At 40.8% G+C, this 71,789-nt stretch overlaps 2 protein-coding genes and 3 non-coding genes across 6 annotated transcripts; 2 read left to right on the top strand and 3 right to left on the bottom strand.

Annotated features, from left to right (window-relative positions):
- Positions 1 to 17,006: 17,006 nt before the first annotated feature.
- On the bottom strand, positions 17,007 to 17,113 carry LOC112084871. Its single transcript, XR_002898528.1, has one exon. It is a non-coding gene; the product is annotated as a small nucleolar RNA R71 (small nucleolar RNA).
- Positions 17,114 to 26,115: 9,002 nt separating this feature from the next.
- LOC112084766 lies at positions 26,116 to 26,222 on the bottom strand. The gene has a single exon (XR_002898427.1). It is a non-coding gene; the product is annotated as a small nucleolar RNA R71 (small nucleolar RNA).
- Positions 26,223 to 40,170: 13,948 nt separating this feature from the next.
- On the bottom strand, positions 40,171 to 40,276 carry LOC112084846. The gene has a single exon (XR_002898505.1). It is a non-coding gene; the product is annotated as a small nucleolar RNA R71 (small nucleolar RNA).
- Positions 40,277 to 40,428: 152 nt separating this feature from the next.
- Positions 40,429 to 49,303, top strand: LOC112084594. The gene is made up of 2 exons (XM_024153814.1): positions 40,429 to 40,655; positions 48,667 to 49,303. The coding sequence occupies exons 1-2, from the start codon at positions 40,429 to 40,431 to the stop codon at positions 49,301 to 49,303; spliced, it is 864 nt and encodes a 287-aa protein (XP_024009582.1).
- A 14,733-nt stretch (positions 49,304 to 64,036) lies between these two features.
- Positions 64,037 to 69,059, top strand: LOC18014093 (biotin carboxylase, chloroplastic). 2 transcript variants are annotated; one of them, XM_006396034.2, is made up of 17 exons: positions 64,037 to 64,148; positions 64,239 to 64,308; positions 64,634 to 64,962; positions 65,233 to 65,374; positions 65,594 to 65,692; positions 65,784 to 65,840; positions 66,040 to 66,111; positions 66,429 to 66,518; positions 66,721 to 66,780; positions 67,041 to 67,226; positions 67,329 to 67,421; positions 67,506 to 67,587; positions 67,683 to 67,789; positions 68,058 to 68,133; positions 68,252 to 68,298; positions 68,387 to 68,449; positions 68,705 to 69,059. In XM_006396034.2, the coding sequence occupies exons 2-17, from the start codon at positions 64,261 to 64,263 to the stop codon at positions 68,750 to 68,752; spliced, it is 1,599 nt and encodes a 532-aa protein (XP_006396097.1). In that variant the 5' UTR covers positions 64,037 to 64,148; positions 64,239 to 64,260; the 3' UTR covers positions 68,753 to 69,059. The 2 variants fall into 2 exon arrangements, with proteins under 2 accessions (XP_006396097.1, XP_006396096.1); XM_006396033.2 differs by having other exon boundaries at positions 64,093 to 64,308.
- The last annotated feature ends 2,730 nt before the right edge of the window (positions 69,060 to 71,789 follow it).

The following is a 71,789-nucleotide window of genomic DNA, read 5'->3' as shown; positions in this document are numbered from 1 at the left end:
CAGTAAAGCCGTGTTAAAATCCTCTACATTTCGGAAACCGATACCTCCTTCTGATTTTTCTCTGCACATTTTTCCCCACGCTACCCAGTGCATACCTTGATGATGTCCATCAGAGCTCCACCAATACCTTGCTGCTGCACTTGCTAGTTTTGCCGCAGTAGATTTAGGTAGTCGAAAGCATGACATGACGAAGGTAGGCATTGCGGATGCCACTGATTTAATCAGTTGCTCTTTACCGCCTTTCGACAACAATCGTGATGTCCAGCTATTGATCCGATCATGTTGTTTTTCAGCTACAAAATTAAAGATTTTGGTTTTGGCGCCACCTAGGCTTTCCGGGATACCTAAATAGGATCCCGTCCCTCCATCACAAGAAATTCCTAAAATATGTTTCATATCATTTCTAATGTCTTCCGAGACCAAATGCCCAAATTGAACTGAAGATTTATCAAAATTAATTTGTTGTCCCGAGACCCTTTCATACTGTTTCAGAATAGCCAGAATCTTCTGGCATTCAACTTTATTTGCTTTACAAAAAAATAAGTTGTCATCCGCGAAAAGTAGATGTGAGATCGATGGACTTGCTCGTGCAATTTTTAGACCGGTCAATAATTTTTCCTCTTCAGCTTTCTTTATATTGGAAATTAGAACCTCCGTACATAGTATAAATAAATATGGAGATAGAGGACCCCCTTGACGGAGTCCCCTCCCTGGGATTATTTGTCCCTTTGGTTGTCCGTTTAATAGAACTTTATATTTTACCGAGGTGATACATCGCATTATCCATGTTATCCATTTCTCCGCAAAACCAAGTCGTTTCAAGAGATCTTCAATAAAAGCCCATTCCACGCGATCATAGGCTTTGCTCATATCCGTCTTTATCGCCATATAAAACTGGTGATCATCGATGGCCTGAAATCATAGGCTTTTGCATGATTTATTAGTTCGCAGGCCATGAAACATCTCTTGTGCTATTAGGATATTATCTGAAATCAGCCGTCGTGCCACAAAAGCTGATTGTGTTTCCGAGATCAGGTCCGGTAATAACCTTTTAAGTCTTTGACAGAGTATTTTAGATATTATTTTGTAACCTACATGACACAGGCTAATAGGCCGTAGTTCAGTCATTCTCGTTGGCCTTTCTGTTTTTGGGATTAAACAGATATTTGTCATATTTAGTCGTTCATCAAAAACCCCTGTCTCCAAGAAACCGTTGACTAAACGTACAAGATTCGCCTTGATGATATGCCATGAGCGTTGGTAGAAGAGTGCTGTCATTCCGTCGGGTCCCGGAGCTTTCTCCGGATGCATCATGAAAAGTGCTTTTTTAATTTCCTCCTCGAATGCCATAGCCGTGAGCATTGCATTACTTGTCTCCGAAATTGATGGTTTAATATTTCCCAATGCCTCATCAAATTCCGTTGGCGAAGTCGAGGTGAATAACTCATCAAAATATTTAACAGCCACCTACTCAACCTCTTTTTCTGAAGTAACCCATGTTCCTGCCGCATTATTCAAACCAATAATTCGATTCTGTGCTCTTCTTTGTTTAACCAGTGCATGATAAAATTTTGTATTTTTATCCCCTGCCTTGGCCCAATAAGAGCGGCTTTTTTGTTGCCAATATAATTCTTCATCCCTATAAGCTTCCTTCAACCTTTTTGTGACCTCCAACAATTCATCATCTGTCCTTGTATCATCATTCTGGATGTCTTCTATTATCTTTTTCAATTCGTTAATTCTTTCCTGCCCATAGGCTTAAGGGTTTTTCTCCATTTGGATATTTCTCTTCTACAATTCCATACTTTGTCCATGAACTTTACTTCCCCATCGCCCGGATCGAAGTCCCAACCTTTGGAGATAGATTCCATTAAACCCTCTTTTTTCTATCCACCTCTTATCAAAACGGAATTGTGATTTTTTCCGTGTCATTTTATCCTCAATTGTGGCCACTATTGGCCTATGATCTGATCCAATCATTGCGAGATACTCAACAAAGGAGTGTGAGAAAACCTCATGCCAATATTCATTCGCTAGAGCCCGGTCTAGACGACATCTAACGACTTTTGAATTTCGTCGTCCCCTCCAAGACATTTTATTTCCTAAACATGGGAATTCTAAAAAACCACAGTCCCTTATCATTAAATTAAAAGACACAAAGGTAGAAGCATGTCTTAACGGGCCTCCTTGTTTTTCATTATTACCCGTTATCTCGGTTAGATCTCCAATAATGAACCAAGGATCCGACCGTGTAAGACTCATACGTGTTAATCTTTCCCAGACTCTATCCCGATTTTTTGACACTGGATCCCCATAAATAAACGAGAGGTTCATTTTTTTCCGAGAATAGTCGCTTCAATATCAATAATCCGATTATTTGAAAGTCAAATTTTGACATCAAAAGAATCATTATAAAATAGGGCAAGTCCACCACTTGCACCGCACGGCTCAACCGTGTACAACTTATTATAACCAAAATGAAACTGAAATTTTTGTAAAAAATAAAAATCTTGTTTGGTTTCTGAGAGAAACATAAACTCTGGTCTGTGATTCTTCCAAACCTCCCGAAGATAGCTTATTGTCCAGCGATTCCCAAGTCCTTGGCAATTCCAGCTGAGAATTCTCATTTATTAATGCTTGTTTCCAATTTCCGCCCCTCTCTCGGGTTTGATGGACCCTTTGGAGCGCCTTGAGAGCTACCGTCTCCGTTACGGTTTATGACTTTTGCCACCTGTTTCTTACGTGGGGAAATTAGTGCTTGCACCATTCTCTTCTTTGAGCCACCGCCTAAAAATTTTGAGTTTATCTTCGTGGCTTTCTTCTTTGTACCCTGTTTGGAACCTTCGTCAAAAACATCATTCTCCTCCGCCATTTGGATATCGCCTTCATTGATGTGCCCTTGTTCTGATCCATCTTGTACCATCGGTAGAGCCCCATTTTCGTTTCCCACAAACTCTCCCTCTTCCTGATCCATGCCTCCAAACTCAGCATCCAAATTTAGTTGGAGCTCCCCTGTTTCCAACCCGCTGTTAACCTGTTGTAAGAACTCTTGTATAGCATTGTGATTCTCTGTTTTTCCTTCTGGTTCTTTGTTGACTGTTTCTGAAACCGGTGCTTCCATTTCCTTTCTTAACAGTGCGTCCGCAACCCCAGTGGTCTCTTCCTCTGAGTGTCAAAATCGAGAAAGTCATCACCCTCAAAATCCAGACTCTTCCTTGCTGATTTTTCACAACGAGGCTCCACCGAAACCAAATGTTCTTCTTGTTTGTCTTCCTGCACCAAATGTTGCTCTCCAGGTATTTCTTTTGGCACCTGAACGTTGCTCTCCAAAGACCTATTACCGTGTGATTCAAAGACCAAACTCTTCGATCTTGATGGCCTCTTCTGAAATTCCCTTGGAGGAATGTAACCATGTGGCCTAAAGACCCTCGACGAGCCCTCACCAGACCTCCTTTCCGTTCTTTCTTTGTGTTGTCTTCGATCCTCCACCACCGTATGTGATTTGCCATTCCGTTTAAAGTTTCCACCTAGCTCCTTATTGACACCATGTGTTGTTGCTGTTCTATACGAAGCAGGACTCTTACCATTTTGTTCCTCATCCGGCTGATCTTCCCATGTTCTCCTTCCATCGCTACTCACCCGAGTAGGACACCTCAGCTGATCATGACAAAGACTGTGACAAATTCTACAGAATCCAAATAGACGCTCATACCGCAAGAATACCGTTGTCTCCTCTCCACCGTCAAACTCCACCGTTGTTTCAAAACACAGAGGTTTCAGGCCATCGATGATCACCTGTACTTTTCCGTCATCTACATTCACCTCCTCAACCTTACCAAGAGCCTTCCCGATGCTTCGGAAAGTAACATCTGCCCAGTAATGGAGGGGAACTCCAATGATGCGGATCCAGAATTTGATCATCGAAGGGTAACTTGGATCAATAATCGGAGCCCACCGAACAAGAGATAGCATCCAGTAATCAAAATGGAACGGTTCCATTTTCATCACCTCGAGGACATCTTCTTCTTTATCAAACATGAACTGGAATTTTCCCATTCCCAAATCTGCACCTGCAACTCTGTCCTCTACTTTCCAAATCCGAGGAAGCATGTACAGCAGCGCCTTCATGTCTTGAAGGTGAGGATTCATACACCTCCCAATCAAGGTACGTGAATATCCTTCAATGAGACTTGAGTTGTCAAATTTCGGGACCGTGATCTTCATCCGTTTCAGAGAAATAGCAACCTTCTTCTCCATACCAGTCTGACCGACTTGAGATCCTTTATCCCCGATTAGCACACCTTGAGACATCTGCTCAGACCGTATAAGAACCGCCTCACTGTAAGAAAGAGAAGAAGCTTGAAAAAAGAGAATTTGGAATCGATGAATGAGAGAGGAATGAGAAAAGTTTGTGCCTCTCCGCTCCTCTTTATAATGTGGTAACCTCCGACTTGTCTTACTACAGATAGAATCATGATATCTCATCTGTGATTCATCTATTAATTTCCCAGATGTCATTTTTGTATAGTCTGAATCCTTAGATCTCTTCTCAGTATCAATTCCTCTTGATCCTGTTCTTATACTTTCCTTCCCCGAGACTAATCTCTGCTTCACTGTATCGGGAGGGGTATCTGTAGTATTGCTTTCCGAATCAATCCATGTAGAGCGTCTAGCTCCACTCCCCCAACAAGAGACTCTTCCCGTGTTATGAATATCTGAATTTCCTTTTTGTTTGATTTGGTCAATCCAAACCCATCGCAATCCCATAGAGCTACCATAATAAATTATTCCCCGTATCTTAATCAAATCAGAATGAAAATACACAGATCTGAAGTTTCAAGGCAGATCACTTCTTTCCCATAGATCCCTTTGTGGAATCGAACCGAATTCCCGTACTAAATCTGTTTCATCCGCTGTAGAGTCACCCTCCACCTTAATTTCCAGAAAGAACATCATACAAACCGATACTAGATTCCATCGCCAAATCAACCTCATTTAGATACCGTATATCATCGCCATCCTTTTGCTGCTGAGAGAGAGAGTTTTTCTTTTAGACTCACTGAACTTAATCCAATGGTTGTAACTTTTGCACCCTTCATTTTATCTCTCCTACCACTTGTCATTTTAGCTCCTCCACCGCTTACGCCAAAAAAAATCTCCCCTATCACTGTTATTGATTGAACCCGATAGCATCTAATTTCATAGTTCATTGTATGAAGCTGAACAATGAATTTCTTCTCTTCTTCGTCTTCTTGGCTTCCTTATATGAGAAATTTCATCAATTTGGTTCTGGAACCGCTGTTTTCAGTTCCTCAATTTGGGTGTTCCTGCTGAAGAACTCCACTCTTGCTGTGATGTGATATGTCTATAATTTGCATCATTTAGGCCGCATTTTAGAGTCCAAATCATGTGTTTCTCATTCATTTTCGGTCCTTAGGCATTAATTTAGACCTTAGGCTGTGCATTAGGTCTTAATGTGCCTTTGCATGGTTTGGAGTCTTTTTCATGTGCTTTGGAGGTCATTTGGAGTTCAAGAGATGTGATCAAGAGTTGAAACGGTGAAGAAAATGGATAAAAATGGTGAAAACCGCTTAAAGGAATTTCTCGGCAAAAGCATGTACCGGCTGGATCAGTTTATCGTCTCAAAATGCTATCGGGTGATTTCTATCGCCAAAAATCAGTATCGGGTGAAAATGCTGTCGGGTGAAGTTTTATGCCAAGACGGGGAATTTTTGTCAGATAAAAATCTTACCGTGGTACACGTTTCTCGGATATTTTCCTTACCGTGGGAAGCATTTCTCGGCTAAAATATGTTTTCACCCGCGTGCGTCAAAGATTGCAAATCCGGGGAAGCTTCTGGTCCGAATCAGTTAACGGGGTCTTCATCAAAGTTGGAGATAATCAAGTGAAGATCCCATAACAGTTGGAGTTACTGACTTCGGAGCAGTGAGCAGAGAGATATTGCTACCGGAAGACACACCTGTCTCACATGTATTCAAAGGCCGATCCAATGGGTTTCAAAGATCACGTAGGCCATTCCGTTGTGATGCAAATATGAGCAATCCGGGGAGCCTTCCACTTCCCAAGCTCCAATGGTTTCTTTACCAAAGTTTGAGCTGAATGAGTAATCTTGATCGTGGAGTTGCTTTCAAGTCATTCGGAGTCATGTGCTGAAAGTTATTGCAACGGGGAGACAAGCGGGTCGATACAAGCTTCAAGAGTTACGATATGTGCTAAGTATTTCTACAGGCCTCAGCGTCATTACCTCGATATTGCTTCAGCCGAGGCCCGTTCCCTGAAGCTTTTTGGTCCAGACCTCGTGCTAACTCCTCGGTGTATCAAGACCGAGGCATGCATGCTGAAGAAGCAAAGATGAAAACAACTAAATGTTGGACCTTAACCTCGGCCTCAAGACCCCGGCATTGCATGTCGGACCTCATCTTTGATCCCTCGACTACCAAGCCCCTCGGCATTGCATGACGAGGTCCCTTGTCATGAACCCAGATTCAAGAACTTTCTGATCTAATGAGTGCACGTAAAGATGGATCAAAGACTACGGTTCATGAATGTTCTTGACGTGTTCTTCATGAGATCTTCATTCCAATCTTTGCTCACGTGCACCCCTTAACATCAAGACCGCGGTTTCACTCTCACACACACCGAGGTGCTCACCCGACAACCAAAGAAGAGTGGTTCAGTACCCGGTTTTTTCCGGGCTGACCCGCAACACTTAGCCTTCACTATATATAGTTTTTAGGACTAAATCCTAATCATCTTATCTCTTATCCTGTTTTATCTTTGAGAACTGGCCTCTTTTGTGAAAACTTGCTTCTTTAATCAGATATCTCGTTTTTACGTAAAGATCCTATTCTCTTTTATTTTCTTATCATCATCAAAGCTTCTAATCATGTCTAGCTTCACATCTTGCAAAGGATTTAGTGAGCTCTTCATGATTAGTGAGTAGTCCATTTATGAGGTTTTAGATACGTAGATTAGGGTGCTTTCATGGAAGATTAGCAAGTTTAGGTTCTAGATCCGCATCATTCATTCTCCACTAAACCGATCTCTAAGCTGGATCCATGAACATCACATGTGGTCTAGGTCTGTGGTATTTCACGCCTGAGAAGTGTTCGCTGAAATATCTGACCCAGGTTTAGTAGAGGTTTAAGAGTCTTTCATCATGGTAATGATAGTTTGTTCTTCTTAAATGACATATTGAACTGGTTCTTGAAGCTGACTGATTCATGCTTCTCAAAAGGGATTTTGGTATGAAAGAGGATCAGTTTAAAAGTTTAATAACTCCATGAGAGGATATTAACTAATCTTTGAGTTCATGTTAAATGAAGCTGCTTGATCATTTTGGTTCATTAACTCGCTAGTATGACATGGAAGCACCTGAGTCCTTTATCCTGTCTAAGACCTCTATTTAAGCATTTCATATCACCATCCAATCATCTGTCTAGTTTATTTACTTGTTATTTGCATCTTTGTCTAGTTTGAACCCTTTCTTGATTGCGCTTGAATTAAGTTATAAGCATCATAGACTAGTTTCTACCACAAGCTTGGATTCGATACTCCTTGTACTATAACTACAGGGGATTGATACCTCTTTAAAGACCCAAAAGTCTTAGCTATCAATTGGCGTTGTTGCCAACTTGTTCTTGAGATCAAGTCTTTATCTTTTTAGTTTTAGTGATTACTTTGCAAGTTCTGGCTTTGCTTTCAGGTGTATGAGAACTAGATCACGCAGCTCAGAACCGCCTCTTCCTTACGACAACAACATCAACCAACTTGAAAGGAGGGCACGAGAAAGAGCTGCACACCTAGGACGGTTGGGTATGGCTGAACAGCAAAGGATTGAGCAACAGGCTCAAAAATCCGAGCACCATGCTAATCTTAACCATGCGCAGGCCAAGAGGAACAAACAGCAGGCCTATGTAAATTAGCAACAGGCTCAGCGTAACGAGAGGCAGGCTCAGCAAACCCATCAACAGGCTAATCGAAATGAGCAACAAGCACAACATATTCCTCAGCCTCTGGCACCAGCTCGAAGGCAACCTCCACAGGTATTTGTTGGAGAAAACGACCGAGCAAATGAGCAACAAGCACAACACATTCCTCAGGATCCAAGCACCACCTGTGCAAAACAATAACTTTGAAGTTAAAGCTTCCTGATATACTCATGCATACATTTAGATAGTTTTATCATGTTTAGGATTGCATTTTTTGTCCAAATATTGAGTCTCATGCATACATTTAGATAGTTTTATTAGAGTTTGTCTTTGGTTCTAACTTTGTTTAAGATTTGCATTAGGTCCTAGAGTGTCCTGCATTTTTGGATTATTCTCAGGTCATTTGGAGACTTTTGGGAGCAACTTGGAGCTGGGATCATGGAGGAACCCTCGCCTGTGTACAGCAACTCGGACAGATGGTTTGGTGCAGACGAGACCTTCACTTTGATCGCGTGGAATGAAGGACTTGCAATGCGATTCAACCTCCAGTGTCTTCATCAGCAATCAATAGGAATGAGTCTAGTTTCCGGAACACTTAGAATCAGACGATTTGGAACGGTGAAACGGGAGATATCGCCATCGGAAGGAACACATGTCTCGCGGCCCAGTGAAGTCTTACGCGATGCGCCTCAAAGAACCGACGAGACGGGGGCTTTGCCAATGTCATACGGGGTTGAGCCCTTCACCAAACTTGGATCTAAGGACGTCATCGGGTTCGTGGAGTTGGAAGATCGAAGTTCGGACCAGTGAGAAAGGAGTTATGAAGGATTTGGTCCAAGCGGTCTGCGTTCATATCGAGAAGGAATACCGACCAAACTCTGGTTGGTATTACCTTGGAACCTTGACGTTTTTGGCTGGCTTTTGGAAGCCAAATTTCCGAAGAATTATTGACATGCTGCACCGACTGAATTCTGCTCGGTATTGATCCCCTGAAGCTATCCTTAACGCCGCACCGTGGTGAGTTCAGCCGGTGTATGATAACACCGTATTTTGACAACTTTTATGGATCGTTTTGAAATACTTTTTCTATGTTTTTAATTGCTTTCAAGTACTTTTATTACGTATTTCTAGTATTTGTAGTTCCAAGACTCTTTTCAGGTAACTTAGGGAAAAGCTTAACAAAATGGATAGAAAACCAGATTTCAGCTCAGAGTCAAACCGTCAGAAGTTCACCCCTGATTGAAGGCCTTCTCACCGTCTGATCCAGCTCAACTTTGGAGACCTTAAAGATGGAAGTATCAGCTTTCCAGCACACTTTACAGCTTGGCAATCCAACGGTTCAATCAAAAGATACGCGAAGAGCAAGATGTCCCGTAAACCAGCCAGCAAGCGTTTCCACCCGCAGCCAACAAGCAATTTCCCGCGGTCAGAAGCACGGCAACCGCGGCCAGCAAGCCATTCCCCGTGGTCACAGCCATCCCGACCGCGGCTAGCTAACTCCGAGCTCGAAGGCCCATTTCTGAACCCCGTATCATTTTCCCAGCCTCAATTCCGGAACCCTAGACACCAGAGAGTATTGGAGACTATAAATACATGTCATTTAGGTCGTTTTTAGAGAGAGAAGAGGAGAGACGAAATACTTTACAGAAATTTTACTTTAAGCTTTGTTTTTAGGTTTTAGGGAGAGAGAGATTTGTCTCTTGAACCCTTGTTCTTTCTTTTTTAATTTCGGTTTCTATTCTACTTTTTAATACTATGTTTTTGATTTCGTTCATCATGTCTGAGTAGTTTTATTGTTGGGATTAAGGAATTTTCGATGGGGATTTATATGTTCGATGAGGATTCCATGAGCTTTTGAGCCGAATCTTAGAACTTTTTCTTCTGAATTCGTTTTTACTGCATGAGGGTAGCGTCATGAACTACAATCTGATCCAGATGCTTGGTGACACGAAAGTGTTCATCCGGTGTCAGATCTAGTTTGGGAGAGCAAAACAAACATACGAGTGGAAACCTACCTATAGGCGATTTGTGAATGCTGACGAGTCTTAAACATAATGCATCTCTTCTTTTCCAGGGCCAGAGTGGAAACCTACTGGTCAGGGTTAAGAGAGATAGTTGTCTATGATCACGACAGTAGCGTATTCATACGTCCGTGACTCCAGTTCGAAACGTATAAGCTAAGATCTTATCAAATTTACTCTCTAGCAATGTTTTGAATCGTTCGTACCCCTGAGAAAACTTCCCTGAACCCCAACGCCTCTTTCCTTATAGATTCACACCGTTTTTATTTCAAGCTTTAGTTCAATATTCTCATTCCTTTTTAATCGATTTTTATTTAAGCAATTAGATTAGCCGTTTTTCTCGTTTTTACTCGTTTTTGTTAAGTTTAGTTATTAGGTCATTTTAATTACCGTATTTTTTCTTTAAGATCCGTTTTTACATTTTAAACACACCACCAAAACCCCCACAAAACCGTTTGATTCTAGACTTCCTTACTTTATATTTCTTTCAAAGGCTTTTGCAGGAAAAGATCCTCTTTCCTTGTGGATTCGATCCCTAAGTACTACAATCGATCAGTTGTGCACTCGCGGCTATTGATTTCATTTAGGGTAAAACTTGACAACCCTCGACACACACCACATCAAGTTTTTGGCGCCGTTGCCGGGGAAGGCACGCGTTTTCTTTTCCGCAAAACCCCAAGAAAGGTTGGTAAATCGACTCTAGAACCCCTTTTTCTGCATATTTCCATTTTTCGGTTATTTTGTTTCCATTTCAGAAGATATGGATCCTATAAATCGAAATCCACACTATGAGGAAGGTTTCTATAATACTCCTTGATAACACCGTATTTTGACCACTTTTATGGATCGTTTTGAAATACTTTTTATATGTTTTTAATTGCTTTTAAGTATTTCTATTACGTTTTTCTAGTATTTGTAGTTTCAAAACTCTTTTCAGGTAACTTAGGGAAAAACTTAACAAAATGGATAGAAAACCAGATTTCAGCTCAGAGTCAAACCGTCAGAAGTTCACCCCTGATTGAAGGCCTTCTCACCGTCTGATCAAGCTCAAATTTGGAGACCTTAAAGATGGAAGTATCAGCTTTCCAGTGCACTTTACAGCTTGGCAATCCAACGGTTCAATCAAAAGATACGCGAAGAGCAAGATGTCCCGTAAACCAGCTGGCCAGCACTTCCACCCGCGGCCAACAAGCATTTTCCCGCGGTCGGGACAGGAGTATCCCGACCGCGGCAAATCACTCAACCACCGCGGTCACACTTGTCCCGAACGCGACCTTCAACCTCCGAGCCCAAAAAGCCCATTTCTGAAGCCCACATTTGGAGAAACCCTAAGTGACGTCCAGAGAGGTCTTGAGCACTATAAATACATGTCTTAGGAGCCCTAGAAATCGTGTAACCTTAGAGACCACCGAAATATTTACTTCATATTCTTATTGTTTTTGCTTTAGCTTTTAGGGAGAGAGAGATTTGTTCTCTTGAACCCTTGTTCTTTCTTTTTCAATTTCGGTTTCTATTCTACTTCTTAATATTATGTCTTTGATTTCGTTCATTATGTCTGAGTAGTTTTATTGTTGGGATTAAGGGATTTTCGATGGGGATTTATATGTTCGATGAGGATTCCATTGGCTATTGAGCTGAATCTTAGAACTTTTTTCTTCTGAATTCGTTTTTTACTGCATGAGAGTAGCGTCATGAACTACAATCTGATCCAGATGCTTGGTGACACGAAAGTGTTCATCAGGTATCAGATCTAGTTTGGGAGAGCAAAACAAACATAGGAGTGGAAACCTACCTATGGGCGATTTGTGAATTAGGACGAGTCTTAAACATAATGCATCTCTTCTCTTCCAGGGCCAGAGTGGAAACCTACTGGTTATGGTTGAGAGAGATAGTTGTCTATGATCACGACAGTGGCGTATTCATACGTCCGTGACTCCAGTTCGAAAAGTTTAAGCTAAGATCTTATCAATATACTCTCTAGCAATGTTTTGAATCGTTCGTACCCCTGAGAAAACTTCCCTGAACCCCAACGCTTTTTTCTCCATTGATTTCCTGCGATTTTTCTTTCAAGCTTTAGTTCAATATTGTCTTTCCTTTTTAGTTCATTTTCATTTAAGCATTAGAATATCCGTTTTTATCATTTTTAGTCGTTTTCGTTAAGTTTAGTTATTACGCCATTTAATTTCCGTATTCTCTTTTAAGATTTCGTTTTTAGATTTTAAACACACTACCAAACCCCCACTAAACCGTTATGGTTCTAGACTTCCTTACTTTAACTTATTTCAAAGGCTTTTTGCAGGAAAAGATCATCCTTCTATGTGGATTCGATCCCTAAGTACTACAATCGATCAGCTGTGCACTTGCGGCTATTGATTTCAATTAGGGTAAAACTTGACAACCCACAACACACACCACAAGATCACCATCACTCCTCAAACCACCAGATGCAGAGAAGAACACTAAGCCCGAAATCTTAGCTACATGGATCGATACAGCCAGCCAAATCACCCTTACCACCAGCGCAGAGAGACTGTTCGACCCCGGGAAGATCCTTATGGTCCTCCTCCAACCTACTTCGAGCCACACGCCTATAATCCTCCACTGCAGAACCCTAGTCAGCAAGAAGATAACTTGAGGATCAGCAGACGTTTGGGACGCCTCAAGGAATGATAAACCAGTTCCTTGATCAGCAGATTCTCACCGAAAACACCCTGCTCAAGAGAATTGATTCAATCTCTGAAGAGTTCAACAAAAAATTCAATGATATGGCCAATCATGTTCGAGTTCTGGAAGAGCAAACCCACAAGGACGCACAAGCACTAGCTGGGATGATCCACCAAGTCGCAACAGAGCAGACAAGACAAGGGTATGACATCATACAGAATTCAAGTGATATTGTTGAATCAAAGCAGGAGATTAAAGAAGTCAGAGAATCCGCCTCCTAGTATAGGGAGAAGACAGATAAAGATTTGCAAGAGATCGAGCAAAGGCTGAACAAACTCGAGTTCAAAGCACGGGAGATTGATGCAAGAATGGAGCAGATGTCCAACATTGAGCAAGTTGAGAGATTTTCTAAGAAATCTCCCAAAAATCCTGATGAAGATGCACAACAACGCCCTGGTATGAGTTCATATGATGCTGGTCTACCCAATAAAGAAGCTGGAGAAGTTTGTGTCAAGTACAAGAAGGAAGAAACGGACTTTGAGCAAGTCATATCCGGAGCCGCGGGTCCAAGCATCCTGACCCCAAGGGCACTTTTCCCGCGGTCGCGACGCCTCTGACCGCGGGAGTTGGTCGCTCAGATGCACCTCCGGGATTTGAGAGAAAAATAATACATCTTCTGTCCCAACTTCAACCTCCAGCACCTAAAAAAGCAACTCAGGGAGAAGAAAACCAAGTTTCAGATGAAGAAACGGATTGGCATGAATCATTACCTTGTATGATGGCAATGGAATGTGTTGAGGATTCAGCCGGCTCTTCAATCCAAGAAGACCCAATATGCAGCAGGATAAAGATGGCATACATTGATCAGCTTAAAGATGGAAGTATCAGCTTTCCAGCACACTTTACAGCTTGGCAATCCAACGGTTCAATCAAAAGATACGCGAAGAGCAAGATGTCCCGTAAACCAGCCAACAAGCGTTTCCACCCGCAGCCAACAAGCAATTTCCCGCGGTCAGAAGCACCGCGACCGCGGCCAGCAAGCCATTCCCCGTGGTCACAGCCATCCCGACCGCGGCTAGCTAACTCCGAGCTCGAAGGCCCATTTCTGAAGCCCGTATCATTTTCCCACCCTCAATTCCGGAACCCTAGACACCAGAGAGTATTGGAGACTATAAATATATGTCATTTAGGTCGTTTTTAGAGAGAGAAGAGGAGAGACGAAATACTTTACAGAAATTTTACTTTAAGCTTTGTTTTTAGGTTTTAGGGAGAGAGAGATTTGTCTCTTGAACCCTTGTTCTTTCTTTTTCAATTTTGGTTTCTATTCTACTTTTTAATACTTTGTTTTTGATTTCGTTCATCATGTCTGAGTAGTTTTATTGTTGGGATAAAGGGATTTTTGATGGGGATTTATATGTTCGATGAGGATTCCATGAGCTTTTGAGCCGAATCTTAGAACTTTTTCTTCTGAATTCGTTTTTACTGCATGAGAGTAGCGTCATGAACTACAATATTATCCAGATGCTTGGTGACACGAAAGTGTTCATCCGGTGTCAGATCTAGTTTGGGAGAGCAAAACAAACATACGAGTGGAAACCTACCTATGGGCGATTTGTGAATGCTGACGAGTCTTAAACATAATGCATCTCTTCTTTTCCAGGGCCAGAGTTGAAACCTACTGGTCAGGGTTGAGAGAGATAGTTGTCTATGATCACGACAGTGGCGTATTCATACGTCCGTGACTCTAGTTCGAAAAGTTTAAGCTAAAATCTTATCAAATTTACTCTCTAGCAATGTTTTGAATCGTTCGTACCCCTGAGAAAACTTCCCTGAACCCCAACGCCTCTTTCCTTATAGATTCACACCGTTTTTATTTCAAGCTTTAGTTCAATATTCTCATTCCTTTTTAATCGATTTTCATTTAAGCAATTAGATTAGCCGTTTTTCTCGTTTTTACTCGTTTTCGTTAAGTTTAGTTATTAGGTCATTTTAATTACCGTATTTTCTCTTTATGATTCGTTTTTACATTTTAAACACACCACCAAAACCCCCACAAAACCGTTTGGTTCTAGACTTCCTTACTTTATATTTCTTTCAAAGGCTTTTGCAGGAAAAGATCCTCTTTCCTTGTGGATTCGATCCCTAAGTACTACAATCGATCAGCTGTGCACTTGCGGCTATTGATTTCATTTAGGGTAAAACTTGACAACCTTCGACACACACAACATCAGTGTAGGGCCTCGGTCTAACCACTCTCAGTTTATCGAAGTCATAACGACGTCCTACACCGGCCAAAATCACCTCGATACATTCTCGCTTCATGACGTTTTTGTGGGCCTTTTTGGGGCCAAAACCTAGTTAGTCCTAGGTTGGCCCAGCAAGAAACCCTACCTATATATATGTTTTAGGCATTATCCAGCAGACTAAGCTTTATTCTCTTTGTTTTCTTTGCCTCTTTTGTGAAAAACCTAAACCTTGTAAGAGAGATCTTCATTTTCTGGGTTGAATCAAGAGAGTAATTATGGTTTAAAGCTGAAATCCATCGTTATCTATCATCTCCATCTTCATCTTCCATCCATTTGTGAGTTTTAATTAGAGAGATTGAGAGATTTCTGTGTTTAAAGCTGCAAACCCATCATTATCTATCATCTCCATCTCCATCTCCATTTCTAATCATTATTCATGCCAATCTTCTCAACTTGCAAAGGTTTAAGAGAGATTAGTATGATTAGTGAGTAGTTTAGCTTAATGAGGTTCTAGATGTGTAGGTTAGGGTGCTAAGGTGTTAGATTAGGAGTGTTAGGGTTAGATTCATTGATTCATTTATGTAAACAGCTGTTCTCTAGGCTAGATCCTTGCACATCACTTGTGATCTAGATTTTGGGAATTTCATGTACCACAAGTGTTTGATGAAATTCCTAAAAGAGCTGTATTAGAGGTTTAAGCATTTGCTGCATGATGATGTTTTGTTATTTGCTTGAATGATCTTTTAGAACTGTTTCTTAATGCTCATTGATTCATATTTCACAAATGATGATTTGGTTTGAAAATGGATTAGTGTAGAGGTTAATGTCTTCATGAGAGGATTAATCTAGATTAGAGTTCTAAATCACTTGAATCATGTCTCATCATTGTCATTAGCATTCCTGATTTAGCATCAAAGCACACTAGCCAACTATCATGTCTGGAATCTCATGCTCCCATCATCTCATATCATCTCATCTTGCTTAGTTGTCATTGCTTGCTTGTTTATTTGATCATTCATCTTTGTTTTAGTTTAAACCTTGTTTTAGGCACTAGTCACAAACAATCTTCACCATTTGCTTGAATTAAGAAACTTTCTTATATTCTAGTGTCTACCACACATTGGATTGATAAACCCTTTACGCAGCAACAGCTAAGGGATTGATAACCCCTATTTAGAGCTTAAAAACCTCTAGTTACCAATTGGCGCCGTTGCCAAAGTGTGCTAGCATTAGTCATAGATACTTTCTTGAGATAAAGTGTTTTTCTTTTCGTTTACTGATTACTTTCAAGCTTTGTTTTTGCTTTCAGGTGTATGAACACCAGGTCCAGGTCAAGAAGTTGTGGTCCACCTTTCCCTCTCAACGACAACATCAATCTTTTGGTTCCGAGAAGGAGAAGGGATAGACGTGGAAGACAGACTGATCAGGCTGATATGGAAGATCAGAGACAACATGTGGTTGAAATTGAGCCACAGGTTCAAGAGGGGCAACAGGCTCAGATGCAGCAGGGTAATGGAGCTGGTAATGCCGCTGGTAATGCCGCTGGTAATGCAGATGGAAATGGAGCTGGTAATGGAGCTGGTCAAGGGTTCCATCAGGGTAATGTTCAGCAGGAACAGGTGCATCAACAACAAGCTTATGTCCACCAGGGACAAGCTCCAGCTCATCAGCAAAGGCACCAGGCCAATGTGCAGCAAAGACAACATGCTCACCCCCAACAGCCCTTCCAAAACCAACCAAGGAGATATGAGCAGCCACAGGTCTATATTGGAGAGAATGACAGGGCCAATGCACATCAGTATGGAGCAGGAATTCAAGCACCACCTGTGCAAAACAACAATTTTGAAGTGAAGACATCCTTACTGAATATGGTCCAAAACTCCAAGTTCCATGGATTGGCAATGGAGGATCCTTTGGAACACTTGGATCAATTTGATAAAGTGTGTGACTTGACAAAGATAAATGGAGTATCTGAGGACAGTTTCAAGCTCAGATTATTCCCCTTCAGTCTTGGTGCTAAAGCTCACCAATGGGAGAAAAATCTCCCAAGAGGCTCCATTCAGACCTGGGAGCAATGCAAGCAAGCATTTTTCTCTAAGTTCTTCTCAACTTCAAGAACAGCAAAGCTAAGAAACCAAATCTCCAGCACCACTCAACATAGAAATCAGAGTTTTGGTGAAGCATATGAGAGATTCATGAGCTACACCAACCAGTGCCCACACCATGGGTTTAGTGAGGCTTCTCTTCTCAGCACACTTTATAGAGGAGCTCTTTCCATGATTAGGAACCAGCTGGATACTGCCTTCAATGGAAACTTTCTGGGGAAGGAGATTCATGCTGCTTTAGAGCTGGTTGAGAACTTAGCAATAAGCAATGATACATATTGAGAAGACTTTGGTAGAGCCAATAGAAGTGAGAGTTCAAGCAAGGATCAAAGGTATGAGAAGGACTTTAAAACACTTGAAAGCAAGCTGTACAAGGTGTTATTGGCCACTCAAAAGCCAATGCACTTTGTAGGAGAGTATGAGGAACCTTCTCAATGCTTTGAGAACATCAGTGAAGAAGGTCTTACTCAAGAGGAGCTAAACTATATTGGGAATCAGAGGTTCCAAAGGTATCAGTATGCCAATGCCAATCAGAATCTCTCTTACAGGAATCCGAATGTAGCAAACCCACAAGACCAAGTCTACCCTACTTCTCAAGCTCCACTGAATTTTGTTCCCAAGAAAAACTTTCAAGGGACTTTTCAACCAAAGAATCAGTTTGCTCAGAATCAGGGTTACAGTCAGCATCAGCAACCACTTCAGAGTTCTGATTTCAGTTTACAGCAGCAGCCAAAGGCACCACCAGGGTTTGGTCCACCACAGTTCCAGCAGCAGGCGCCGGTTCAGCATCAGTTTCAGTCAGCACCTGTACACCAGCAGCTACAGATGGGGCTAGATATGGTTGGGATTCTACAACAGCTGCTTCAGGGTCAACAAGTGTTTGCAAGCCAGTATGCATCTATGCAGCAGGACATCAAGGAATTGAAGCAAAATCAGGCCTCTAGCTCAAGGAACCAAGGCCAACTACCTGGTAAGCCTGAACCAAACCCCAAGGAGTATGCTAAAGCCATCACACTGAGAAGTGGCAAAGAGCTACCTGGTATTGAGCACAACAATGTGATCATTGAGGAAAATGATCAAACTGAGGGGGAGGCAGCCTTAAAAGATGATCAAGTTGCTGAAAGATCAAGGAAAGAAATGGGTATAGAGGTAGAAAAGGAACCTGAACCAGAAAAGCTATATGTTCCACCACCTCCATACCAACCCAAGCTCCCATTTCCAGGGAGATTCAAGAAGCAGTTTGTAGACAAGGCAAGAGCTGTATTTGAGAAGGCTCTCAATGAGACACCACTCACAATGCCTCTCATTGATGCATTTCTAATGCCAAAAATGGGTAAATTCTTAAAAGATGCTATTCTGAACAAGACTAAAGAGCTTCAAGGTATGGTGGTATTGAGTCATGAATGCAGTGCCATCATTCAGAGAAAGTCCATTCTAAGAAAGTTAACTGATCCAGGGAGCTTTACACTCCCTTGTGCTATAGGACCTCTGCTGTTTTCTGGATGCCTTTGTGATCTGGGAGCATCTGTCAGCTTAATGCCATTGTCCATAGCAAGGAAGCTTGGATATAGAGTGTTCAAACCTGCTAGGATCTCTCTTGTCCTTGCAGACAGATCAGTTAGGTTACCTGTTGGGATGTTGGAAGATCTGCCTGTCAAGATAGGTGGTTTTGAGGTTCCTACTGATTTTATTGTGCTAGAGATGGATGAGGAACCAGTTGACCCTCTTATTTTGGGCAGGAAATTCTTGGCCACAGCATGAGCAATTATTGATGTGAGAGGTGGCATCATAGAGCTTCAACTTGGTTCTGAAAGGCTGAAGTTTGATGTCAATGAAATGATGAAGAAGCCAAAAATAGAAGGGCAAGTCTTCTATGTTGAGACCATGGATGAGCTTTTAGAGGAGTTAAACACAGAAGATCATCTTCAGATAGCTTTAACAAAAGACCATGGAGACCATGGAAACTTTGGAGCTCATGAAGCTTTTCGACTCTCACAAACCAGAGGGGAGCACCAGTTCTTGCTTGAACTTGCACTATGAAGGTTCAGAGGCTAAAGAAAACCGGTTTAGAAGCTCAATTGTGTCAAAACCTTGCATTCATATCGACCAAGATTCACTCGGTGTTCAGCTCGGTGTGGGGGATGACAAAATGCCGAGAATAAATTGACCAGCCACTCCGGGTGAAATGAGGTCGGTGTCTCGGAATTCTGTGCAAGGAGATAAAGTCTTGACCCACACTGAGGTGTATTCAGTCGGTGTGCAAGCTCGGCGTGAGAGGGTCCAAAACGCCGAAGAAATATCGACCTCCCACACTGAGCAAAATCAGGTCGGTGTGAACACGGCGGCCAAGGAGGAAATGGGTTCTCAAGGGGGTTCTGAGGTGGTTCAGAGGCAGTACAACAATGCTGAGGGTGAATCACAAGGAGAACAGCCACAACAAACCTCTCAAACAGCTTGGGAAAGAGATTGGGATGCAAACAAAGCACCTCAAGTGGAACTCAAACCACTTCCCAAGGGGCTCAGGTATGCTTTCTTAAGTCTCAATGAGTCTTATCTTGTAATTATCAATGATAAGCTGTTAGAGGACCAAGAGCATAAGTTGTTAGATGAGTTGAGGAAACATAGGAAAGCCATTGGCTACTCTCTGGATGACATAAAGGGTATCTCACCCTCCCTATGCACTCATAGGATTCACTTAGAAGAAGAGTCTATGTCATCCATGGAGCACCAAAGGCGTCTCAATCCCAACTTAAAAGAGGTAGTGAAGAAAGAGATTCTCAAACTCTTAGAGGCTGGGATAATTTATCCAATCTCTGACTCTAGATGGGTTTCACCAGTCCATGTGGTGCCCAAAAAGGGGGGAATGACAGTAGTAAGGAATGAGAAGGATGAGCTAATAGCTACTAGGACTATAACTGGACACAGGATGTGTATAGACTATAGAAAGCTCAATGCAGCCTCTAGGAAAGACCATTTTCTTTTACCATTTCTTGACCAAATGCTAGAGAGGCTTGCAAACCATCCCTTCTTTTGTTTTCTAGATGGTTACTCTAGATTCTTTCAAATCCCCATAGATCCAACAGACCAAGAGAAGACCACATTTACTTGTCCTTATGAGACATTTGCATATAGGCACATGCCTTTTGGCCTTTGTAACGCCCCTGCCACATTCCAACGATGCATGATGCATATATTCTCTGACATCATTGAAGAGAAGGTGGAGGTCTTCATGGACGATTTTTCTGTCTATGGTTCCTCCTTCTCCGATTGTCTTTCTAACTTGTCGCAGGTCCTGGAGAGATGTGAGCAGCATGACCTGGTGCTGAACTGGGAGAAGTGTCATTTCATGGTGCAGGAAGGGATTGTGCTTGGGCACAAGATCTCTGAGAAGGGAATAGAGGTTGACAAGGCTAAGGTGGCAGTCATGATAAATTTGGAGCCTCCAAGTTCAGTGAAGGGCATAAGGAGTTTCTTGGGACATGCTGGTTTCTACAGAAGATTTATCAAAGATTTCTCAAGAATAGCCAGACTTTTGACAAGGTTGTTGTGTAAAGAGCTTGACTTTGTATTTGATGCTGAGTGTGAAGAAGCCTTCAAGAAGATCAATGATGCATTAGTCAGTGCACCTATTGTTCAGGCCCCAGACTGGTCCCTTCTTTTTGAGGTTATGACTGATGCTTCAGACTATGCAGTTGGAGCTGTGCTTGGTCAGAGGAAGGACAGGAAGCTTCATGTCATCTACTATGCCAGTAGGACCCTTGATTCTGCCCAGGAAAAGTATGCTACCACAGAGAAGGAAATGTTGGCAATAGTCTTTGCATTTGATAAATTCAGAAGCTACCTGGTGGGATTAAAAGTCATTGTGTATATTGATCATGCAACCCTCAGGTATCTAATGACCAAGAAGGATGCCAAGCCTAGATTCTTGAGATGGGTCCTCTTACTTCAAGGGTTTGATATGGAGGTACAAGACAAGAAGGGTATCGAGAATGGAGCTGCAGACCATCTATCTAGGTTAAGAGTGGACTCTGAAGTCCCTCTTATTGACAGTCTCCCTGAGGAATCATTGATGGTGCTCAAATCTTACTTGGAGTTTGAAGAAGTGGATAGCATCCAAGAGAAGAGAATGCCCTGGTTTGCTGATATTGTGAACTTTCTTGCTTGTGGAGTGGAACCACCAGAACTTGATGCTTACCACAGAAAGAAGTTCTTCAGAGATGTCCAAAGATACCATTGGGATGAACCTTTCCTGTATGTCCTGAACAAAGATCAGCTGTATAGAAGGTGTCTTGCTGAAGAGGAGATGCAACCTGTGTTGCAAGAGTGCCATGGATCAACTTTTGAGGGTCACATGGGAGCATTCAAGACTGTGGCCAAGGTTCTTCAGAGTGGGTTTTGGTGGCCTACAATGTTCAAGGACGCTTAAGGAGTTGTTTCAGCATGTGATGCCTGTCAGAGGCATGGGAACATTTCAAAGAGGAGAGAGATGCCTCAAAATCCAATATTAGAGGTTGAAGTTTTTGATTGTTGGGGAGTGGACTTTATGAGGCCTTTCATCTCATCTTATGGGAATCAGTACATATTAGTGGCTGTGGACTATGTGTCCAAGTGGGTTGAGGCTATTGCTTCCCCTACCAATGATTCCAAGGTAGTGGTCAGGTTGTTCAAGAACATAATCTTCCCAAGATTTGGAGTACCCAGGGTTGTTATTTCTGATGGAGGGTCTCATTTTGTGAACAAAACCTTGGAGGGATTGCTGAAGAAGCATGGAGTGAAACATAAGGTTGCTACTCCTTATCATCCTCAAACTAGTGGCCAGGTTGAAGTATCTAATAGACAAATTAAGGCCATTCTTGAGAGGACTGTTAGCTCAAGTAGAAAAAATTGGAGCAAAAGGTTTGATGATGCATTGTGTGCTTATAGAACAGCCTTTAAGACTCCAATTGGGACATCTCCTTTCAATCTGCTATATGGGAAGAGCTGCCACCTTCCTGTTGAGCTGGAGTACAAGGCATTATGGGCTGTAAAGCTGCTGAACTTTGATATCAAAACAGCTCAAGAGAAAAGGATAATTCAGCTCCATGAACTTGAAGAGATCAGGTTGGGGACTTTTGAGAGCTCCAAGATCTATAAAGAAAAGACCAAAGCTCTACATGATCAAAAGATTTTGAAAAGGGAGTTCGAGGAAGGTGACTTGGTGTTGCTGTTCAACTCTAGGTTTAAGTTATTTCCTGGAAAACTTAAGTCTAGATGGTCTGGTCCCTTTAAGATCCTTGAAGTCAGGCCATATGGAGCTGTTGTGTTAGAGGGTTAAGATGGTCAAGAGTTTGTGGTCAATGGGCAAAGGATCAAGCACTACGTAGTCTCACAAAAGAAGGAAGAAGCTACATAGTTGCCCTTCTTGATCCACCATCAGCATAAACTTGGTACCAAAGTCAAACTTAGAGACTTTAAACAAAGTACTCTTGGGAGACACCCCAAGCTTATCCTTCTATATAGTTTCTTTTCTTGCCTTCTTTGATTGTTTTTAGGATGTTTTAATCTTTTGTTCAAGTGTGTACAGGTTTTAGAAAGGTCAAGGTGCAGTTTTGAAAGGATTGGAGAAGAGAAAAGACAAAAAATGGGCTGAGGAATTCATTCATATCGACATGGTTTCCCTTGGTGTGTTTGCTAGGTGTAACAGGTTCAAAAGGCCGAGAAAATATCGACCAGTTACACCGAGCAAAATGAGGTCGGTGTGGAGCACAAGATGGCAAAGGATACCTCACACCAAGGTGATTTCACTCAGTGCATTTGCTCGGTGTAAACAAGTTCAAAATGCCGATAAAATATCAACCTGTACACCAAGCAAAATGAGGTCGTTGTAGTGCAGGAAGGAGCCGAGTCTTGTCTCACACCGAGGTGAGTCTGCCTGGTGCAAGACCTCGGTGCAACAAAAGACAGAACTTGGCAAGACAGCGACCTCCCACACCGAGTAGATTCACGTCGATATGACCATGGTGCAGCCTATTGTCCAGCGGTCCAAAGGGTGGCTCGGTCAAAGTCAAAGACTCTAGCCATCTCCAGCTGTCTCCCACACACCAAAAGCAACCCTGGACCTCACAAAAAAATCAGTTTCCTCTCTCCTTCTCTTTCACTTTTGCGAAAACCTCCATTGTTCCTCTCAAAGAGCTTCGTTTCTTTGCTTGTGGATCGATTTTTCTGGTGAACTCTTTGCCCCATCTCGTTTTCTTGCATCAGTTGACCCAACTCCAAGGTACATTTTGCTTAATTTGCTTCTTGAGTTCAAAAACCCTAAATCGCTGTTCTTCTTGATTTTTCTTGAAGAAATTTTTTGTGGAACTGAGAATGCACTGCTTGAAACTGAGTTAGAACTGATATATTCATAATTTGCATCATTTAGGATTGCATTTTTGGTCCAAATATTGAGTCTCATGCATACATTTAGGTAGTTTTCAATGCTTTTGTCTTTATAGTTGGTCTAGGATAGGAAATGCATTAGGTCCTATAGAGTCTTGCATTTTGGAGTGTTTACAGGTAATTTGGAGCAAAAAGGGAGCATTTGGGACAGAAGCCGTGGAGAGAGCCTCGTGTGAATGCATCAGAACCGGACATGTGTATAGGAGCCGACAATCCCTCTACTTCATCACCTGGAACGGAGCTCTTGCATTGCGATCCAGGCTTTGGTGCCTTCATCAAGATTCAAAAAGGATGAGTTTAGTTTCCGGAACGCCTGAGATTGCCCGATTTGGAGCTGTGTGCTGAAAGTTACAGCGATCAGAAGGAACACATGTCTCACAGCCGCTAAAGGACCAAAGCGACGCACCTCAGTAAACCGGTGGAACGAAGCCCTTACCGACGCCTTCTGGACTCGGACTCTTCATCAAAGTTGTAGCTGACGGAGCCATCTGGCTCGTGGAGTTGACAGACTAAGGTTCGGACCACTGAGCTGGAAGTTATGGAGGTTTTGGTTCAAGCGGCATGCATTCCTATCGACCAGAGCGTACCTCGATAGTTTGGTCGATTTTTCCAACCTGGAGCGCCGAAATATTATCGACCAAAGTATCAAGGTGAAGCATGTCGATATGTTCTCAGCCAGACTCGCCGAAATAATATCGACCAAACCATCGACCAAGTGTTTGGTCGATATTTGTGTTAAGAGAAGCTTTGCAAACTTTCGACCAGCAGCACGTCAATATTTCCTTTGATCCACTCCGAATTTTAAAACTTTAATGGGCCAATATCCTGTTTGTTAAGGGTTGGCCCATTAATAAAACCCTTAGTATAAATAGTTTTGAGACACCAATGATTAGGTTAAGCTTTATTCCTCATTTTCTTTGCCTCTTTTGTATAAGAAAACTCCTTTTGAAGAGAAATATCTGATTTTAGCGTTTTAATCAAGATATTAAGAGATTCTTGAGTGTTTAAGGCTGTCTTCTTCTTAATCTATCATCCCCATCTTCATTTACACACTTCTAATCATGATTAACAACACATCTTGCAAAAGATTCAGTGTGTTGGTTATGATTAGTGAGTAATCCCCATATTAAGGTCTTAGATATGTAGATTAGGGTGCTTAGGTGCTAGATTAGTGAGCTTAGGGGTTAGGTCATTCATATTCCATTCTCTACAACCTGTTCTCTATGCTAGATCCATACACATCATATGTGGTCTAGATTTTGGGCATTTCATGCACCAAAAGTGTTTGATGAAATGCTTGAACCAAGGTTGGTAGAGGTTTAAGTATTGTTCATCATGGGAATGATTGTTTATATGCATAAATGACAGATTAAACTGGTTCTCAATGCTTGTTAACTCATGTTTCACTAATGATAATTAGGTTGGAAACTGTTTTAGCATAGAAGTTAATGCCTTCATTAGAGGATTAGCTTAGTTAATGATGTTTAAGTTGAATGGTTTGCTTGACCACATGATTCATTAGCTCATTAGTTTAGTACCAAAGGCACCCTAATCCACTATCATGTCTAAGACCTTTCTCATCATCGTACATACATTCTCATCTCATTTAGCTTATTTACTTGCTTGTTTAAGTTGATCATTAGCTTTAATTCTTGTTTTAAGTTCTTAGTTTTGATTAGTCAGCAAAACCTCACTCATTTGGCTTGAAATAAGAACTGATCCTGCATCTTAGTGTCCACACATGATGGATTGATACCCTTTGTACTGGAAAGTGACAAAAGGGATTGATAACCCCTCATTTAGAGCCTTGAAAACTCTAAGTTATCAATTGGCGCCGTTGCCAAAGTGTGATAGCTTTAAGATTGTGTCATTTCTTGAGATCAAGCATTTTCTTTTGTGTTTTCTAATTTCTTTCAAGTTCTGGTTGTGAGTTTCAGGTGCATGAACACCAGGTCCAGATCAAGAAGCTGTGGTCCACTTTTCCCCTTAAACAACAACATCAATCTTTTGGTTCCAAGGAGGAGAAGGGATAGGCGTGGAAGACAGATTGATTCGGCTGATATGGAAGATCAGAGACAGCATGTGGTTGACATTGAGAAACAGGCTCAGGAGCAACAGGCTCAGGTGCAGCAGGGTAATGGAGTTGGTAATGCAGCTGGTAATGGAGCTGGTCTAGGGTTACACCAGGGTAATATTAATCAGGAACAGGTGCATCACCAGCAAGCTTATGTCCACCAGGGACAGGCTCCAGCTCATCAGCAAAGGCATCAGGCCAATGTACAGCAAATACAACAGGTGCACCACCAACAGCCCTTCCAACACCAGCAAAGGGGATATGAGCAGCCACAGGTCTATGTTGGAGAAAATGACAGGGCCAATGCTAATCAGTATGGAGCTGGAATTCAAGCACCACCTGTGCAAAACAACAATTTTGAAGTGAAGGCATCATTACTGAATATGGTCTAAAACTTAAAGTTCCATGGATTGGCAATGGAAGATCCCTTGGAACACTTGGATCAATTTGATAAAGTGTGTGACTTAACAAAGATAAATGGAGTATCTGTAGAAAGCTTCAAGCTCAGATTATTCCCCTTCAGTTTTGGTGACAAAGCACACCAATGGGAGAAGAACCTCCCAAGAATCCATTCAGACTTGGGAGCAATGCAAGCAGACTCTGTCTAAGTTCTTCTCCACCTCTAGAACAGCTAAACAGAGAAACCAAATCTCTAGCTTCACTCAACACAGCAATGAGAGTTTTGGTGAAGCATATGAGAGATTCAGAAGCTACACCAACCAATGCCCACACCATGGGTTTAGTGAGGCTTCACTTCTCAGCACACTTTATAGAGGGGCTCTTCCCAAGATTAGGAACCAGCTGGATACTGCCTCAAATGGTAACTTTCTGGGTAAGGAGATTCATGCTGCTTTAGAGCTGGTTGAGAACTTAGCAATGAGCAATGATACATATGGAGAAGACTTTGATAGAGCCAATATGAGTGAGAGTTCAAGCAGAGATCAAAGGTATGAGAAGGACTTTAAAACACTTGAAAGCAAGCTGGACAAGGTGTTATTAGCAACTCAAAAACCAATGCACTTTGTAGAAGAGTATGAGGAACCTTCTCAATGCTTTGAGAACATCAGTGAAGGGGGTCTTACTCAGGAAGAGCTTAACTATATTGGGAATCAGAGGTTCCAAAGATATCAGTATGGCAATGCCAATCAGAACCTCTCTTACAGAAATCCCAATGTAGCAAACCCACAAGACCAAGTCTACCCTACCTCTCAAGCTCCAAAGAACTTTGTTCCGAAGAACAACTTTCAAGGGTCTTTTCAACCATAGAATCAGTTTGCTCAGAATCAGGGTTTTAGTCAGCAACAGCAACCATTTCAGGTTTCTGGTTTCAGTTCACAGCAGCAGCCAAAGGTACCACCAGGGTTTGGTCCACCACAATTCCAGCACCAGGCGCCGGTTCAGCATCAGTTTCAGTCAGCACCTCCTTCTCTGTTTGTCTTTCTAATTTGTCACAGGTCCTGGAAAGATGTGAGCAGCATAACCTGGTGTTAAATTGGGAGAAATGCCACTTCATGGTGCAGGAAGGCATTGTACTTCAGCATAAGATCCCTGAGAAGGGCATAGAGGTTGACAGAACAAAGGTGGAAATGATGGTGAATCTGCAAGCTCCCACTTCAGTCAAAGGGATAAGGAGCTTCCTTGGGCATGCGGGGTTTTACAGAAGATTCATCAAAAATTTCTCAAGAATAGCCAGACCTTTGACAAGGTTGTTGTGTAAGGAGGTTGACTTTGTCTTTGATGCTGAGTGTGAAGAGGCCTTCAAGAAGATCAAGGAGGCATTAGTCAGTGCACCCATTGTCCAGGCTCCAGACTAGTCCCTTCGTTTTGAAGTTATGACTGATGCATCAGATTATGCAGTTGGAGCTGTGCTTGGCCAGAGGAAGGACAGGAAGCTTCATATCATCTACTATGCCAGCAGAACCCTTGATTCTGCCCAGGAGAAGTATGCTACCACAGAGAAGGAAATGTTGGCAATAGTCTTTGCTTTTGATAAATTCAGAAGCTACCTGGTGGGATCAAAAGTCATTGTGTATACTGATCATGCAGCCCTCAGGTATCTAATGACCAAGAAGGATGCCAAGCCTAGACTATTGAGATGGGTTCTCTTACTTCAGGAGTTTGATATGGAGGTACAGGACAAAAAGGGTATAGAGAATGGAGCTGCAGACCATCTCTCTAGGTTAAGAGTGGACTCTGAAGTTCCTCATAATGACAGTCTTCCTGAAGTTATTGATGGTGCTCAACTCTTATTTGGAGTTTGAAGAAGTGGATCGCATCCAAGAGAAGAGAATGCCCTGGTTTGCTGATATTGTGAACTTCCTTGCTTGTGGAGTGGAACCACCAGAACTTGATGCTTACCACAGAAAAAAGTTCTTCAGAGATGTCCAAAGATACTATTGGGATGAACCTTACCTGTATGTCCTAAACAAATATCAGCTGTATAGAAGGTGTCTTACTGAAGAAGAGATGCAACCTGTGTTGCAAGAGTGCCATGGGTCAGCTTTTGGGGGTCACATGGGAGCATTCAAAACTGTGGCCAAGGTTCTTCAGAGTCGGTTTTGGTGGCCCACAATGTTCAAGGATGCTCAGAGGGTTGTTTCAGCATGTGATGCCTGCACTACAAGAAAACAATCGTTTTCCAACGGTCCATTACGACGGTTTTCAAATCGTCGCAAGTTTACAATGATTTTACGACGATCTAACGTCTAATTTTAAAACCGTCGTAACACCATCATATAAAAAAATCGTCGTAAACTCGACGTACAATTTACGACGAATTACGACGATTATACATCGATAACGAGAGATTTTCTAGTAAATGTAAAATCGTCGTAAATTCGATGTAACATTACGACGAATATACGTCGACTGCATATCGATGTACATATTACGACGATTTTACGTCGAAAAGAAGTTAGGTGGAAAACATTTAAAACATGTTTACCTAACAATTGCAGGGGATATATTTTATCGCATAATCGGCGTAAACTTGTCGTAATAATATTTTTGAATGTAAATTCGTCGTAAAATTTCGTCGTAAAAGCGTTGTAAAGCCCAAAATTTTCCTATAAATAGATCTTCATTCCTTCTTTTAATCACAATACAATATCATTCAAACATAAGAGCATCTTCATCTTTGAGACCCATTGTAGGTCTCTTAAATTTTAGTATAGTGTTGTAAATCCTTATATATTGGGTTGTCCATTGCTGGAAACCCGAATTAAGAGTTATATTACTTCGAAAGGAAGAAGTAATAATATTATAAGGTTAATTTACTCCATTCAGGTGGCTAGATCGTGACACAATTGTCTAATCAATAAAAAGAGATAGTATTTTGAGTTTATTTTCAAGATGTCTATATACGAGCTAAGAAGTTGGATGTATATGCGTAAAGATTCAGATGGGGCGTTGACAGAAGAGTTCAAGAACAGGTTAAAAATATTTATGTATCAGGCTACAAATATGGAGAGAACGAAAGATACTGGGAAGATGTTTTGTCCTTGTTTGAAATGCAAGAATACGAGGTATACACTAACCAAAACCGTGTGGACGCATTTATTAAATAGAGGGTTTATGCCGCAATATTTTGTTTGGTATCTACATGGAGAAGGATATGGCAGTAATACTCATGGGAGTGCTGGTAGTAGTAGTAATTATCAAAGTCATGTTGATATTGATGAATCGAATTATGGTCATCAGCCTAATCAGTATCAATATGACCAAAGTGTAGATCATGATAGGATGCACGAAATGGTGACTGATGCATTTCATGAAACGCATACGGGTAATGCTGTTGCGGAACCTAATGTAGATGCCAAACGATTTTATGATTTGTTAGACAATGCTAATCAGCCAATCTACGAAGGATGTAGAGAAGGTTTGTCTAAATTATCGTTGGCAGCTAGGATGATGTCAATTAAAACAGATCATAACCTGGCTGAGGTTTGCATGGATGATTGGGCTGATCTTCTGAAGGAGTATCTACCGGAGGATAACTTGGCAGCGGGAACATACTATGAAATTCAGAAGTTGATTTTTAGTCTTGGTCTACCTTCTGAGATGATAGATGTATGTGTTGACAATTGTTGATGAGGTTAAAGAATGCATATCTGGGGTTTCTGAAACTGAAATCAATGATCGTAAAGATCAACACTATGCCCAGTGGTTAAAAGCACAAGTACGTATAAAATTTTAATTAAAAGACTACTTTAATTTGCTATATATCGAAATCAAGAAATAAAAGCGGAATTTTTTTCTTATTAGGTGGACCCGAATGATCCGGATGAATTTCCAACATGGTTCCATGAGTTACAACTAGGTCCGATGGCAAAAATAACTACAGCCTCAATGTATTTCACTCGGGGCTATGTTTTTCACACATACCGTCATGGTGCAAAGCGGGCGACAACTAACTATGGAGTTTGTGTGAGGGGTGAAATCGATTTTATTGGAGTTGTGCAAGAAATAATTGAAGTAGAGTATCCTGGACTGTTAAGGCTGAAAACTGTTTTCTTCAAATGTGATTGGTTTGATCCAACTGTTGGACGAAGGGTACGTCTAAACAAGTATGGAGTTGTTGACGTGAACAAATCACGATGGTACAACAGGTTTGAGCCATTTATATTAGCTTCTTAAGCAGAACAGGTAACGTTTCTTCCATACCCTCGAGTTCGATCAACATGAATTTCATGGTTAGCTGTAGTTAAAGTGGCTCCGAGGGGCAAGATTGTAGGGGTTGAGGATGTTCCACTTCAACAGGACACTTGCGTAGATCTGTCTGAACCAGATGTTGATGAGGAGATTTTCTTAATAGACCCTCGGAACAGGCAAGTTGAAGATCTTCCCGATGATACAGAAGAAGAAGGTGATGATGAGTTTGCTGAAACCGATGATGACGATTTGGCGGAAGAAGACGGTGATGGTGATAAAGTAATAGAGGAAGATGAATCTGATTGAGTTTCATGCATTTTAATTTTAAATTTTAACTTTTTACAATAATTACTAACTTCTTTTTTTTTTCCTAGCAAAATTGGCATTGGGAAACATCCGCACACGGACGTGTGGAGACGGCCTTCAAGGAGAAGGTCAAGTTCCGCCTCAACAACACCGTTTCCAGTTGGAAACGGAAGTGGGAGGTTGACGGCGACAAGGCCAAGCCGGCGCCTATGGCCAATACAGTCTGGCGGGGCCTTGTCCAGTACTGGTCGGATCCGCACAACCAGACTACGGCCGCCAAGTGTTCCGGATCTAGGTAAGTAGTTAATTCCAATAATATTTACATTATTTTTTTTTCTTATAATAGATTCTAATGAAAATATTTTTCAGGAACGCTACTGACGATGCGGAAAATCCGAAGAACGTCCCGCACACTTCCGGCCAGATTCTTTTTGCCGGAAGACGGCTTATGATGGTAAGTAAATTAAAATTACTAATTTTTTGGTTTTCAAATAATTAACTCTTATTTCTCGATACTAATTAATTTTTTCATTTTGATTTTGTAGGTCGAAGATAACGGAGGAGAACTTCCTCCGATGACGAAGGTTTTCGCCGAGACGCATAAGAAGCGTAACGGCGAATTCACGGATCCTCGGGCAGAGGAGGTCTACAACGCCGTCTGTGTGGCGATCGAGAAGCGACAGACGCAGCTGACTCAGCAGGCGCGTCAAACGTCTCCCGGAGGTAGCTCGGTCCAATCGACCCCGGCGCTGACGGTGGCGGAGATGGACCAGATCTTCGAAGAGGTAAATTTAATTACTATATTTAATTAATGTAACTTTAGTATTAAATTGAATTTCTAACCATAATATTTTTAAATATTTGTAGGTGGCCCCAAAGAAAAAGGGGCGGGTATTAGGGATGGGGTCCATCCGTGATACCCCGAGAGCTACGGCGACTGGTCACGTCCGGGTCACGGATCCGGTTATCCGCCAGGAGATCAATCAGATGCGGACCCGTTACGAGACGAGGATCGACCAGCTCTACGGTCTCTTCGAGATTATGAGAGCCGACAACCCGGTGCTCATGGCACAGTTGGACAAGCTGCGGACTGATGGGGTTGTCGGATCGTCTGCCGCCGGGTCATCCACTAGGATGCAACCGCCGGTGCAGACGGACGAGGAGATGTTCCGATCTCTCGGGGTTGAGCCTCCTAGAGCCGGAGATCAGGCGCCAGAGGAAGCATCAAACCGAAGACCCGGCAAGGCACACGTCCAGGACGATGGGGAGGAGGCCGGTGACGGGATCGACGATTTAGATTTAGGTTTAGATTTAGAGCTGTAGGGTTTTTATGTAAATTACAATTAATTTTAATTTCAAATTTTAATAAATTTTAAATTGTAAGTTATTTTTTTTTAATTTAAATTTTAATTCGAATTATTTTTTTTTTAATTTTTAATTATATTAAACGTCGTATAATCGTCGAAATCTCTTTATTAAAACTGTCGTACATTCGTCGTAAATATTACGACGAATTTATAACTAAAATGTACGACGACTACTACGACGATTATACGTCCGTGCTATACGACGATTTTACGACGAAATTATTAAATACTTTACGATTGATTTACGACGATTTATGCGTCGTACATTTTACGACGATCTTACGTCGACCATTAACGACCACTTAACGACGGTCCAGGCGAAGACCAAGTCGACGCAATTCGATGTAAAGTCGTCGTAAACTGTACGACGCATTTACGACGATTTTGTTTCCCTCGATGTTACGACGAAACGAAACCGTCGTATATTATACGACGATTTTACGACGATTTGTCTATTACGACGATGACTTTACGACGATTTCGAAATCGTTGGTAGTTCGTCGTAATAGGGCTATTACGACGAAATAACGACCATTTTGGCCGTTGTAAAATGATGTTTTTCTTGTAGTGCTGTCAGAGGCATGGGAACATTTCAAAGAGGAGTGAGATTCCTCAAAATCCAATACTAGAGGTTGAAGTTTTTGATTGTTGGGGAGTGGACTTTATGGGGCCTTTCATCTCATCTTATGGGAATCAGTACATATTAGTGGCTGTGGACTATGTGTCCAAGTGGGTTGAAGCTATTGCTTCCCCTACCAATGATTCCAAGGTAGTGGTCAGCTTGTTCAAGAACATAATCTTCCCAAGATTTGGAGTACCCAGGGTTGTTATTTCTGATGGAGGGTCTCATTTTGTGAACAAAACCTTGGAGGGATTGCTGAAGAAGCATAGAGTGAAACATAAGGTACCTACTCCTTATCATCCTCAAACTAGTGGTCAGGTTGAAGTGTCTAATAGATAAATTAAGGCCATTCTTGAGATGCCTGTTAGCTTAAGCAGAAAAGATTGGAGCAAAAGGCTTGATGATGCATTGTGGGCTTATAGAACAGCATTTAAGACTCCAATTGGGACATCTCCTTTCATTCTGCTATATGGGAAGAGCTGCCACCTTCATGTTGAGCTGGAGTACAAGGCATTATGGGCTGTAAAGCTTGATATCAAAACAGCTCAAGAGAAAAGAATAATTCAACTCCATGAACTTGAAGAGATCAGGTTGGAGGCTTTTGAGAGCTCCAAGATCTATAAAGAAAGGACCAAAGCTCTACATGATCCAAAGATTCTGAAAAGGGAGTTCAAGGAAGGTGATTTGGTGTTGCTGTTCAACTCTAGGCTTAAGTTATTTCCTGGAAAACTTAAGTCCAGATGGTCTGGTCCCTTTAAGATTCTTGAAGTTAGGCTATATGGAGCTGTTGTGCTAGAAGGCAAGGATGGCAATGGGTTTGTGGTTAATGGTCAAAGGGTCAAGTACTACCTTGTCACTGAGAAGAGAGAGAGGCTTCTACAGTTCCTCTCGATGATCCACCAGCCTGTTAAACAGGTTATCAAAGTCAAACTAAGAGACTTTAAACAAAGTGCTCTTGGGAGACACCCCAAGCTTATCACTTGTATATACTTTCTTTCTTGTTTTCTTTTGAATTTTTAGGACTTTTTTGATGTGTTTTCTTAAGAGTGAGCAGGTTTAACACGTTCTGGGAGCTGTTTAAAGGAGACTTGGATGCAAGAAAGGGCAAGAATCAACAAAGGTTTGAAATCCTATTGACCACATGCAGTCTGGATAGTTTGGTCGATAGTTTCAGCTTGGTATGCCAAAATAATATCGACCAAACTATCTGGATGATGCACCTCGATATCTATCAAAGGCAGGAAGGTTTTAAGAAAGTATCGAGGTGAGTTTGGTCGATATTCTTGTTAACTCATGTTTAAACTGGTTCTCAATGCTTGTTAACTCATGTTTCACTAATGATGATTAGGTTGGAAACTGTTTTAGCATAGAAGTTAATGCCTTCATGAGAGGATTAGCTTAGTTAATGATGTTTAAGTTGAATGGTTTGCTTGATCACATGATTCATTAGCTCATTAGTTTAGTACCAAAGGCACCCTAATCCACTACCATGTCTAAGACCTTTCTCATCATCATACATACATTCTCATCTCATTTAGCTTATTTACTTGCTTGTTTAAATTGATCCTTAGCTTTAATTCTTGTTTTAAGTTCTTAGTTGTCATTAGTCATCAAAACCTCATTCATTTGGCTTCAATTAAGAACTGATCCTGCATCTTAGTGTCTACACATGATGGATTGATACCCTTTGTACTGCAAAGTGACAAAAGGGATTGATAACCTCTCATTTAGAGCCTTGAAAACTCTAAGTTATCAAGAACCTTGTAGTTTAGGTCATGGGTAGTTAGAGACGAGCTCACTTGTGACCAATTTTTTCTTGAACCCTGATTTTAGACACTCTTTAGAACTTCTTGTTCTTGAGCTGAAATTTGGATTTTAGAAAATTATATTGAAGTGAGAATCTCTTGGTGCTGCTTGGGAATGCTTAATGTGATTTTGCTTGATTTGTTTCCATTGATTTCATTCCAAGCAAAAATCATTTTGGAAATTTCAAGGATTTATTTCTCTAGAAACTCATTGTTTGTTTGAGAAATTGTTGAAACAGGTACCATGGCAAGAGGAAACCCTGTTTTGATGCCCAAAGTACCAAGGAGAGACAATGGCAAGGCAGTTGGAAAGGCCACAATCGGTTTCTACTGGGTCTAAAAACAAAGGGAAAGCAGCGGCTTTAAGAGCTTCAAGCTCAAGAGCTTCAGGGAAACAGAAAAGACTTGAGAGGAGCCCAAGTGTGGAATCTAGTGAAGAAGAGAGCAATGTGGGTTCACCAGCTGTTGTGCCACAAAAGAAAAAGAAGGTGGTGAAGAAGCCAAAGCCAAAACCTCCAGCTTACTCAGATTATCTCAGAAAACTCCAAGCTGTGGCACATGAAGGAACCTATTTCCCTGATCTTGAACTCTTGGGGAAACTTGGTATTCTTGAAGATGTAAAGGCAGTGCTTCAATCCATTGGGCTTGGGAGCTTAATAGAAACGCCTCACCCTTCCTACAAAGAGATGACTTGCCAATTTCTTGCATCACTACAGGTTGATTTCTATAGAGAGATTGGACCAGCTCAGCTTGAAGATGGTTTTGGAACCATTGCATTCAAAATTGGACAGGAGCGGTATGAGATGACCTTCATGGAGATAAGTGAATGCTTTGGGTTCACTGTTGAGGGAAGGACGTGTTCAAGAAGGTTGATCTACTATGGATCCGACCTGGATCAGCTATGGGGGACAATAGGAAGTGGTGATTATTCAGATGGTGTAACAAAGGCAACTTGTATCAGGAGTCCAGTGCTCAGAATGGTGCACAAGATCATAGCTCACACATTCCTTGGAAACAAAGAGTACTCAACAGTGTATGATGAGGAGTTGATGTTCATTGGAGAAGGCCTTAAACCCTTGATGCCTAAGTTCAGCAGTGGCATGACTTTTAACGGCAGTCCTCACAAACCAACAATGGCGGCCATTCTAGTCAAGAACCTTCTCTCAATTAGGAAATGGGCTTATGACACAAAAATGAAGGCACCCTCCATGCGCATAGGAGGCCTGATCACTCCTATTTTACTGAGTGCTGGAGTTCAGATAAGAGGTGAACCAATCGGTTTTAAGTTGATGGATGCACTTTATTTGGCCAAGACTACATTTTTTGAAGGTTCTGTGGGAGATTCCTTTGCCTATAATCTCAGTATTGGTTAGAAGGTGAAAGTGAGAGTGCTGCTGCCTAATCCTTCCCTCACTTCACTCTCTGAACAAAGAAACATCAGTTTCTATGTCACCAAGGATCAGCACTACAATCCAGAGATCAACCCTCCCATTAAAACAATCAGGAAGTTGGGGAAGCTGAAAGCTCCTGTTACTGATGCTGATGGAGACCAGGAACCGGTTCAGGAGGAGCCCTTGTTGCCAAACCCAGTGTATGGGAGTCATAGATACCTCTTTGACTCCTATGATGGTCAGATGTCCAATGAAGCCACTGTTGCTGCTCATTACCGAACCAAGAACCTTCAGAGGTGGAACAAGTGGCAGGACAAGAACACCAAGAAGCTGGTGGAGACAGTGAAAACTTTGGCAAGCAGAGTTAAGAGCATGGCTGCCAAAATCAAGAAGTTGAGTACAAAGCTTGAGAGGTTCCAAAGAGGAGAAGCTGGCGAGAGCTCTCACCAAGGGGAGTTACTTAAAATCTGCGGACCAGAGGATCATTCATCACCAGAGCTAGAGGAGGACGAGGTCAGAGCCAAGAGGGATGCCATGAGATCTCCATCAGACCGATCCAGCAATCCCTCCTACTCCATGGGGTCTCCAGCCCCATCTCTAAGTCCTTGAAAAGGTAAAACTCCATCATTGTAAATATGCATCTAGTTTAGCTTATTTTCTCTTTGCATTTTGTAATTTTGCTTTGCACTTCTCCTTCATGCTTTTATAACACAAGGGACTGTGTTATCTAAGTGTGGGGGAGGGGTTTTGTGTTTACTAATCATGTTTATTCTGCTCTTATTTTCCTTTTCACTTTTAGTCTCATTTTGCATTCATCTAAGTGCATATAAAAACCAAAAAAAAAATTAAAAAATCTGAAAAAAAATTCACAAAAAAAAAATGCTCATGTAGTTGCATTCACATTTTAGGATGAGTCTAGTTTGCATTTTCATATAGGTTGCATCATATGCAAATGGGAGTAATGATAGATTTTTTTCTTGAAGAGAGCATCATTTTAAGAGTTTGGTCCTTTAATGCATTGCAAAACTGGTATGAAATCAAGTGTGAACCATGCTTTCAACTGGTGTCTCAATACTTCTGTGCTAGCTGAATCAAGTTGTGAATAGCCTCAACCTTGCTTAAGTGAGAACCCTTGAATTTGACATCTAATTATCATGTTTGTGCATATCATTGTTAATTCATGGGTACCACATACATATTTGAGCTTTCTTATCTCTTTTAATCACTCTTGCTAGCTCAAATAGCTGATCTCTCATCTTGAGACAGTTCCCTGCCTTTAGCCAAACCTTTCTTTAAAGCCTAAATACCCTTCTTGTGTGCATGATTTTTGAGGCCTTGTTTCTAGTAGACTTGGTAAAAAGTGTTGGGTTTAGAGCGACAAAGATAGTGCTGCATGTAGACACTAGTCCAACATCAAGGGCTAGTCTAGGTTTAGGTGAAAGTGAGAGCATTGATTTTGAGTGTGTGAGCTGAAAAGAAAAAATCTGAGTGATGAAAGTGGAAAGAACCAGATTGGTTAGGGGAATGAATGCTTAAATGAAAGAAAGTAAGTGTGTGCTGAAATGTAAAGTTCATGTGTTGAAATGAAAAGAGTCTCATGAAAAGAAAACAAAAAAAAAGAAAAGATTCAAAAAGAGGCTGGATTAAGGAAGAGCTTGTGTGTTAAAGAAAAGAAACTCACTAAGTGGTTGTTAAAGAAAGCATTCCCCTAAGAGATCAAATGAAGAGAGTGATGAGAGCTGATTGAGTGTCAAATGCAAAATGCCATTTGGGGTGAGTAGACTAGAGAAAGAGTCTTGAGAGGTTTAAAGTTGAGTGTGAAAAGCATTTTGGGTGTGAGGTAGATGCAGTTCTATCTTTGTATGCATCCATTGCTTTTTACCCTTAGCATTTTACTAAAGTCTACAAATTTTTGAGTGATCCCCTTGCATGGAGTGTCAGTTACTTGATTGAGATCATCTTAATCTCAAACACCAGTCCTAAGCCAAATGAATTCACTTGATTTGCATGAACATGATCCACTCGAAACTTAAAAAGAATGTCAAAAGGTTGAGGTTAGGAATGCTTGTGAAGGTTGGTGCTTGAGTTTGGTTCATTTGTTGACAAGTATGGCTAATTTTTATGAGTAAACCAGTTTGCATTGCAGTCTAGAATTGGTAACTTGAACAATGAGCTTTGAATTCTTTTAATGATGATCTCTCTTTAAAGAAATATGAACTCCCATGCATTCAACCTCTCTCTCTCTCTCATTTGTTCTTGTTTGCTTGAGGACAAGTGTGGGGGAGTTGATATACTCATATTTTATCATGTTTAGGATTGCATTTTTGTCCAAATATTGAGTCTCATGCAAACATTTAGCTAGTTTTATTAGAGTTTGCCTTTGGTTCTGATTTTGTTTAAGATTTGCATTAGGTCCTAGAGTGTCCTGCATTTTTGGAGTATTCTCTGGTCATTTGGAGACTTTTGGGAGCAACTTGGAGCTGGGATCATGGATGAACCCTCGCCTGTGTACAGCAACTCGGACAGATGGTTTGGTGTAGACGAGACCTTCACTTTGATCGCGTGGGACGAAGGACTTGCAATGCGATTCAACCTCCAGTGTCTTTATCAAGAATCAATAGGAATGAGTCTAACTTCCGGAACACTTGGAATCAGACGATTTGGAGCCGTGAACTGGGAGATATCGCCATCGGAAGGAACACATGTCTCGCGGCCCGGTCAAGTCTTACGCGATGCGCCTCAAAGAACCGACGAGACGGGGGCTCTGCCAATGTCATACGGGGTTGAGTCCTTCACAAAACTTGGAGCTAATGACGTCATCTGGTTCGTGGAGTTGGAAGATCGAATTTCGGACCAGTGAGCAAGGAGTTATGAAGGATTTGGTGCAAGCGGTCTACGTTCATATCGAGAAGGAATACCGACCAAAATCTGGTCGGTATTACCTTGGAACCTTGACGTTTTTGGCTGGTTATTGGAAGCCAAATTACCGAAGAATTATCGACATGCTGCACCGACTGAATTCTGCTCGGTATTGATCCCCTGAAGCTATCCTTAACGCTGCACCGAGGTGAGTTCAGCCGGTATAGCGCCTCGGTGTAACCACTCTCAGTTTGCCGAAGAAATATCGACGTCCTGCACCGGCCAAAATCACCTCGATACATTCTCGCTTCATGACATTTGTGTGGGCCTTTTTGGGGCCAAAACCTAGTTTGTCCTAGGTTGGCCCAGCAAGAAACCCTACCTATATATATGTTTTAGGCATTATCCAGCATACTAAGCTTTATTCTCTTTGTTTTCTTTGCCTCTTTTGTGAAAAACCTAAACCTTGTAAGAGAGATCTTCATGGTTGAATCAAGAGAGTAATTAGGGTTTAAAGCTGAAATCCATCATTATCTATCATTTCCATCTTCATCTTCCATCCCTTTGTGAGTTTTAATCAGAGAGATTGAGACATTTCTGTGTTTAAAGCTGCAAACTCATCATTATCTATCATCTCCATCTCCATTTCTCATCATTAATCATGCCAATCTTCTCAACTTGCAAAGGTTTAAGAGAGATTAGTATGATTAGTGAGTAGTTTAGCTTAATGAGGTTCTAGATGTGTAGGTTAGGGTGCTAAGGTGTTAGATTAGGAGTGCTTAGGGCTAGATTCATTGATTCATTACTCTAAACAGCTGTTCTCTAGGCTAGATCTTTGCACATCACTTGTGATCTAGATTTTGGGAATTTCATGCACCACAAGTGTTTGATGAAACTCCTGAAAGAGCTGTATTAGAGGTTTAAGCATTTGCTGCATGATGATGCTTTGTTATTTGCTTGAATGATCTTTCAGAACTGTTTCTTAATGCTCATTGATTCATATTTCACAAATGATGATTTGGTTTGAAAATGGATTAGTGTAGATGTTAATGCCTTCATGAGAGAATTAATCTAGATTAGAGTTCTAAATCACTTGAATCATGTCTCATCATTGTCATTAGCATTCCTGATTTAGCATCAAAGCACCCTAGCCAACTATCATGTCTGGAATCTCATGCTCCCATCATCTCATATCATCTCATCTTGCTTAGTTGACACTGCTTGCTTGTTTATTTGATCATTCATCTTTGTTTTAGTTTAAATCTTGTTTTAGGCACTAGTCACAAACAATCGTCACTATTTGCTTGAATTAAGAAACTGTTTTATATTCTAGTGTCTACCACACATTGGATTGATAAACCCTTTATGCTGCAACAGCTAAGGGATTGTTAACCCCTATTTAGAGCTTAAAAACCTCTAGTTACCACTTCCCTGCTCAATATGGTCCAAAACTCCACGGTTTGTCCATGGAATATCCTTTAGAGCATCTAGATCAGTTTGATCGTGTTTGTGACCTCACCAAGATAAACGGGGTATCAGAAGACAGCTTCAAACTCGGCTTGTTCCCATTTAGTCTTGGTGATAAAGCGCATCAATGGGAGAAGAATCTTCCAAGGGGAACTATACAGACATGGGAGCAATGCAAACTAGCGTTTCTCTCAAACTTTTTCTCCATATCAAGGACGGCTAAGTTGAGAAATCAGATCTCGAGTTTCACACAACACACCAATGAAAGCTTCGGTGAAGCTGGGAGAGGTTTCGAAGATGTACTAACCAATGTCCACACCACGGTTTCTCGGAGGCTTCCCTTCCAAGCACTTTATACCGAGGTGCAGTTCCAAAGATAAGGAACCAACTTGATACATCATCAAATGGGAACTTTCTTGGGAAGGAGATCAACGCAGCAATGGAGCTTGTGGAGAATCTTGAAATGTTAAATGATACCTATGGTGAGGATTTCGACAGAGCTAACCGATCTGATAGGTCTAGTAAAGAAATTGCGTATGGAAAAAGACATCAGGGAGCTACATAACAAGCTAGACAAAGTGCTTGTGGCTACACAAAAGCCAATTCACTTTGTAGGTGAGTTTGATGAGCAAGGGCCAAGCTTTGACAATGTGAATAAGGATGGTCTCACACAAGAAGAGATCAACTATATTGCGAACCAACAAAGGTATCAGAGGTTCAATAACTATGAACCAATCAGAATCCCTCTTACCACAACCCCAGTGTAGCCAATCCTCAAGATCAGGTGTACCCTGCTCAACAAAACCAACCAAGCTATGCTCCTAAAGATCCATTTCAGAACAGTTTTCAGCCAAAACAACAGTTCGGTGGGAAACAACAGAGTTATGGACAGCAGAATCAACCGGCTCAAGGAAAAAATTACAACAGCCAACCGCAGTAACACAAGTTTCCACCAGGGTTCAGTCCACAGCTGATGGGTCAGCAGCAAGAGCAGCAAGCACCGGTTCAGAGTCAGATGGGACCAGATATGTGTGGGCTTCTACAACAGCTACTACAGAGTCAACAAAGGGTTGAGAGTCAGTATGCGTCCATGCAACAAGATATCAGGGAGCTTAAGCAGAATCAAGCTTCCACATCATCAAGAGGACCAGCTTTACCTGGTAAAGCGGAACCAAATCCCAAGGAATATGTGATGGTGGTCTTGATGTGTGGTGTCGAGGGTTGTCAAGTTTTACCCTAATTGAAATCAATAGCCGCAAGTGCACAGCTGATCAATTGTAGTACTTAGGGATCGAATCCACAGGGAAGGATGATCTTTTTCTGCAAAAAGCCTTTGAAATAAGTTAAAGTAAGGAAGTCTAGAACAAAAACGGTTTAGTGGGGGTTTAGTAGTGTGTTAAAATCTAAAAACGAAATATTAAAAGAGAGTGCAGAAATTAAATGGCGTAATAACTAAACTTAACGAAAATAACTAAATATGATAAAAACGGATATTCTAATGCTTAAATGAAAATGAACTAAAAAGGAAAGACAATATTGAATTAAAGCTTAAAGAAAAATCGCAGGAAATCAATGGAGAAAAAAGCGTTGGGGTTTAGGGAAGTTTTCTCAGGGGTACGAACGATTCAAAACATTGCTAGAGAGTAAATTTTGTAAGATCTTAGCTTAAACTTTTCGAACTGCAGTCACGGACGTATGAATACGCCACTGTCGTGATCATAGACAACTATCTCTCTCAACCCTGACCAGTAGGTTTCCACTCTGGCCCTGGAAGAGAAGAGATGCATTATGTTTAAGACTTGTCCTAATTCACAAATCGCCCATAGGTAGCTTTCCACTCCTATGTTTGTTTTGCTCTCCTAAATTAGATCTGATACCTGATGAACACTTTCGTGTCACCAAGCATCTGGATCAGATTGTAGTTCATGACGCTACCCTCATGCAGTAAAAACGAATTCAGAAGAAAAAGTTCTAAGATTCAGCTCAATAGCCAATGGAATCCTCACTGAACATATAAATCCCCATCGAAAATCCCTTAATCCCAACAATAAAACTACTCAGACATAATGAACGAAATTAAAGACAAAATATTAAGAAGTAGAATAGAAACCGAAATTGATAAAGAAAGAACAAGGGTTTAAGAGAACAAATCTCTCTCTCCCTAAAAGCTAAAGCAAAAACAATAAAAATATGAAGTAAATATTTCGGTGGTGATAGGTTACACGATTTCTAGGGCTCCTAAGACATGTATTTATAGTGCTCAAGACCTCTCTGGACGTCACTTAGGGTTTCTCCAAATGTGGGCTTCAGAAATGGGCTTTTTGGGCTTGGAGGTTGAAGGCCGCGGTCGGGAGTGCTCTGACTGCGGGGAATGTATGGTTTGTCGATGTCGGGATGCTCCTGGCCGCGGGAAAATGCTTGTTGGCCGCGGGTGGAAGTGCTGGCCAGCTAGTTTACGGGACATCTTGCTCTTCGCGTATCTTTTGATTGAACCGTTGGATTTCCAAGCTGTAAAGTGCACTGGCAAGCTGATACTTCCATCTTTAAGGTCTCCAAATTTGAGCTGGATCAGACGGTGAGAAGGCCTTCAATCAGGGGTGAACTTCTGACGGTTTTATTCTGAGCTGAAATCTGGTTTTCTGTCCATTTTGTAAAGTTTTTCCCTAAATTACCTGAAAAGAGTCTTGGAACTACAAATACTAGAAAAACGTGATAAAAGTACTTAAAAGCAATTAAAAACATATAAAAAGTATTTCAAAACGATCCATAAAAGTGGTCAAAATACGGTGTTATCAACTCCCCCAGACTTAAACCTTTGTTTGTCCTCAAACAAAGCAAAAGCCTAAATTGGTTAAGTGAAAACAAAAATAGGGAATGCACAAATCTCATAGACATGAACTCCTAAACTAGGACCAAAGATAGTGCATAAATCCACAACTTAGTCTAGAAAATTCTCATTAAAGCACAAGAGATACTAGTCCACTTTTTCCGTCATGCAAAACTTAAACAATCTAAATCTTGATTTCAGTCAACTAGCTCTCTACATTCATTAAGTTCAATAGTAAGTTCTCATTAAAGACATCATCCAGGGTAGACGGCGTTTGGCGTTAAAAGGCTATTTAAGTGGTGGAGTTAAAGTGTTTCAGGTTACCTGAAGATCTGGAGGATGCAAGATAATATGCAAAACCGCAAGAGAGATAAGGACCTGTTGATGACCACAGTTTTCAATCACTTCTTCTTGCCAAATGTTGTTGCATAATCCTTCCTCCTTCGTTGTAAACAGCTGTTCCCCCAGACTTAGATTTTTTTCGGGAATCAGAAAACAATCTCCAAAACTCCATAAAATTGAACTCCAGTTGCCTTGGGACTTAAAATTCGACCTCTCTAGACTCTCTAAGGCTTTTATTTCCTTTCTTTTCTTGTTTTCGGATTTTTTTTTTTTGGAAAGGAAATGCCGTTTAGGGAGAGAGAGACTAGAGGACGAGATTGTACCAAAATTCGAGATTTTTCTAAGGCAAACTGAGCTTCCTCTTGTGTTGAATCCTTCTGGGAACTTTTCCGGCAAATCGCAGGTCTCTGTCTTTGGTGACTGAAAACTGCGTCGTTCCTCTTTCTCTCCAACGTTTTTGCACTTATCTGCATATAAGACAATAGAAAACAAGAGTGCATGTGGTTTGAAAGAGGATTGGTTAAGGTGGGGAACTAGCTAAAGATGAACTAGCCATTCAGGATCAACAGAGAGTGGTAAAAGGATAAAGGAGTCCTGAATGTATGATTCGTTTCCCTGGTCTAATGCTTCAATGAGAAAATTAAGTCCAAATTAAGTCCAAATAAAACAGAGCTAGTGTATCCCTTCATCTAAATCGAAATCATTCAAATTTCTCTGGGGTACTTCGTTTCAAATGTGCTTAGCTACCGCCTAGTCTAGTCCTAAATCATGAATGAGCAAGTCACTAGGAACAGTCTAAAGCACACAGTCAACTATCATTGATTCATGTTCACCATTCCCTTTTAAAACGTATTTTGTTTTGAAAATCGATTTTGAAAAACTTTAAGGAAAATGCAAAAAGTTAGATAATGCAAGACTCATGAACGAAAAGTGGTTAGAAAGGGATGAAATCCTCCCCCAGACTTAAATTACACTGTCCTCAGTGTGAAACAAGTCGAGATTGGATGAGAAAAATGCATAAATAATCGAATTGGTAAGGACAAAGAGAACTTACCTGGATCCGGGATGCTGGTGGAGATGAACCGGATTCATTCGAAGGGGTTTGGGAAGGTGATTAGGTGGTGATGAAGGTGGTGGAAGGTGATGAATGAGGTGGAGGGTGATTGGTGAGGTGGAATGGGATGAAAGGGGTGGTTTGGGTCGGGTTTGATGTCAACGACCAAGTGCCGCGGTCAGGGGCTGCACGACCGCGGCAAACAAGCACTTGGCCGCGGTCAGGATTACGCGACCGCGGCCGACGGTAGGTTTCCCGCGGTCAGAACGTCTGCGACCGCGGGGGCTTATATCGCGGCCTCTTCCTGCTTCTCCTTGGTTCCTGCTGGGCCGAGCAGTCAGGTACCATCCTTCTTTTTGGTTTTTTTCTGGTTTTTTTTTTATTTTTTGGCTTTTTGGTTTTATAAGAAACACCTGAAACTAAGAAAAAGAAAAAGATCAAAAGAAAAAGAAAGAAAATTTCTAAAGAAAACAATACCTAAATGGGTTGCCTCCCATTAAGCGCTTTTGTTTTAAGTCGTTTAGCTCGACTTTTGGTGTTGGACGTGACTTATTCCAATGAAGAAGACCTTGTCCTGAGACAAGTCTTTTTCGACATCTCTTTGCTTTGCTTAGTAGGTTCTTCGTCACTCCAAAGTTCTTCTTCAAACTCTTCAGTTGCAGAACGTTTTCCTGCTTTGCTGTTGTATGGGACAGCTTCTGTGAAGACATCTTTGTCGATATTAGCAAATGAAATCCTCCGGTTTGGCCAGTCCATTATAGCTCCGGAAGTTGCTAGAAAAGACCATCCCAGAATCACTGGATATGTTGCATCTCTCGTTTCGACAATGTAGAAGTCGACGGGCACTATGCAATCTCCTATTCTCAAAGGAATTTCATGAGCTATTCCTTGAGGTGTTGCATTTGAATCATCAGCTAAGCTGATCTTTGCTCTAGTCCTGCGCAGGTGTTTGATACCAAGTCTCAAAGCAATTGCCTTGGACATCATGTTAAGACAAGCTCCAGAATAACAAAGCACGTTTTTAAACATTTCTCCTCTAATAGAACAATAGATAAGAAACTGACCTGCACCTTCTATTTTGTGAAGTGTTCGAACAGGTTTACCTTTTCTGGCATGATTGAACAAGTCTTCTATCTCAGGGATTGATTCTTTGCTCTCACAGAAGTAGTGGCCTATCATGAAGTCCTTGCAAGCTTTGGCAAACGTGATTCCTTCAGGCAAATTTCGAACCACATCATTGAATTCGTCAAGCTTTTCCTTGCTGATTTTGTTGGTGTAGTGGCTGCAGTCTTCCGGATTTTTTAGGTGAATCGCATAGACAGCTGCTTCTGGTGTTGTCATATATCGAGCTCTCATAAAGTATCTATGGATATCCTCTTTAGCCTCCTTGCAGTACCTGAAAAAGACTTGCAAACGACCAAGTCTCCAGATTTCATTAAAGCTTAAATGAGCAGGGAATGACCTGACTACGTTGTTGAACTCCATTAGCTTCTCTCTACTGATATTGTTGGTGATCCATTGAATTTCTCCTGAGTCATCTTCTGAGGAATATCCTGCGTTTGGATCTTCTACAAACAACCCATACTCTTCATCTTCAGAGTATTGCTCTTCATACTCATCTTCACAAGACAAAGCCATGTTGCAAGGCCATAACTTGTCCTCTTCTTCAGATCTTTGGGTGCTTATGGAGCAAACCAGTTGTTGTTGAAGTGGTTTAGTCATCCCAGGAGGTGTACCAGACGTACAGATGCTTGTATGAGCTGAACGGGACTGTTTTGGAACGTTTTTACGGTTGGCCTTGACTGCAGGTGACGTGACCGCGGGGAAGCGACCATGGGCTGCGGGCAGACCCATCACGACCGCGGGGGAACGCCTGTTGGCCGCGGTCGGAGCCAACACGACCGCGGGGATTTGCCTCCGAGTTGCTCTGCTGCTGTTGCTTCCTCCTTTGCCTCCTTGGTGGTCTCCTGGGTCTTCTGGCTTGATGTACTTCCTCTCTGGGCTTGAGTCTTTAGTTTTGGTTGTTGGAATCTGCTCTCCAAGTCCTTGCATGATCTCCTCAACCTTTTCTTCAACTTCATCAAGAGCATAGACTACTTTGTCCATGGTTGAGTCAAGCTCTTCGGTTTTGTCAATGACTTTGTAAACCTTCTCTGAAACTTCGACTGTAAAGTCATAAGACTCGTTCTTGGCTTCGTTTAGGGCTTTGTCCACGTCATCAAGTTTGAAATCCAGGTCCATGACTTTGTTTTTGGTGTTGCGAAGCTCATAGTTGTGCTTTGCTTGCTCTTTCTCCATGCTGTTGAACCTGTTAGCAATCATAGCTGCATCCTTGGTTGCACGTTCCTCTATTGAATTGACTTGTGAGGCTAGGTTATCGATTTTTTCATTGAAAAGTTTTGATATCCCATCAATCCTTTCGTTTAGAGCAGTTGTAGCGGTTGCTTGAGCTTCTATGAACTGTCTGATCACGCCTTCGAGCTGGCTCAGTCTGTTACTGAGCTGGACGTTCTCATCTTGCTGGAGAACTTGGTGAGGTAGGCGATACATAGAGTATCTAGGGTTTGCCATCTCAGGTCCGTAGGGCTCCATCTGGAACGTTCTGTAGTCTTCGGTTTGAGTTTTTTCGTAGAGATCGCGTAGATGCTTCTCTCTGCTTCTGGTGGCTTGAGGAGTGTTATAGAAACCTTCCTCATAGTGTATATTTCGATTTATAGGATCCATATCTTCTGAAATGGAAACAAAATAACCGAAAAATAGAAAGTTTCAGAAAAGGGGGTTCTAGAGTCGATTTACTAACCTTTCTCGGGGTTTTGCAGAAAAGAAAACGCGTGCCTTCCCCGGCAACGGCGCCAAAACTTTGATGGTGGCCTTGATGTGTGGTGTCGAGGGTTGTCAAGTTTTACCCTAATTGAAATCGATAGCCGCAGGTGCACAGATGATCAATTGTAGTACTTAGGGATCGAATCCACAGGGAAGGAGGATCTTTTTCTGCAAAAAGCCTTTGAAATAAGTTAAAGTAAGGAAGTCTAGAACAAAAACGGTTTAGTGGGGGTTTGGTAGTGTGTTTAAAATCTAAAAACAAAATATTAAAAAAGAGTGCGGAAATTAAATGGCGTAATAACTAAACTTAACGAAAATAACTAAAAATGATAAAAACGGATATTCTAATGCTTAAATGAAAATGAACTAAAAAGGAAAGAAAATATTGAATTAAAGCTTAAAGAAAAATCGCAGGAAATCAAAGGAGAAAAAAGCGTTGGGGTACAGGGAAGTTTTCTCAGGGGTACGAACGATTCAAAACATTGCTAGAGAGTAAATTTTGTAAGATCTTAGCTTAAACTTTTCGAACTGGAGTCACGGACGTATGAATACGCCACTGTCGTGATCATAGACAACTATCTCTCTCAACCCTGACCAATAGGTTTCCACTCAGGCCCTGGTAGAGAAGAGATGCATTATGTTTAAGACTCGTCCTAATTCACAAATCGCCCATAGGTAGGTTTCCACTCCTATGTTTGTTTTGCTCTCCTAAACTAGATCTGATACCTGATGAACACTTTCGTGTCACCAAGCATCTGGATCAGATTGTAGTTCATGACGCTACCCTCATGCAGTAAAAACGAATTCAGAAGAAAAAGTTCTAAGATTCAGCTCAATAGCCAATGGAATCCTCACCAAACATATAAATCCCCATCGAAAATCCCTTAATCCCAACAATAAAACTACTCAGACATAATGAACGAAATTAAAGACATAATATTAAGAAGTAGAATAGAAACCGAAATTGATAAAGAAAGAACAAGGGTTCAAGAGAACAAATCTCTCTCTCCCTAAAAGCTAAAGCAAAAACAATAAAAATATGAAGTAAATATTTCGGTGGTGATAGGTTACACGATTTCTAGGGCTCCTAAGACATGTATTTATAGTGCTCAAGACCTCTCTGGACGTCACTTAGGGTTTCTCCAAATGTGGGCTTCAGAAATGGGCTTTTTGGGCTTGGAGGTTGAAGGCCGCGGTCGGGAGTGCTCTGACCGCGGGGAATGCATGGTTTGCCGCGGTCGGGTTGCTCCTGACCGCCGGAAAATGCTTGTTGGCCGCGGGTGGAAGTGCTGGCCAGCTGGTTTACGGGACCTCTTGCTCTTCGCGTATATTTTGAATGAACCGTTGGATTGCCAAGCTGTAAAGTGTACTGGAAAGCTGATACTTCCATCTTTAAGGTCTCCAAATTTGAGCTGGATCAGACGGTGAGAAGGCCTTCAATCAGGGGTGAACTTCTGACGGTTTGACTCTGAGCTGAAATCTGGTTTTCTGTCCATTTTGTGAAGCTTTTCCCTAAGTTACCTGAAAAGAGTCTTGGAACTACAAATACTAGAAAAACGTGATAAAAGTACTTAAAAGCAATTAAAAACATATAAAAAGTATTTCAAAACGATCCATAAAAGTGGTCAAAATACGGTGTTATCAATATGTCAATGCCATCACTTTGAGAAGTGGGAAAGAGTTACAAGCCCCTAAACCTAATGAGCAGATCGGTGGGGGGGTAGCCTCAAGTGATGAGCAGATCGGTGGGGGGGTAGCCTCAAGTGATGAGCAAAAGAATGAGGATTTAAAAAGGGAACCGGCTAAAGAAAAAGCTAAAGAGGTGGAGAAGGCACCTGAGCTTGAAAAGCCATACGTTCCACCACCTCCCTATCAGCCTAAGATAACATTTCCAGGGCGGTTCAAAAAGAAAATCTTAGATAAAGCCAAAGCAGTTTTTGAAAAGCACTTAGAGAATACTCAGATGACATTGCCGATTGTAGAAGCTTTCCTAATGATTCCTCAGCTTGGGAAGTTTCTAAAAGACGCAATACTTAACAAGACGAAGGAGCTTCAAAGCACGGTCATCTTGAGTCATGAGTGCAGTGCCATCATTCAAAGAAGATCAGTGCCAAGAAAGCTTTCAGACCCTGGCAGTTTCACTTTGCCATGTGCAATCGGTCCATTGAAGTTTTCAAGCTATCTATGTGACTTGGGAGCTTCTGTGAGCTTAATGCCTTATTCAGTTGCTAAAAGACTTGGGTTCAAGAGCTATAAACCGGCAAAGATCTCCCTTATTCTAGCTGATAGATCATCGAGGTTACGATAGGTCTACTTGAAGATCTGCCTTTGAAGATTGGAGAAATAGAGATCCCCACAGATTTCATAGTTCTAGAGATGGATGAGAAGCCTGTGAATGCCATCATCTTGGGAAGACCCTTTTTGGCAACAGCAGGAGCGATCATTGACGTGAGAGGAGGAATGATCGAGCTACACATCGGTTCTGAAACCATGAAGTTTGATATAAAAGAAATGATGAAGAAACCGACCATTGAAGGTCAAGTTTTCTACATAGAAACCATGAAGGAGCTATCCAATGAGCTCCTTGAGGAGTTAAACGCAGAAGGCCCTTTACAAGTGGTCTTGACAAAGGAACAAAGCGAGCATGGGTTCTTGAATGAAGAAAGCGAGGTATACAAACGTTTCTTGGATCAGCTGAGGGAACTTGAGGCTGAAACGAGATTTTTGGAGCTCAGGCAGAGTGGTCTCGAGACTTTGGACATCAGAGAGTCCAACACAGTTGGGGATACACCTCGGGGTCTCATGGCAGCGGCATCAGATGTCGAGGGCAGTGGTAAATGCCGAGGGAGCTGTTCCGGGGCAATGCAGCTTTGATGCTGATTGGGATGAGGCAAAGGCACCCCCAGTTGAGCTCAAGCCTCTACCAACAGGGCTCAGGTATGCTTTCTTAGGCTCAAATTCTTCATACCCCGTAATCATCATGTTAGCTCATGAGGAACATGCATTGGTTATCGAGCTTAGAAAGTTCAGGAAAGCAATAGGTTATTCTTTGGCCGATATTAGAGGAATCTCTCCTGACATGTGTACCCACAGGATCCACCTAGAAGACTAATCTATGTCTTCTATTGAGCATCAAAGACGTCTTAACCCGAACCTTAATGAGGTTGTTAAGAAAGAGATACTCAAGCTTCTTGAGGCAGGGATAATATAACCAATCTCTGACTCAAGATGGGTATCTCCTGTCCATGTGGTGCCCAAGAAAGGTGGTGTCACAGTGGTAAAGAATGAGAGGGATGAGTTCATTGCTATAAGAACCATAACCGGTCATCGCTTGTGTATTGATTACAGAAAGCTTAACTCTGCATCTAGAAAGGATCATTTCCATTCATAGATCAGATTCTTGAGAGACTAGCTAACCATCCCTACTTCTGTTTTCTTGATAGGTACTCGGGTTTCTTTCAAATCCCCATAGATCCCCGAGACCAACAGAAAACTACATTCACATGCCCCTACGGCACATATGCATATAGACGTATAACCTTTGGCCTTTGTAATGCACCTGCGACCTTCCAAAGGTGCATGATGCACATCTGTTCTGACCTCATTGAAGAGAAGGTGGAGGTCTTTATGGACGAATTTTCCGTCTATGGTTCCTCCTTCTCCGATTGTCTTTCTAACTTGTCACAGGTTTTAAAGAGATGTGAAGAGCACAGGCTTGTCTTGAATTGGGAGAAGTGCCATTTCATGGTGCAAGAGGGCATCATGTTGAGTCACAAGGTCTCTGAGAAGGGTATAGAGGTTGACAAGGCAAAGATAGAGGTCATGGTGAATCTGCAGCCTCCGAGTTCAGTCAAGGGTATAAGAAGCTTCTTGGGGCATGCCGGCTTCTATAGAAGCAATCTTTAAGATCAAGGAAGCCCTTGTTAGTGCACCAATTGTTCAAGCTCCTGATTAGTCTTTACCATTTGACGTGATGACAGATGCATCAGACTATACCGTGGGAGCAGTTTTGGGGCAAAAAAGGATAAATAGCTGCATGTGATCTATCACGCGGGCCACACCTTGGATTCAGCTCATGAGAAATACGCCACCACTGAGAAAGAAATGCTGGCCATCGTGTTTGCATTTGACAAATTCAGGAGCTACCTTGTGGGTTCAAAGGTCATTGTCTATACGGATCATGCAGCTTTGAGATATCTCATGACCAAAAAGGATGCTAAGCCAAGGCTTCTTAGGTGGGTTCTCTTGTTACAAGAATTTGACATGGAGGTGCAAGACAAAAAGGGAATTGAGAATAGAGCTGCCGACCATCTCTCATGGTTAAGAGTTGAATCAAAAGTGCCTCTAGATGATGCTTTACCGGAAGAGCATCTAATGTTGGTCAAGTCTTACTTAGAGGCTGAAGACACCAATACAATCAAAGAGAGAAGCCTCCCATGGTTTGCTGATCTCGTGAACTATCTCTCATGCGGTTTAGAGCCACCTGAATTGGATTCCTATCAGAGGAAAAAGTTCTTTAAAGATGTGATGAGGTATCATTGGGATGATCCGTATTTATATGTGCTTAACAAAGACCAACTTTATATAAGGTGTTTAGTTGAAGAACGCCACAGTTCTGCTTATGGTGGGCACTTGGGAGCATTTAAAACAGTTGCTAAAGTGTTACAATGTGGCTTTTGGTGGCCAATGATGTTCAGAGATGCCCAAGCTGTCGTTTCAAGCTGTGAATCATGTCAAAGACATGGTAATATCTCCAAAAGAAATGAGATGCCTCAGAATCCGATCCTTGAGGTGGAGGTCTTCGACTGATGGGGAATAGACTTCATGGGGTCCTTCATATCTTCACACGCCAACCAATACATTATGGTGGCCGTAGACTATGTGTCTAAATAGGTTGAGGCAATTGCAAGCCCCACAAACGATTCTAAGGTGGTTTGTAATCTTTTCAAAAGCATTATCTTCCCACGTTTTGGAGTACCAAGAGTTGTAATCAGCGATGGGGGCAGCCACTTTATCAATAAGACCCTTGAGGGCTTGTTAAAGAAGCACGGTGTGAAGCACAGGGTGGCTAGTCCTTACCACCCTCAGACAAGCGGTCAAGTGGAGGTTTCAAATTGACAGATCAAAGCAATACTGGAGAGGACCATGAACAATTCAAGAAAAGATTTGAGCAAGAAGCTTGATGATGCTTTGTGGGCCTACAGAACCGCTTACAAGACCCCTATAGGCACCTCACCGTTTAACTTGTTGTATGGTAAGAGCTTTCATTTACCGGATGAGTTAGAGTACAAGGCCTTGTGGGCTGTGAAGCTATTGAACTTTGACATCAAGATGGCTCAAGAGAAAAGGGTTCTACAGCTTCATGAACTTGAAGAGATTAAGTAAGATGCTTTTGAAAGCTCTAAAATCTACAAGGAAAAGACCAAGGCGCTTCATAACAAGAAGATACACAAGAGAGAATTCAAAGAAGGGGACCAAGTGTTGTTGTTTAACTCAAGACTTAAGCTATTCCCTGAAAAGCTAAAGTATAGGTGGTCCGGGCCATTTAAGGTTCTTGAAGTAAGACCATATGGAGCCGTTGTGTTAGAGGGTAAAGATGGACAAGGCTTTGTTGTGAACGGTCAAAGGGTTAAACACTACCTGGTGTCTGAAACGAGAGAGCGAGCTACCTCAGTTCCTCTTCTTGAACCCCAAACCGCCTAAAAAGGTAAGTAAAGTCAAACTTAAAGACGTTAAACAAAGTGCTCTTGGGAAACACCCCAAGCTTATCCTTGTATATATTTCATTTTGATCTTTCTTTTTCTTTTTATTTTGAGCTTTTTGAAGGTTTTGTTAAGTGGTTTCAGGTCTAAGCTACATTCTAGATGTGAATCCTGAAAGAACAGGTGCAAGAAGGCTTAAAGAAGACACGGTTTTGTTGGCCTCGGTATTGAGCCTCGGTATAATCATGCTATGTTCATCTTTTACCGCGTGAATATTTCAAAACCTCGGCTAAATTCCTCGTCTTAATAACACCGGGGGCCGTATAAACAGGAGAAGGAAAGTTTAAAAAGACTAAGTGTGGGGGAAGACCCCCGGTGTAGACACCTCGGTATAAACATGCTTAAAACCTCAACCTGAGGCCGCGACCTGTTTACACCGAGGCCGAGTCACTTAAACCCCCAAGCACCAAGTATTCTACGTCAAAACAGGTTCCCTCGGCATTATGCCCTCGTGTTGGAGCACGTCGAGGTGCCTGGCAACGAGAAAAGAGCAAAAATAGAACACTTGGGACACTTAAGTCTAAGAAAAGGTTTAAGCGGTCAATGGAAAAAACTTGAGGGACAAGAAAATTTCTGTGTTAGCATGAGCTCTAAGCCCTTGGTCTGGTACCCTCGGGTGGAACATATCAAGGCCGCTTGTGTGAAACCCAGAAAAATGAGATAAGCATGTATGGCCCTCATCTTATCCACACTGCGGTCATTTAAAGGCTTTGCGCGGCAAAACGAGTTTTAACGCTCAGTCAAAGTGTTTTTAGGCGCGGTCAACGGCTGGAGTCTTTGAGAAAGGGGGGGACCAGTGTCACAACAGTCCAAACGCCAGCTGGAAAAGAGACTCCAGCCATACCTGCCTCCATACCGAGCCAAAACGCAGAGTTTGCCTTCTTCACCCTTTTCTCTGCATTTCACGAGCATATTTCTCTCATTTCTCATTCATTTCACGCGATTTCAAGTGCTCTGAACTCATTAGAGTGTTTTCTTTCCTGCATACGCATCTCATTGAGCTTGAATCCTGTGTTCCCAAAGGTATATGCATTCTAAAGAACTCACTTTTTTCCATTATCGTTTGCAAGCTGTCTTGTTTGTAAAATGTGGAATCGATTCTTTTAGGCTGTTAGAAACTTTGAGAACAATTTTAGAAATTCCATCAGGATAGACAACACATGAAAAACCGGTTTTTGCACTGAAAATCGCCTGTTCTTGAGATTTTAAAATTCATGAGAAATTGTGCTTTAAATCAGCTTTAGTGGTGAAATGGTTTCTCGGCTGAGTTGCTTGCTTTTCTCTGTGTTTAGCAATTTTATTGACTCGTTTCTTGATCACTTTGAGAACCATTGAACTATCAGCTTTTGAGAAAGCTCTGTTCTTGCTTCTTCTTTTAGACTTGTGCTTAGCTATATACTCGGTGCTTATTCTCTTTTTGAGGATTCTCTTTCAGATGACTGAAAGGACAGCCGCTGTAGCCCAAGGTAAAGAAGTCCAGAGGAAGACCAACAAAGGCAAGGCCGTGGACTCAGAAAGACCTGGAGGAACAAGTAAGAAATCCTCCACGAGCACAAAACGAGCCGATGGCGAGCCAGCCGCAAAGCGTGCCAAGAACAGCAAGCTTGCGCTTGTATATGTGCACGAGACAAAGAGAAAAGGAAAGCAGATAGCTTTGGCACCTGATGAGGAGAGAGCTGAGGTCACGGTCGAAATGGAAGCTGCACCTGCGCCTGATGCCGAGTGTGTTGAAGAAGCAAAGAAGGAACCGAAAGCCAAGCCTAAAGGAGATCATTTTCCAACTACTGGGGAATACTTGGATCAGTTTAACAAAGTGCGAGTGGCTCAAAGTCGATTCCCTGATATTGAGCTATTGAGCAAGCTGGGATTCTCGATAATGTTAAGCTTATTATTCAAAACATGGGCTTAGCATCATTCTTCGAGATGAGAGATGTGACTTATGAAGGGATCACTCAGCAGTTCCTGGCCACTCTAGACGTGTTCATATACCCCAAGAGAGATCCCAAGCGATTACATGGGAGAGGTTTCGATCACATTGAAATGGATGGGGTCGGTTACAAAGTGAGCTTCAAGGAGATTGATGAGATCTTTGGCTTTGTGAGAAATGAGAGCTCTATGGAAAAGTTTGTGTATCCCAAAGAAGAATTTGCTGCTCTGGGGGAAACTATTGCATTTGGACCGTATGTTGGAGCCAAGAGCAAGACAAGTTGCATAAGAAACTCGGTGATCAGATACGCCAACAGAGTTTTAGCATGCATGTTTTTCTAAACCTACAACCTCGGGGTCATTCATTTGAACGAGCTAGAGATGCTAGGTCTTGGTCTGAAGCCACTCATATCTCACACGAAGAACAAAAAGGAGTTTGAAGGGCCGATGCACGAGCCTTCTCTCGGCGTGTTTTTTGCGATTCAAATGCTCACTTACCGGCACAATGTATGGTGTGACCGCACAAAGACAGGAACAAGGCGGCTTCAGAACGGTTGGGTGGTAACAAAGATCTTGAGAGCAAGAGGGTTTGTGTTCCTGATAGTAGGTTTTTAGCCCACTAAGGGCAATTAACCTCTTGTGTTGTAGCACTTGAGGTTCAATCCAAATGGAGAGATTCTATACAATAGAACTATGAGGAGCTATATTAATTCAAGTCTAATAAGCAGATGAGCTGGTGATTAAATGATCTAAAAACATAAAACAAACAAGAAACAAGCAATACTTAAGAACAAGCAAACAAGAGAAACAAAACAAATACTCAAATTTAAAATAAGAGAAAGATAAACCTCTAGATGTGATCATTGATCAGGGTGCTTTAAATGTGAATTCATGATGCTAAGCAAACAATGCAACACTTGCAATTCTTTAGTCTAGACTTCCATATCAGATTAATTCATTCTCATGACAAAAAATCCCTTTGTTAATTACCAATTCAAGACTAATTCCCATTAGTGAGTAAGCAATCAACAAGCATAAGGTTCCAAGTCTAAAATGACCAGACAGCCTCTTTGTGCATCAAAATAAGAGCTAAGATAGACTGAATCTTACACAGAATGATATAGCAAACAATCACATGATCTCAACTCCAATTAACTTAGAACTCTAAACTAGACTAATCCTCTCATGATAGCATTAATCTCTATACTAATCCATTTTCAAAACAAATTCCCATTTGTGAAATATGAATTAATAACCATTAAGATACAGTTCTAATATGTCATTTATGCATCAAATAAACATTCTCATGTGGTTCAATTACCCTAAACCCTTAGCTTAGCTCATTCAGGCATTTCATCAAACACCATGTGGGTGGAGAAATGCCTAAGTTCTAGATCAAGCTTATAATGAGAGATCTAGCATTAATAGAAGCTAACTAAGGAAAGGAAATTAGAATCTAAAACCTAAACATCATTAACCAAACATCAAAGCACCCTAATCTACACACCTAGAAGCTTAAAAGAAGACTACTCACTAATCATGCTTAACACACCTAATCTTTTGCAAGAGATAATGTTAAACATGATTAGGAGCAAAGATAAGAAGATGAGATGATAAGAAACAGTTTTAGATTGATTCAATCCTCTAGATATCTCTTAACAAACTCGTTTTTGACTAAAGGAAAAAAAAACAAAGAGAGAATCTAAGAGAGAAGATAAAGTTTTTAGGGTTTTTCTCTAAAAACATATATATACTAAGTCCTAATGGCCGGGTCAGCCCAGAAAAAACTGGGTCCTGACCCGGCTTTGATGGATAGTGGTGTGGTTTGCCACGGTCAGATGATGCTTGGCTAGACCGTGGCAAAGTAACAGTGTCAAAGTTCTTGGACAGATTCTTCATGATTAAGGTTGCCATGGCTTGAATTAAACCATGTCTAGTGGCCGTGTCTCTTCTTTTCTGAGTTAGGGTGATGAACTTCTTGGATTGCCACGGTATTTTGTCATCCCGTGTCAATATAGTTGTGTCAAGGCGTGGAGATTCGGCGATTTTCACGGCCTGATGTCTGGCCATGGCGTTACGGGCATGTCAAAGATCTTCATTGCTTGTCGTGGTCAGGTTCAAGGCTGTGCCTCAAGACCATGTCAAATCCCAAAGGTTGGCTTCATCAGTAGTACCTTGCCACGGTCTGGTGTAGACCGTGGCATTCTCACCGTGTCAATCACCGAAGGTTGGCAGAACATTGCCATGGTCAGGTTAGACCGTGGCATTAAGGCCTTGTCATGCTCCTTTGACTCTTTAGCAAGCTTCAGATGTTGCCACGGCCTAATGAATGGCCGTGTCATGGTAACCGTGTCAAATCCCGAGAGTTGTCATATTATGCCAAGGCCAAGCCTAGGTCGTGGGATTATCACTGTGTCAAACCATGACACTTACCACCTTATCCACTCTTAGACGTTAGGCTGATATGTCTGTCTCTCGCCTTCCGGAACTTACAGCTCACAACTCCAAATGTTACCAAACTAATTCCACATGAAAGGTGACTTATTAAGCTACAACTTTAATGAAGAACTCAATTTCATCCCGGGAGTGCAATGGTTCCCATAGGGCTAATCTCTGAGGTGCATTGCACGGGTCCAAATCTGCTTTTAGACATGTCTTCCTTCCGGTTACAATATCTCTTAGCTCACGACTCCAAATCTCAGGATTCCAAGCGGCCTGGAAACTCACCCGAAAGCAGTCCACCAATGGAGCCAACACCATCTTGCTCCACCTCCAATCCCTCGTATTACGTGGGATCCGACTTCAGTGATTGAGGTAAAAACTTCAAAACCTTGTATATATGCATGTTATTCATATCATTTAGCATTTTTCTTGTTTTTCTTTTGCTTTTCTCACACGCTTTTATAACACAAGGGACTGTGTTATTTAAGTGTGGGGGAGGAGCTTTGTGTCTACTAATCATGTTTCTTGTGTTCTTATTGTATCTTTTGCATTCTGAGTCTAATATAGTTTAGTGCATATGAAAAATCAGAAAAAAATTTCACAAAAAAATATTTATTCTAGTCGCATTTCACAATTTAGGATCGAGTCTAGCTGCATCATATAGGTTTCATCAATGCATTGGGAGTAATGATAGGTTTTTCTTTGAGAGATCATCGCTTTGAGTAATTGATTTCCATGTTTGTTGGTTCCTTGTTGCATGCTAGACTTGAAACGATTTGAATCTGAGAAGCAAGCTTGAATTTGAACTTGGCTCTAATAAGTGAAAACCATTGAACCTGATAACACCGTATTTTGACCACTTTTATGGATCGATTTGAAATACTTTTTCTACGTTTTTTATTGCTTTTAAGTACTTTTATGACGTTTTTCTAGTATTTGTAGTTCCATGACTCTTTTCATGAAACTTAGGGAAAAGCTTAACAAAATGGATAGAAGACCAGATTTTTAGCTCAGAGTCAAACTGTCAGAAGTTCACCCCCGATTGAAGGTCTTCTCACCGTCTGATCCAGCTCAAATTTGGAGATCTCAAAGATGGAAGTATCATCTTTCCAGCACACTTTACAGATTGGCAATCCAACGGTTTAATCAAAAGATACGCAAAGAGCAAGATGTCCCGTATACCAGCCGGCAAGCATTTCCATCCGTGGCCAACAGTCATTTCACCATGGTCAGAGGCTTCCCGACCGCGGCCAACCATCCATTCCCCGTGGTTACGCACATCCCGACCGCGGCCAGCCAACTCCGAGTTCGAAGGCCCATTCTAAAGCTCATAACATTTTCCCAGCCTCAATTCTGGAACCCTAAAGACCAGAGAGCATTGGAGACTATAAATACATATCATTTAGGTCGTTTTTAAGAGATAATCAGAGAGACAAAATACTTTAGAAGAATTCTACTTTAAGCTTTTGTTTTTAGGTTTTAGGGAGAGAGAGATTTGTCTTTTGAACCCTTGTTCTTTCTTTTTCAATTTCGGTTTCTGTTCCACTTTTTAATACTATGTTTTTGATTTTGTTCATCATGTCTGAGTAGTTTTATTGTTGGGTCTAAGGGATTTTCGATGGGGATACATATGTTCGATGAGGATCCATGAGCTATTGAAGCCGAATCTTAGAACTTTATCTTCTGAATTTACTTTACTGTATGAGAGTAGTGTCATGAACTACAATCTGATCCAGATGCTTGGTGACACAAAAATGTTCATCCGGTGTCAGATCTAGTTTGGGAGAGCAAAACAAACATAGGATTGGAAACCTACCTATGGACGATTTGTGAATGCTGACGAGTCTTAAACATAATGCATCTTTTCTCTTCCAGGGCCAGAGTGGAAACCTACTAGTCAGGGTTGAGAGAGATAGTTTTCTATGATCACGACAGTGGCGTATTCATACGTCCGTGACTCTAGTTCGAAAAATTTAAGCTACGATCTTATCAAATTTACTCTCTAGCAATGTTTTGAATTGTTCATACTCCTGAGAAAACATTCCTGAAACCCAGCGCGTCTTTTCTATAGATTTACACCGATTTTTATTCAAGCTTTAGTTTAGTATCTTTACTCTTTCAATCGATTTTTATTAAAGCAATTAGGTCTAGCTGTTTTTTTTTTTTTTTAATCGTTTTCGTTAAGTTTAGTTATTATGTCATTTTAATTCCCGTATTTTCTCTTTAAGATTAGTTTTTACGTTTTAAAGGCACCACCAAAACCCTCACAAAAATCGCATGGTTCTAGACTTCCTTACTTTATATTTCTTTCGAAAGCTTTTGCAGGAAATATCCTCCTTCCCTGTGGATCCCTAAGTACTACGATCAGCTGTGCACTTGCGGCTATTGATTTCATTTAGGGTAAAACTTGACAACCCTCAACACACCACATCAAGTTTTTGGTGCCGTTGCCGGGGAATGCACGCGTTTTCTTTTCCGCAAAACCCTAAGAAAGGTCGGTAAATCGACTCTATAACCCTTTTCTGCATATTTCCATTTTTTGGTTCTTTTTTTCCATTCCAGAAGCAATGGATTCTAAAAATCGAAATCGATACAGCCAGCAAAATAATCCATACTACCGGCGCAGAGAGCCTGTTTGACGCCTAGAAGATCCTTATGGCCCTCCTCCGATCTATTTCGAGCCACACGCCTATCATCCTCCACCACAGAACCCTAATCAGCAAGAGGACAACTTGAGAATCAGCAGTGTTTGGGACGTCTTGAAGGAATGATAAATCTGTTCCTTGATCAGCAGATTCTCACCGAAAACACCCTGCTCAAGAGAATTGATTCAATCTCTGAACGTTCAACAGAAAATTCAATGATCTGGCCAATCATGTTCGAGTTATGGAAGAACAAACCCACAAGGACGCACAAACACTAGCTGGAATGATCAACCAAGTCGCAGCAGAGCAGACAAGACAAGGGTATGACATCATACAAAACTCAAGTGAGAAGTCAGAGAATCCGCCTCCTGGTATAGAGAGAAGACAGACGAAGATTTGCAGGAGATCGAGCACAGGCTGAACAAACTCGAGCTCAAAGAACGGGAGATTGATGCAAGAATGGAACAGATACCCAGCATTCAGCAAATTGTGAGATCTTCTCAGAAATCTCCCAAATATCCTACTGAAGATGCACAACAACACCCCGGTATGAGTTTAAATGATGCTAGTTTACCCAAGAAAGAGGCTGAAGAGGTCTGTACCAAGTACGAGAAAGAGGAAGCAAACTATGAGCATGACACATTCGGAGCCGCGGGTGCAACCATCCTGACCGCGGCCAAGGTACCTTTTCCCGCGGTCGCGAGACCTCTGACCGCGGGGATTGGTCGTTCAGATTCGCCTCCGGGATTTGAAAGAAAGATAATACATCTTCTAGCCCAACTTCAACCTCCATCACCTAAAACAGATACTCAGGAAGAAAGAAACCAAGTTTTAGATGAAGAAACGGATTGGCATGAATCATTACCTTGTATGATGGCAATGGAATGTGTTGAGGATTCAGCCGGCTCTTCAATCCAAGAAGACCCAATATGCAGCAGGATAAAGATGCCATACATTGATTCAATCATTGAATACGACGCTGCAGCTTTCTTTTGTGAGTCCTATTCTGCGTTTGAAACACCAGCCAACACTTACAGAGAAAGGCAAGTTCGAACTCTCCATAAGGTCAAGACTACGTGTCAGTTTCTCATCTCTTGTTCTATTAGAGGAGAAATGTTTAAAAACGTACTTTGTGATTCTAGAGCTTGTCTTAACATGATGTCCAAGGAAATTGCTTTAACACTTGGTATTAAACATCTGCGCAGGACTAGAGCAAAGATTAGTCTAGCTGATGATTCTAATGCAACACCTCAAGGAATAGCTCATGACATTCCTTTGAGAATAGGAGATTGCATCGTGCCTGTCGACTTCTACATTGTCGAAACAAGAGACGCAACACATCCAGTGATTCTCGGATGGTATTTTCTAGCAACTTTCGGAACTATAATGGATTGGCCAAACCGGGGATTTTGTTTGCTAATATCGACAAAGATGTCTTCACAGAAGCTGTCCCATACAACAGCAAAGCAGGAAAAAGTTCTGCAACAAAAGAGTTTGAAGAAGAACTTTGGAGTGACGAAGAACCTGCTAGGCAAAGCAAGGAGATGTCGAAAAAGACTTGTCTCAGGAAAAGATCTTCTTCATTGGACTAAGCCACATCCAACACCAAAGTCGAGCTAAACGACTTAAAACAGAAGCGCTTAATGGGAGACAACCCATTTAGGTATTGTTTTCTTTAGGATTTTTCTTTCTTTTTCTATTGATCTTTTTCTTTTTTCTTAGTTTCAGGTGTTTCTTATAAAACAAAAAAGCCAAAAAAAAAAAACCAAAAAGACCAAAAAAAAGGATGGTCCCTGACTACTCGGCCGAGAAGAACCAAGGAGAAGCAGGAAACATGCCGCGTTTAAGCTCCCGCGGTCGCAGGCGTTCTGACCGCGGGAAACACCTCTTCGACCGCGGCCGAGCACCAGTTTGCCGTGGTCGCGTGACTCCTGACCGCGGAAAATGGTCGTTGAAATGATGCCCGACCCCAAACCACCCACTTCACCTCATTCCACCTCACCAAGCCCCACTCCACTTCATCCATCACTTCCCACTACCTTCTATCACCACCTATCACCTTCCCAAACCTCCTCGAATGAATCCGGTCCATCTCCACCGGCATCCTGGATCCAGGTAAGTTCTCTTTGGACTTACCAATTCGATTATCTATGCATTTTTTCTCATCCAACTTCGACTTGTTTTATTTTTTTCCCTACAAACACAATATACACGTTTTTTGTAACCATGTGCCTGGTGCTAGATCAATTGTGATGATTGATGCATGTTGTTAAACTAAAGATTAAGCAAATAATGAGTAACTTGTCAGCCTCTCAGAAACCACTGTCTCTCGTTTGATGGGAAAAGGGGAATCAGGATACCACATTCACATATACTCTTATTATCAAACTTTTCTGTTTATCTTCTGTTCGGGTTTTACTACATGGTTGTCAGTTACACCATCATATTCTTGAGTTGTAGTTTGCGTTTCCTATTGACTTTTGAAACCTTTCTTGTAGAAGATGCAAGTTATAACACCGCTAAGACACACATAAGTAATTATATATGTTTTAAGCCACGTAGGGCTTATGTACGCAGAAGAAGATGAGAAGAAAAAGAGAAGAAGAGGATAAGATCGAGCTGAAGAAGTTGTAGAGTTTGTTAAGCGAGTACAAGAATTGTATATGACTTACGTAGAGAGTATATTTTCTAGAAACAGAAGTCTTTGTATCAAAGAGAGGTATCAAATATATCGTACACATTACATGTTGTTAATGTGACAGAGTACTCTTTGGATAAAGGAATAAGACCAGAGTTTCAGTATCTCAAGTATTACCAACATATTACAAAAATAACAATACCGTGTTCTACAGCTTTTTTCTTTTAGATTTACAATGCTTCTATGTTTATAAGGTATTTCAAATTTTACTATGAACTTGCGAACTGTATGTTTTACAGAATTTTCATCGATAAAACAATATTGTTATGTGCCACTGATTATAACCTCTCAAATTCAACAAATGAAGACAACTAAGCAAAATGTACAAGATTAAACCATATAAGGTTATACACATCATGTAAAGATCTAATTAAAGAAGAAAAGACATTTACGGTCAAAAATTTATCAGGGATTTAGGATTTTATGATTATGCTTAGTTTTGAAGATTTTAGGATCATATTTTCTACAACATTACACACCAAGATAAAAAAAAATAAATGACTTTCTTATTATTTTTAGTGAAAGATCAAGTGCGCAATAAAGTTTGAAAGTGTAGAAGTGATAGTTGTTGCAACAAAATATATGTAATAAACTATAAAAAAAACATTAAGAAAAATAAAAAATATAATCTATAAAATACAGTAAAACCTCTATAAATTAATAATGTTGGGACTATGATATTTTATTAATTTATCGTGATATTAATTTATCTATAAACTAATAATTATTAATTTATAGAAAAAATTGCATATAATTTTCTAAAAAATTATTTGAAATAGTGTTATATTTTAAAATTTTAACAAATTTCATAATATAAATTATGATTAAAAATCATAACTATTGAAATAAAATAGTTTTTCACCATATTAAATTATCCATATAAAAATATACATGTTCATAACTTTAAAATTTATAAAAAAAACTATGGCTACTATCAGTATGAGGCGTCCTATCAGTATTATTGATGATAAAATTAAAGATAACACTACAATATATTTAAAAATATTTACATGTAAAAAAATCAATTATTACATTAAAAAAATTATCATAAATTTTGAATGTATATAGTAAAACAGCAATAAGAGCTACTGATATAATAATTAGACAGATGAGAATCAATGAGATTTTAACTTTAACTAAAAACAAACACATTTGTCATATTTTGGAATATTAAATTTACATATATTTGCATAAATTTATATAATTATTAATTTATGTTTTTGTTGGGACCATATATTTACATAAAGATTTCAAAAAAAATATTATATTATTATCTTATCGAATTTGATGGATTTTTACATTGGTCCGACTTGGAACCAACAAAATTTATTAATTTATAGTGATTATTAATTTATCAAGTATTAATTTATAGAGGTTTTACCGTAAAACATACAGTTTTAACATCACTTATTTATGTAGCTTAAATATAATATTTTACTATCAGCTATACCATGGTAATAAAATCATTAATAAAAACATACAGCTTTAACATCACTTGTTTATGTAGCTTAAATATAATATTTTACTATCAGCAATACCATGGTAATAAAATCATTAAGATCGTGAGAATTTGGTGGTTTGGTGGGTCCCTAACCATTTAACCTCCAAGACCCGGCGATTCAATCACTCACTCTTTCTCCCTCGTTTGCATCGAAACCTTTCTCGGTTTCTCCTCCATCGGTATGAGAATCTTCATCTCCTTCTTCTTCTTCTTCTTCCTGGTTTCGCATTGTTGATGAGATTCGTCAGTGTCTTATCTTTATAAATCAGGATCTGCTTCTCTTATTCAACAATGGACGCATACATGATTACCAATTGCAAATCCTTTGCCTCCCCTCCCGTAAGCACGAAATCAATCTTCACTGTTTTCTCTTTTAATCTTCGGATTTAACCTTTATCTTCACTGTTTTCTCTTTCCATCTTCGGATTTAACCTTTCTTCCATCGGCTTACGCCGTCGCGCTAATTCGTCAATTCGAACTGTCCCATTGATTATCTTCTGAAAACGTTTGCTTGTGAACGTGCTAATTAGCTTTTCCTCATCGATTGGTTCAGAATCTAATTGTTTTGATCTTAAATGTTTTTGATAGCTGCAACAATGCATTCATGGCATTGTATTGTATAGTTTCTTGAGTTTGTGATTTTTTGTTTTTGTTTTTGTGCAAGTCTTTATTCCTGGGGAGGTCGGGAGGAATTAGAAGTTCCCAGTGTAATGCCATGATGGGAAAAATGGTTAGCTTCCCTAGGCAAAGAACTCAGACTTTGAAAGTTACCCGAAAGGTGAAGAGGAGTGGTGGTGGTGCGCTTGCTGCTACGTGTAGTGGGGACAAAATTCTTGTGGCTAATAGAGGTGAAATAGCTGTCCGTATCATCCGAACCGCACATGAAATGGGGATTCCTTGTGTTGCTGTTTACTCAACTATAGACAAGGATGCACTGCATGTGAAATTGGCTGATGAAGCGGTTTGTATTGGTGAAGCTCCCAGCAACCAGTCGTAAGTTTATCATATTTTGGTTGTGAAGGACTTTCTTCCTTAACATGCGATACATTTTATGCTTCTCTAGCATAGATCTTGAATACCAAACTACTAGCATGGTTCGTGGACTTGATTCGTTTTATCATTCTATGGTCCTTTTAGAAAGTACCAGATTGAGTGCTTGACCACGTGATGCCATTTTATTGAACATTTGTAGTAGATTCTTGGTCCATATGCCTGGTGACTGGGGAGAGAAAAGCTTAGCTTTTTGTCTTGAATTGTCTGCAGGTACTTGCTGATACCGAATGTTCTGTCAGCTGCAATTAGCCGAGGATGTACAATGCTTCATCCTGGATATGGATTCCTTGCGGAGAACGCTCTTTTTGTAGAGATGTGCAGGGACCACAGGATCAATTTTATTGGACCAAATGTAAGTTTTTGAACACATTTGCAAAACATGGGAAATTTATTCCTTAGTATCTCCAGCTATATATTATTTTCTGAGACGGAGACGATCTTTTCAGATGGAGACAAACTCGATATAATGTTTCCTTAAGTGTGAAATTCATATCTTGATTAGGGTTTAGTATTAGACAAAAGAAAATGCTCTTTAACTGAATCATCTGCATTTCGTCCTTAATCTCTGCAGCCTGATAGCATCCGTGTCATGGGTGATAAAGCAACTGCTAGAGAGACGATGAAAAATGCAGGTGTCCCAACTGTACCAGGAAGTGATGGACTATTGCAGGTATCATGCTGGACCATCAGTTCTGCATTTCAAGTTGAGTCATATCAAAATGACCCTTCAAACTTCCATGCATTGAAAAATATTATTACAGAGCACAGAGGAAGGAGTCAGGCTCGCCAATGAGATTGGTTTTCCTGTAATGATCAAGGTAAATTATTCTATGTTACCCCAAAGCAGCAATTCAGGTGCTTTGCACTATTTTTCGTGTTACAGAAACTCACCTAGAACTTGCTTAGATAGGCATCAACTAAAGCATTTTTCTTTTTCTATTCGAAATCTATCTCTGTACTCTTTAGAATATTACACTGAGTATTGAATCTCACAACTGGCGTCTTTCTGGTTTCAAGGCAACAGCTGGTGGTGGTGGACGTGGAATGCGGCTTGCCAATGAACCGTCAGAGTTTGTTAAACTGTTGCAGGTATGAAAATCAAGGCAAACTGATCCACAAATGGCCAACATTCGAATTTCCGAAGGATTGTTCTAGAGAACAGTTCGCAATCATGTCCTCCTATATTCACATATTTGATAGGAATGTACCGTAGGATGTTAACCGTTAAAAAATCTTGAGTCTCATTGCCTGCATCACATTTTTATTTTCTCAGGAACACTTTCTGTATGGGATATTGTAGTAAAATATAACTGTAATAATGTTAAGCATATCCCTTGACCACTATACCATAAATATCTTTAAGATTTTAAACAACTTTGAGTTCGACTTAATTTGTTGTTCTACAGCAAGCGAAGAGTGAGGCTGCTGCTGCTTTTGGAAATGATGGATGTTATCTGGAGAAGTATGTGCAAAATCCCCGGCATATTGAGTTCCAGGTATGCACTTTTCTGCAGAACTATTTGAGGATTAAGAAAAGGATCATCCTTTTCAGAAGATGGTTGATGCGGAGTTTCAGAGAGAGAGAAGTAGAAAGAGAATACTTATGAACCTTTTTTTTTCTAGAATTTGACTAGGCAAAAGTATTTTTTATCTTCAGTTTGCTATAAACTGTTCCATTTACAGCTGTTGGATTTTTAGATTCTTGCAGATAAATTTGGTAATGTTGTTCACTTTGGCGAGCGTGACTGCAGCATCCAGGTATCATTTCCAGTAAATATTTATTATTGTTTCTTAGTACAAAAGCAAAAAGGCTGCTTAATATTTCCAGTATCTTCCCAAATACCATACCTACATGCATTTTCCAGCTGCTGGATTTGCAATACTATTGTTCTCCATTGTAGTACATATAAATGAACTTGGTCTCTCAGAGTTTATATAATGATTGCTGCTTTCTGTTATTAAATTCTAAAATGTTGGTAATTTTGGACTGTTCTAAATTTGTATTCTCTTGACTACAGAGACGTAACCAAAAGTTGCTGGAAGAAGCACCTTCTCCTGCACTGACCCCTGAGTTGCGTAAAGCCATGGGTGATGCAGCAGTTGCTGCAGCAGCGTCGATTGGGTACATTGGTGTTGGTACTGTGGAATTTCTTTTGGATGAGAGAGGTTCCTTCTATTTCATGGAAATGAATACTAGAATCCAGGTTTGATAAGTTATCCTGACTGTAGAGTATTTTAATCTTTTTTGTATTCTAGTAGTACTTGAACCATGATGGCTGGCTACGGTTGTTTGGGGGTTAACATAGGTGGAGCATCCTGTGACGGAGATGATTTACTCCGTTGATTTGATTGAAGAACAGGTTCGTGTTGCAATGGGAGAGAAACTGCGTTATAAGCAGGTATGACTGGTATTCTTTGTGAATTTTCAAACAGAGGAAGGGGTTGCTAGAAAAGCTCTTCAATCTGGGAAATTTTCTTTGCAGGAAGATATTGTGCTTAGAGGACACTCGATTGAATGTCGTATCAATGCAGAAGACCCATTTAAAGGGTTTAGACCTGGCCCTGGTAAGTTCCACCGTTTATATGCTACATATACCAACTGTTAGCAAATGACCTTAAATTAAAAAAAAAAACAAAAACTATTGCTGTCACGATAACAGGAAGAATAACATCGTATCTCCCATCTGGAGGTCCTTTCGTTAGAATGGATAGCCATGTATATCCCGACTATGTTGTTCCTCCAAGCTATGATTCTCTTCTTGGAAAGGTATGCTATACTGTTTTATTCTGGATTGTATTTGGTTGGTTTTTTAAGAACAAATTATGGCACACAGTATCGTATCGTCTAGTACTAATCCATTGCATTCTTCAATACTGGAATATGCGTCCTCATTTCTGCGGGGCTTAATAAATTACATTAAACTGTTTTGTAGTTGTTTTCCAGAACTTATATTTGATGTTCTTGCGTACAGCTATAAATGGTTTTATCCTTCGGTTTCTTTTGACATTCATGGTGTATCTTATATTTCTTTTAGCTTATTGTATGGGCTCCGACAAGGGAAAAGGCAATCGAGCGAATGAAGCGTGCACTTAATGACACTATTATTACAGGTATGCTGTGGTTAACTTTCTGCTGATTCTGCTACCCATGAAACGTAACCTCTTTTTTTTCGTTGCCTATTGGATTGAATGTTATCAATTTTTTTTCTTCGTGTTTTTCTTTCATCAGGGGTTCCCACCACCATTGAATACCACAAACTTATCCTTGATGTTGAGGTATGTGAAAGATCTACAGAGCTTTACTCTTAGGGAATCTTTTGTCGTAATTTTAATGGTTTCAAGTAAACTTACATACTGGTAACAGGATTTCAAGAACGGAAAAGTTGATACAGCTTTCATCGTGAAGCATGAGGAGGAATTAGCAGAGGTAATTACAATTGTCTTTGTTTGTGGTAATCCTGTGTTTTTCTTATTATTCTGATTTTCGAAGCATTGTAATATGATAGCTGGTAAACTGAACATGTAAATATGGGTGATTATCCCATGGAATTGATGAAAGTATAAAAGTGTCCGGTCTCTTTCTGAAAGAGGATAAGAGCTGATGAATTTTTTTTTTTTTTTTGAATTATTTTGCTACTCTAAATTTATGAATTCTAACTTCTGGTAAATGCTTTGTGTGCAGCCTATGGAAATTGTCTCGGTGAAAGATTTGACAAATGTAGCTGCTTAGAATTCATCAGCTCTTAGATGAAACGGTGATTTTCAGAATCAGAGAAATCAATTCTGCCAATGCCCACAAAGTCCTTTTATTTGGTGTCTTCGTCTTCTTGTGATGTCTATGTAACAGCACTTCGCAGAGTTTGGCAATAATTGTGTTCTGTTAAGAGTCTGGTATTGACAGTACATTTTAAGGTACTTTGTGTGAAATTCTGATGAATTGTCGAATTAGTTCGAAGATAACTCTCAGCATTGCATTTCAGTCCCACTAGAGCATTTGCGTATTTTTATTTTCTGGATGGAATGTTATAATGACTAAAGTCTCGGTAGGTTTACTGCGTTGCCGATTTATGCCTTGAAATTTCTACTTAATATTTACTTATTTACTTAGATTCTTCTGGTTTTAGTCTTTTCCTGGAGTTCCTTTGTTCATCACATGTTAAACTGTGTGGAATGCAATTACATGCATATCCGGAAATGGTGAATCTATATCTATAATTTGCAGAAAGGTTGGCATGGAATGTTATTTATCTGGAGACTGTGCTGATAAAAGACAGGTGAATTCTACTTAATATCGTAAAAACTATCGGATTAATTCTACACTATTACGTGTGAGTTTTTCCGATTTAATTTGAATTAGGTTGTCTGGGTTACTTGTTTATCTGGGTTTTACATGTCTGTGTGTCCAGAATTTGGTCTTACATGGGAAGCAAGAGAGGAGAAGAGAGTTTGAGAGAGTATTATAATTTCTCATTAATTCCTGTGAAAATGTTGATTACATATATATACACAACTGGTTAAGTTAAATGGATTTTAACTAGTATTATGGTTAATATGCCCCTTTCAAGCCGAATTTTTCTTAAGTGTGTAAAGGCTTAAAAGTGATAACCGACTGAGAAAGTAGTGAAATGGACCTGGATGTAGAGGCTTAGTGAGAATGTCTGCGAGTTGGTTTGTAGTCGAAACATGTAGCAGCTTCAAGAAACCATTCTTCACTTCGTCTCTAGTTGTGTGACAATCTACTTCGACATGCTTTGTTCGCTCGTGGAATACAAGATTATTGGCAATATTCATCACCGATTTGTTGTCACAGAGCAAATTGGTCTGCGTAGATATGGACAAATGAAAATCAGTCGACAATTGATATAACCATTTGAGCTCACCTTTGGCAACGGCTAAATCACGATATTCAGCATCAGTACTGCTTGCCACAGTTTCCTACTTCTTTGATTTCCATGTGATCAGAGATGTGTCAAGAAACAGACAAAATCCTCTGACAGATCGTCTTGTATCCGGACAAGTAGTCCAATCATCATCTGGAAAGCCATGAAGACATAGTTCTGTAGAAGCTGAGTAAAATAGACCTTGGCCAGAGTTGTTCTTTCAGATAGCGCAAGATATTAGCTGCAGCGTGTAGATGCACATCGGTCGGACAAGAGAGAAACTGTCTGAGACGATGAACAACAAACGTGATATCAGGCCTCGTGATGCAGAGGTATTGAAGCCTCCCAATCAATTCCCTATACGTTGTAGCATCAGCCAGACGATTACCAGTTTCTTTACTCTGAGGTACTTTAGGATCCATGGGTACAGATAGTGGTTTACATCCCAGTAAACCAGTGTCTTCGAGAAGATTCAAGCAATACTTCCTCTGTGAAATAGATATATGATATGCTGCGAGGTGAGGGAACAAGTTTTACCCTAATAAAAACAAATAAAAGCCGCAAGTGTACAGCTAATCAGTTGTAGTACTTAGGGATCAAATCCACAGGGATTTGTGTGCCTATTAATTTTCTACGGTTTCTAAGTTTATGTCTAGACTAAATCGGTTTTAAGGGGGTTCTGGTGTCTGCTACGGATTAAACTAAAGCTAAAGAAAGCAAATAAATTTATCCTAAAAAGCAAGTAGAAAATCGAATGAACACAAAATGAAGCAAGCAGAAAATCGATTTAAAGCAAGTAGAAATGCAGATCTAAGAAAGCAAGTAAATATCGATTTGATTTCTGGCTTGTCTTCGGTGTTGATTTTCTTGCTGAACAGGGCGGTTATTGTGTCCATTCGGCTGCATCTCCTGGTTGTTACCATCGGTTACATTGATAAGTGCATCAAGATCTTCGCGTTCTTCTCTCTCTGGGTTTTGAGGATTTCTGGGAGGGATCTTATTTCCATCTCCATCTAGCTGAGGCAATTCGTCTCCTCTGTGATCATCCTCTCGATTTTCACCATGCTCGGACCCATCTTGGTCCACGTTTAAGTTACGGTTCACAGGATCTCCAGGTTGGTCGTCGTCGGCAATTTCTTGTGTTCGTCTAAGTTTTCGAAGTTCTCTTTCGTGTCTATCAATCTCATCTAGAATTGGAATGTTTTCTCCAAGTTTGTGTCTGGTATTCATACAATTCAGAGAAAAACAAAAGAAAAGAAAGATAATTCAGCAACATAAGAAGGAACTAGAGATCGAATATCTAGAACAGAAATTAGAACAAGAAAAATAAAAAAGACAGCGAAACAAATCCCCGGCAACGGCGCTAAAAATTTGATGTGCTGAGAGGTGAGGGAACAAGTTTTACCTAATAAAAACAAATGAAAGTCGCAAGTGCAAAGCTAATCAGTCGTAGTACTTAGGGATCGAATCCACAGGGATTTGTGTGCCTATTAATTTTCTACGGTTTATAAGTTTATGTCTAGACTAAATCGGTTGCAAGCAGAAAATCGAACTAAAGCAAGTAAAAAAGCAGATCTAAGAAAGCAAGTAAACTTAGATTGGGTTGTGAACAATGATTAAAGACGCTGGACCTTTGGGAACTCTACAGGGATCATAATTAGTTTCAACACAAGGGATTTTAGATTGGAATTGATGGATATCGAAATATTCGGGTTCTAAAGCTAGAGTACGGCGGTATGACTACGTCACCGTCGTCATCATAACCAACTGTCTCTCGCAACCCTGACCAGTAGGTTTCCACTCTGGCCCTATCCCTGGAAGAGAGGAGACGCAGGAGCTTGTACGGAACTCATCAGTACTCACGACTTCGCTGAGGTCGAAATCATC

Source organism: Eutrema salsugineum, unplaced genomic scaffold (assembly GCF_000478725.1).
Source record: "Eutrema salsugineum unplaced genomic scaffold, Eutsalg1_0 scaffold_4, whole genome shotgun sequence".
NCBI lineage: Eukaryota > Viridiplantae > Streptophyta > Magnoliopsida > Brassicales > Brassicaceae > Eutrema > Eutrema salsugineum.
Note: the sequence above shows the minus strand (reverse complement) of the source record. Positions and strands in the feature narration are given on the sequence as shown.

What these genes read in the sequence shown, in the direction of transcription:
- LOC18014093 (XM_006396034.2), top strand. Translation starts at nt 64,261, where the DNA reads ATGGACGCATACATGATTACCAATTGCAAATCCTTTGCCTCCCCTCCC. An exon ending in AGAAACTGCGTTATAAGCAG is followed by an intron (nt 67,422 to 67,505) that starts GTATGACTGGTA and finishes TTTTCTTTGCAG; the next exon opens with GAAGATATTGTGCTTAGAGG. An exon ending in ATGATTCTCTTCTTGGAAAG is followed by an intron (nt 67,790 to 68,057) that starts GTATGCTATACT and finishes TATTTCTTTTAG; the next exon opens with CTTATTGTATGGGCTCCGAC.
- LOC112084594 (XM_024153814.1), top strand. Translation starts at nt 40,429, where the DNA reads ATGGTGAGGATTTCGACAGAGCTAACCGATCTGATAGGTCTAGTAAAG. An exon ending in TATATTGCGAACCAACAAAG is followed by an intron (nt 40,656 to 48,666) that starts GTATCAGAGGTT and finishes CACTTTGAGAAG; the next exon opens with TGGGAAAGAGTTACAAGCCC.